The following is a 67,826-nucleotide window of genomic DNA, read 5'->3' as shown; positions in this document are numbered from 1 at the left end:
CTCCAGTCACTTGTTCCACACCCAGGAGACCACAATGGCAAGCCTATTATCTATCACTCAGCCCACATAGGGAATGCAGCACAAACACCATGTTCTAGGTCATGTCTCATTCCATTGGGTTAATGTTCCTGATAGCTCCGATCATTGCCTATGAAATCAAATTCACACTCCTTAGTCTGGGATCTATGGCCCTTCATGACCTTGGGCACCAACATGGTATAACTGCCACGATCTTGGGCTCCAGAGTCTGATGACCTAGTCTAGAATTGCTGGGCTATAGTAAAGATCTAAGGAGATAGTACATGTAGAGAACATAGCACAGAGCCTGGCATACAGTCAGTGTGCTGTAGTTGACATCCATTACCATAGGAACAACTTGGCTGCCCAAGCTACCTTTCACACTTCTTCACCTCCATGCCCTTCTTCATACTTTCCCCTCTGGGCGGGTTGGCCTCTTCCTCACTCGCATTCACAGCTCAGTAGATCAGAATCCCACCCATAGAGATGGGGCTGCTGGCACTAGGAAGGCTTCCCGCATGCCCCTGGTCGTTTTGTCCCAGTATGAGTCTGTTAGTGACACCAGTCTTATCTGCCTCTAGAATGGGAACTCTAGAACAGGGATTTTTTATGTTTTATTTATTGCTATATGTCCAGCACCTAGTAGTATCTTTTTTTATTTAAAGTATGACTCTGTCTACTAGACAGTGTACTCTTGAAAGACTTGTTACTGGTTTATTCCATAGCTTCCATATTGTCCTTGTGAATTCAGTTGTGATGACCTATGGTGGGCAAATTATGAGCTAAGGATTCTGCTCAAAAAGGAGGAATGGGAAAATCCTGGGAGGCAGAAATCGGAGTCAATTGGGGAAGTTTTACTTCCTTTTGCCCTTGAGATGACAGTGAGGAGTTAACTGGAAACCCAGAAAAGCAGGTGAAATTGAGGGTAGCTATACAGCTATTATAGGAAATGGTTGGAACTTGGGTTTTGGCCCGTACATAAATTAAGTTCAGTGGCTCACCCCATATCCACAGCAAAGAGTGACCCTAGGTTAGCATCCACAGTTAGGTTTCTTTGACAAGTGTTCTCTTGAAGTTGATGGTTAAATCTTACATACATGTCTGGATACATAAGGTTTAGTCGATTATGTGACATAGACTACAAAGGACCTATTCTGATACGTCCATTTCTTTGTCTCCTGGAGTGCTTTTCACAACGTCTGAAGACAAGAATATCAGCTTCTGAAGGCCCAGGCCAGGGCCAAAGATGGTGGTCCATAAATATTTGGTAAATAAATGAGTGAGTGAACCAAAGGATAGACCCGGGAAGGATATAAATATTAAAGGTCCTTTTGAGATCTCCCACATCTTTGTACTGATGCCATTCAACTATGCTTTTTAAAGAATAAATAGGGCGCCTGGGTGGCTCAGTGGGTTAAGCCGCTGCCTTCAGCTCAGGTCATGATCTCAGAGTCCTGGGATCAAGTCCCGCATCGGGCTCTCTGCTCAGCAGAGAGCCTGCTTCCCTCTCTCTCTGCCTGCCTCTCCATCTACTTGTGATTTCTCTCTGTCAAATAAATAAATAAAATGTTAAAAAAAAAAAAACCTATCTCCTTTAAAAAAAAATAAAAAAATAAAAAAATAAAGAATAAATATAAGGGGGGCACCTGAGTGGCACAGTCGGTTAAGCCTCTGCCTTCGGCTCAGGTCATGATCTCAGGGTCTTGGGATCGAGCCCCGCATCGGGCTCTCTGCTCAGCAGGGAGCCTGCTTCCCGCTCTCTCTCTGCCTGCCTCTCTGCCTACTTGTGATCTCTCTCTCTGTGTCAAGTGAATAAATAAAATCTTTAAAAAAAAAAAAAAAAAGAATAAATATAAGGGCACCTGCATGGCTCAGCTGGTTTAGTATCCGACCCTTGATTTCAGGTCATGATCTCAGGGTCCTGAGGTCGAACCCCATGCACATCAGGCTCCACACTCAGTGTGGAGTCTGCTTGTCCTCTCCCTCTGCTCCCCCCTACAGCTCTCTTGAGCTCTAAAATAAAATCTTTAAAAAAAGATTCTCTCTCCCTCTCCCTCTGCTGCTCCCTGCCCCTCCCCACTCCCACTCTAAAAAGAAAGAAAGAAAAAATATAAATGCATTTAAGTATTACTGAAGTCAGAGTAGTGTTCAAATTTTGAATTTTTCTTGATCAACTGTTAACTTGTGTGTGTTGGGGGGGGTTCTGCAAAATTTTCTAATATTCAGAAATGATCCTTCTACTTGAAAAGATTAGAGGCATTTGGCCTAAGATGCTTTTGAAAACACTTCCAGCAGAACTCTTCGACACCTTCTTGGCAGAGCTTCTGGCGAGAGTCACAAGCTCACTGCTGCCCTTTCTACTTTCAGATGGCCAGAAAAGTCTCACGCCATGCTCCCTTGGAGCCAATTCACTCGAGACAAACTGTCTTTATTGCATATAATCCCCTCGTTTGCCTAGCCCAGATTCTGTGTTTCCTGACTGTAACATTCTACTGTTCCTTAAAGCTCACATCAGCACAATCAGAATTTGAATATTGTCCAAAAGCAACTTTTGGTCCTTAATCAATTGCCACAAATTTTAGTATTAGATGAAGCACCAAATAAAATGTAACCATCTGTTTCAGATTGTGCCAAAATTTCACTGAAAATATGCCCTCTTCTAGAACAAGCTTCTCAGCAGAAATTAACAACAACAACAAAAATTAGTCACTTTTTCTTCACTCTGGGGCTGGTATATTTAACAAGGAGTGTGATGATTCAGTTTATTCTGCTTCCAAAGCAAGTTGTCAACTCTAAGTTCCTGACATTCTGGTTTGAGCCAGACACGGACTGTTCTCTACCAGAAATCATTGTTTGGTAAGTCCCAGTGTCCTCTCCTGCCTGACTCTACTGAAATAAACTCGTGTCCGGTATTATAGTTCAGTGGCCGCTCAGATATAAAATCTTTCCTTTGGGTTAGAAAAGAGGATCTGTACTTATCTCAGAATTCTCAGCTAACAGGCAATTTGGGGGACACTAAGGTGGCATTTATTGGAAGAGGGCACTGCAGGATTGCTGGGTGCCCATGCTTCCTAAGAAAGGTCTCCGATGAAGCACAAAGTCCGTGGCTGTAACTGGTGGATAAAGACTGACCAATGACTTTGCATTGATAATTATCTTTTAAATTCAGCAGTATCTCTCAACCGTGCCAGGAACAGGACTGTGCCAGGAACAGCCACTCGGAGACAATTAAGACATAGTTCCTGTTTCTGAGGAGCTCATTGTTTAGCAGGGGACACGAGTGCATGTAAAGGATGGACAGTACATAAGAAACCACAATACAGTGACAAACGCTGCAGCAGAACCAAGTTCAAAGGGACACGGAGTCGCTGAGTGGTGTGAACAATTTGCAGGGGTGCTCAGGGAAGGCACCACAGAGATGAGTTTTGCAGAACCTGGAAAAATCAAGTTTTCCGGGAGGACAAAGGTTAGGGAGTTGGGGATGGAAAAAAAAGTATTCAAGGCAGGGAAAATCACCCATGCAAGGATGAAGAGAAGCCCGGGGAGAGCAGCCAGAGCCCAAATGGGGCTTGGCAGATAAGAATGGACAAGTAGGCTACTGTTAGACCGGGGCCTTGGGTGCCAAGCTGAGTGAAGATGCCAGCAGTGGATCATGGGAGGCGATGGGAAGAGGGCTGCGTAGGAAGGAGAGTTTGGGGGCAGTCAAATGGCAGGAGACTATGTTATGAGTGGAGACTGTCGTGAAGGAGTGGCTGTCCTGGAGGCTGGTAAGAACAGGGTGGGCCAACGAGAGATAAGCAGGTGCTACCGGTGGCGAGAAACCCCAAAGCTCCTGCAGATTAACACCAGAGCAGTGGTCGGGGCCCAGAGAAGCCCTTAGCCTTCAGAACCCTTCTCCAGATTATTTCTGTTCAAAATTAACGCCTGGAACACTAGCCAGCAGAGTGGATTTCCTCTGGATGATCGGAAATGAACCCTTGGGTAGGCAGTTACCAGATATAAGCTCAGTGGAGCCCAGGGCTCTAGGGCGGCCTGGGTTTGAATCCTGGCTCTGCTGTCAGCACCCTGATAGACGGGCATGCCAACAGCACCTACCTTGCAGGGTTGGTGTCAGAGTGAAGAGCGGATCCATGGAAAGTGCTTAGAACAGTGTGGAACGCGGTGGGCTCTGAGCAAATGAGAGCTCTATGGAGCGTGGAGGTGGTCAGCTTGACCACGTGAAATGAAAGTTGCTCTGGTCAGAGGGGAGTGGGGGTGGGGTCATGCTCCTTTTCCCTGCCCATTCCGTGGACTGAGCCTTGACAGAACTTTTCTACCAGCTCAGAAAGAACTGGACTCTCCCCATTCCTGGGGTTAATTTCTACCTGTACTTGCCGAGCCCAAGATACTCAGGTAGGGTTAGCTGCTGCTGCCAGACCGGGCACACTCTCTGCATAGTGTCTGTTTCTCCAAAGACAGCAAAGTGAGAAAGCCTGGGGAGTACTGTGAGAGTGACCCCCCCCCCCCACCTAAGGGCACTGGAAGGATAATCTAGCCCAGGTGCATGCTCCCCAGCATCAGAAGCCGTGCCCAGTGTCCTGCTGGTGGAGAGGGACAACTCACTGAGACTTTCTGAATCTCACCCTCAGACACAGACAGCCTGCTGTCCCGGGAGTGGGGTTTAGAAAGGTTTCTTTCAGGGGGAAAAAACCCACGTGTCCAACAGAATAGGAAGTGGTCATTCTTTCCTGCTACCTGGAGTGGCCTGGAATAAAATTCTACCTCAACGGGACTGTTAGGAGGGACGAATGAGTTCACACAAGTTAAATACTTAGCACATATGAAGTGTGCAATGAATCTTCGCTTAGAACTCTTATTTTTAGGCTGTAATCCCAATTCTTCTAACACCCGTTAAAGTAGGTATGGTGTTCAGTGGCTTGAGTGGACGTTCAGTGCCCAATAAATACACAGAACTGCAACAACAACAACAACAATATATCTATCTCCAAGAAGATTCTCTGTATCTTCATAGTTTGAGAAGATAAACCATACTTCCCACATTATGAGACACTAAATAAAGTAAAAATGTATTCTTTTTAGTTTGGTTCAAGGTCACTGCTGTCATTTTAAAGCCTACAGTTCCCACACAGCCAGACCCTGCAGGAATCCGAGCAGCATTTGCTGATTTGGCATCTGCCCATCACGGAGTAGAGGGTCATGCAAATGAGGGTCTTTTCAGAGAACCCTAACAAGTGAGATTTTATCACAGCACTGCTGACCCCCAAATTAAAAAGACAGGAGCAGTTCTAGAAGCACTCCTTGGCTTCCATTAATAAAGGTTAGCTGTTACATTAGGCAGACCAGTATACTCTGGGGAGTAACTAGTATCTTATTAAGTTATAAATACATTTAATGGCTTTAGTACTGGTTTCTTATTTTGGAATGAGGAAGAAAAAAATAGAACTCATAGTCATTAGTCTCTAAGTATAATGCCACTATTTTTTATAATGTATATTTACCTACAATACGGTTTATGAACTACCTTGTTTTTCTAGTGTCCACATACTCTCTCAAAGGACACTGTGACTCCTCTGTAACTGGAGCAGGCCACAAGAAAGTGGTAGATTATAAAAGCACATTACTTGGTTTGGATTCAAACCAGTCAGACCAGTTCAGAGTTAAGACTGAGCCTTCCTTCCCTACTCTCAGTCCCCTTCTGGTTTCTCATTAAGGGGAGGGGAAAAAAGAAAAAAAAGCTGTCCTTGCCCATCTCCACTCACTGATCTCTGAACAGAGTGCTGACTGAGTTTTCTTACAAAGAACACAAGATCGAGATGGAAGGGCACAGTGAGACTTTCTGCACGGAGAAAGATCTTATTTAGAATCATTTACCCAATCATATATGACTGTTACATCAAGCCGAAGCTTACCTCATCTCCTGTGGCTGACCTGCTAGCGGGTCCATTGACTGTGGGCAAGTTCTAGAGCTGTGCACCCTCCAAGATGCCCAGGCATGGAGACTGTCTCAGGGAACACTCCGGTGGTTTGGTGGGAAGCGGTCCCTGAATTGACTCTGAGGAAAGCTAAATAAACTGCACAGGTGTTACATGCTCCATCTGGGTTATACCCCTCACATCCCACCCCCCTTCTGTTCCCAAATACAAACGAGCCACTTCCATCTTTTGCTTTCTCCTGATAAGGAACACAGTGCTTCTCATCTTCACACCCCAGAGGTCTCCGCCCCTGCGGGAGCCGCGAGGAAGCCTGCTCCCCAGGTGGGCTGGGGCTGCTGGTAAAGGGGGCGCCCCAGCGGGGGTCAGGGGGGTCACCATGCCGCAGGGCCTGAGCTGTCTGCCCTTGGTCAGCCCCGACAGGCCCCACCGCAGAAAGGGCTAGAAATGGTTCTTCTGGACTTCTTCCCACACAGAGAATGGCTGAGCTAGCTGAGGCAATCTGCAGTTGGCTTTAAAATCAGCAATGGGGAGGGGAAAAGAAACCTCACAACAAACAGTGGTAACAGAAGGTTTGTGTGGGAAGACGGTTAAGTTTGGTCTAAAACAAGCAGTGTCTCTGGTAATGAGCTGTTGTTAGGAAATACGTGGGCCCCCTCAGTGCCTGCAGCACTTTTAAAGAGCACGGTTGCTGTTTCTTTAGGGTTTTTTCGGCGGGGGGGACGAGTGCGGGAAGGCACAGTGAGGTGAGGGAGAGACCCCACCAGAGCATGGGGCATTACAGAGCAGTGAAAAGCAGCATCTCCAAGGGTCACAGCCGTGAACCCAGCTCCGCTGTGCAGCCATGTTCCGCCGTAACAGGTGCACCTCCTCTCGGGCACAACAGGCTCCTGCGCGGAGTGAGGGCACCTACAGAGTCGGCAGGGGTCCTGGTGTGAAACAGAGCACACTCCGCTGCGGTGCCCGTTTCACACACGCGCTGCTTATAAAGGGCGTGGGCAGGGTTAGGGAACGTCTGTGAGGACAGTGCAGCTCTCGAGGGCTGGCCAAGGAGAGGGTGTGGTCACCCAACTGTCCAGCGGTCTGACAGGAGCTGTGGCCTCAGGCAGAGCCTGACCACCTGTCAACCCCCACCTGGCAGGAAGGAGCCAGGGGAGGGAATTCGACAACCTCTCCTCTAATCCACCTAGGTTCCTTCCAGATGATCTCTGGGGTACCCTGACCAGAAGGCAGGGCAGGTCTGCCAATGCCAGCATCCAGAGCGAAGCACAGCGTGAGGGGATCTGAGGAGCCAACAGAATACCTAGCACGCCTAGACCCTGGATGGAGCTGGCGGGGGGTGAAAATGGGATAATCATCATAAATTCCTGACAGGCAAATGCTCACTCACTACTCACTTGGTCAGACTATTCATCTGGCATTTACTTAACAAAAGGCTACAACCTTCATTTTCAGGGGGCAAAAGCCAGGATGAGAACAAAGACATGCGGTCATATAACCAGAGTGAAAAACAAAACTTTTTACAAAGTTGACGGATAACATTTATTAAAACATGTCATACAAAAGGGCATGGTCTCTTCTATAAGAAGAAAATATTAAACAGTAACATTCAATTAAGTAAAACCATGCTGTACACTGAAGACAGCAATATATAAAGACAAAACTATTCAACTTTTGCAACACAGGCATAACATTTCACAAAATATCAATAAGATATGCACCTAATGATAATCTGTTTATCATCAAATGGTTTTGTGGCCTAAGAGTCACCTGACTTGCATAAATAAAGTAATATTCTGGAAGAAACATTGGGAACCTCATAAAAGGAAAGAAGGCAGCAGCAACTGACATTATGACACAGGCTTCAAGCAACACTTAAAAAAAAAAAAAAAAAAAAAAAAAAAAGGTCACATTTGCAAAATGTGTTCCAGCATCTTCCCATTGGGCACTATCAGTAGAGATCAGAAATAAGAAACATGTACCTTTAAATATATAAGTAGCAAAGGAAAAACCCAAACAAACAGACCCTGGTTTTACTCAACAAAGTTAGTGACCCATGAAAGCAATTAAATCACAACATTAGTGTGGCAGACGGGGGTTGGGGAAGGGGGCAAATACGCTGCATGGTTTCCAGCGTCCCTAAATGAGACCTTCACAGAGACAAACACCTGTGGAGCTCCCCCATCCTCACCCAGCAGGCTGCGGCAAATTCCCCTCCCCAGGACAAACCGGGCCACTTCTGCTCTGCCCGTGTCACTTCGGCAGCAGTATGGGGATGCGTCTGCCTCGTGCCTCCACAGGAAGAGGTCACTGAGACCAAGCAGCTCTCCCAAACAGCCAGAAGCCAGCGCCGGGTCAGTTTAGCTCAGCAAATGGCCACTAGAATGGAGGGGACCCTTTCGGGCAGACTCTTTGAGAGTTGTGGCCTGCAGAAGGGATTAGAGGAAGGGGAGATCTAGAAATCAGAATCAACAGGCTGGGGCCCAGGAGAGCCTGAGGGTAACCCTCAACACACGCGAGGAAAGGCTACACCAGTCCTTCCTTAGACAGTGATCCCTACGTGACCAAGTGGATTGCTGTAATGTGTAGATCTAAAATTAAAGGCATGGTATAAATACTCATATTAAATACCACTGGTGGTGCCTTGAAGCCCTTTCCCACTGGGATTGGAGAAGAACCACAGTTAAGACCCAAAGTTGGGGACAAATACTTGGTTGTAGGCCATTAACACGATCCCTGAAAGACTGTTTGGAAAATGTTACCCACAACTATCCAAACTCATTTGGAAGGATAAAGATTTTCTAAAGCTGTACTGAGGCTACGGAGAGAGACTATCCAACCCAGAGTGGGTAGGAGAAAAAAGGTAGTAATCCAGTACGATCTCCTAATCCTATAAAGTAAAGTTTATAAAAATTCACTTTCACTATCCAAACTAAGGCAATCTCTTTCCCCCACCTCTCTGAACATGGCCAGCACTTCAGATGCCAACCACTTTGCAGGGTCTGGCTGACCCAACTAGCAACCCGAATTTTAAAGGAAACCCCAACTACCATAAACAACTTAAAACAGCAGATGTGAGGAACTTACACTTTAAATTCTATACTTAGCTGATGTACATCTAAGGATTTCAATAAAAGACACCTTTCTTCACAACACATGAGATAAGTCCCAGCACAAGTGACAACTTCCCAAATTGTCACCCAAGGGCTGCCCACCACTCCTGGCTGAAGGAGCTTTCTTTAACATTACTCGTAACAAAGGTGCTGTGCTAATTTCAGCATAACTGAAGAACCATGATTTTTCTGGAATATTTTTATTTTACCTCTCAGACTCTTCTCCCAAAATGTCCCAATGCTCATTTGAATACAATCTTTAATGGGAAACAGCACACCAAACCTTCCAAATTATTAGAAAATGATTTGCTAACACCACGGGAGAGGGTGATCAGCTTTTGGCAGAACAAAATGGCTTCACTGCCTTGGTACTAAAATCAGTAGGAATAAAAAACCAATTTCTTCTCACACATAATGGCTAGGATCATCCCTAAAACCCACTGGCTTCTAACATGAAAAAAAAAAAAAAAAGAGAAGGAGCAATTGAACTCTGCTTGCACAGTCACCTCTAGACACATCTGTCAGGTGTGCAGAGAAAGGACTGTAACCGTGAAGTTTTGACACAAAGAGAATATTAATGTGGCAAACAACCAAGAGGTAATATCTAGTTTCTACGTTAAAAAAATCAATATATATATATTTATAATAAAGTTTTAAATACAAAGTGCTTTTTATATATCGAGAATGATACAGTGTTAATGAACAGATCCCTGTTTTGTAATGTTGATTACAAGAGTTAACGGGTAAATAAGTACTTTCTTTCCCCTTTCCAGACAACGTTCAACAAGCCAATGCCTTTGTGGTTGGAGCTTGAGGATGGGAGGCCATTGCCAGCAATGTGTATCACATTAGAGCAAAGTCAAACTTTTAAAACAAAATTTTACCTCAAATCCAGGAAAAGTTATTTTTATTTTACGGAAAGAAGTTTCCACTTAGAAGTAAAAGACCAGTAATTTGTGGAAAAGCTGACATAATAGTAGCACCCTGTCCTACCCTGGTGAGGCCTTCAGGTATCTGACACAGCCTGAAAGCATTCTGAATGGAGGCTTCCTTTTTAACCTAAAACATCTGACCGAGCTGCAGAAAAGGTCCAAGAACAGCAGCTTTTCTTGCTGGCTTCTGGTGCGTACAGCTACGTGGACTTGTAAATTTATGCAGCTTTACCTAGAATTTGGGAACATGAATCTGGAGGCTACCTTCTAAAATTAGGATTCCTTCTTTCCCCCTTTGAAAACCCCTTCCAGCACTCCTAAGAACGGCAGCATTAGCTCGGTGTGCCCCTCTAAGACTCCCTCTCCCACCAGTGTATTTTCAAGACTCCGCTTGCTTGGTCTTCACTCCCGCTCAAAAGTCTGCTCTTCCGAGACTCTGGCTGGTCGCTGGGAGTGTCCTGCAGCCTCCATAATCTTCCACACACAGGGAACTCTCAGCCATGACTTCTGGCTCATTCCCACTAACTGTGGTCACTAACTGACCTCCTCAGGAAGCATCATAATCTGAGAGAGAAATGGCTCAGCAGCCAATGGTACCACGGTCAGAGTCAAAGCAGGCTAGACGCCTACTAGCCGCAGAGCAGATCCCACTGTGTGGATGCTATAATTATACAGGATTTGGGACAGCAAACCAATTAGAAATACCTATCTCTGGCACCCTAGAGAATTGCAATTAGATACAATTGTCCAAACTAAATGTTAGTACTAAAATACAAAACTTTGCCTTATCAAGAGTCTGAAACACATTGTGAGAGTGGCATCTTAACAGAAATTGAAGCTTGTACCGTACGTTGTTTCATACTTAGAACGTCACCCTCTTAGCATCTCCATAGTTAAAATACCCTTTTAGAGAGAATAAAACCAGAGAAGAGGGCTCTGTTAATCACTTTTGCATCCTAGGAATCACATTATCTGTAGCCTTTACATTAAGTAGCATTTCATTCAGTGAGGCAGCTACCAAAACAAATCCACGTTACCTAAGTTATCTATGGTGAGAGCTAAATAAAATTCCAACATGACCTTGTAATAAGTGATCAAAATCGGCTGCCCCCTGAAACAGAACTGGTAGGCTGGGGTCCAGTTCCAAGCGCAGGTGTCTCTATCACCAAGTCCACCTGCCTCAATCACAACAACGGGCCTGAAGTTTTACCTCGCCAGCTGGGAGGTGGGTTAACTTCTCCCCGTTACCCACTCCAGGCCTGGACAGGAACATACAAATTTGAGGAATTAGATTTTTAAATTGGCCTACTTAGAGCTGGTCTTTCAGAAATATCTTCCATTTTTTTTTAAGCTTCTCTCATAATAGCAAGTAGCACGCATCATCTGTGCCCAGATTTGCATAATTACCATAGTTTATTTTTGTGCCTGCCACTCAAGGGCCAGATCCTATTTTTAGTTAGCCTCAGTCGTATTCTGCTCAGCCTTTGCAGCTTCGTAGGACTTGGTACAAGAAGTCACATGCCTGTGGAAACTGTCCCTCCACATAAATCTCTTTGCACAGATATTACACTCATACGGCTTGATGCCTGTATGAATTTTCATGTGGCCCACGAGATGATGCTTCATTTTGAATTTCTTACCACAGACACCACAGCCATAAGGCCGAAGACCGAGGTGCATGCTCATGTGTCGATCTCTCTGACTCTTGTGAGTGAAACTTTTCCCACACTGACAAGGATACAGCTTGTCGGTGGCTGAGAATCCTAAATGGGAAGCTTCTTCTTTAATCCCTGTTACCATTTCGATATTCTCACTGTAGCCTGACGCTAGGGCAGCCTCCTGTCTGTGCCCAATGAGATTCCCATCTGACCTCTCTCCGGAAAACTCTTCCATGGAGGAGCCATAGAAATCCACCTGCTCGTCATAATTGCTTTCATCAGCCTGTTCGTCAAACTCCGCTTCCACTTTTTTCTCCCCGATGTGAAAGTCCTCCTCTACTCCCGAAGGCTGGACGGAGTGCTCCGTCTGCATGGTATTGATGGACTCGGTGACCTGGTGCTCGTCGTAGGTTGCGTGCACATCCATGCCCTCGCATGCCTGTTCAAAGCGCTCGGGCTTCACGTGGATCCAGCGTTTGTGAGCCATTATGCTGGGCTTGCTGTACATGGGCCGGGTGTAGTGGAACTCAGCACTGTCGCTGGCCCCCTCCTCCCCATCCTGGCTCGCCATTTCCGTGCTCAGCCGGTCATGCTCTGTGGACGAGTTGCTGGGAAGGTACTCCTGCTCGGTGAGCTGAGATGACAGCTCGTCTTTGGTGCTCTCTTCTTCATTCTCTGCATCCCTCAGTTCCTGGGCTTTGGGGAAATCAGCATGGCCCCCAGAGCCCAGCTCAAAGCTCTCTACCAGGCCATTATAACTACTACTACTTGGAGACTGGTGGTCACTGCCATGATTCAGCTTCTGACAGAGGACTGTAGGGTTTCCCTCTAAAACCTCAGTGCATTTGTCTACCACATGCCACATCTGGAGGAAGCTTGCTGCTGTTAAGTAACTAACAATTTCTGGAGCAGGCATGACTAGACGTCCCGTATAACTAGATAAGAGAATGTTCTCGAATACTCTTGGGTTCATCACATCAGGTAAAACAATTCTCCTGCTGTTTTTCAGGAGTACCTGGTCACAAAAGTAGGGTGAACTGGCAGCAAGAACAGCTTTGTGTGCCCGGAAAATGTGGCCTTGGACAACAATGGAAACATCACATAATTGTCCTTGCTGGCGCTGCTGGTTCAGTTTCTGCAGAATTGTGCTGGAAAAATCAGGAAATTCTACTCGAAAAGAGTTTGTTCCAGGCTCCATTTCATCACAAATCTTGTTCAGTGCTACAAGAGAAAGAAAAATTAGTACTAATTCTAGCCCAAAGAGGAACTTACTGATCACTAAGAAAACTAAGACAAGTTCCATAGTTCCATCCAGTCCCCTTGCCAGTGGGCGCCAGTGGGAGGAGCATTCATCCCCCAGAGCAAGACTTGCAGGTGTGAGTATGCCGAAAACAGGAACCACCCACCATCGACACGGTAATAACTCTCAATTTTGCCTATGTCTGTGAATGAGAGAAGAGAATCCACAGAGATGTGATCTGTAAGCTATACAAATCTCCTAAATAAAACAGAGTAAATACTTCTACTCCAAACGAACATGGCACCTGTCCAAAGGACAGAGTTTTTAAGAGACCTCAGATTCTATCCACATTTGCCAAGTTGGGGTAAGGAAGTAAGGATGGAATTGTGACAAGAATGAACTCAGCAACTGTAAGGAACAGCAAGACCGTTAGGCTATACGCGAGCATGGGAGTGAGGGGAAAAGGGGGTCAAGTGGCCAGAAGAATCTTGCCTTTGGTCCTTCAGCACCACAGGGGCAAACTCACCAAAGCCCCAAACAGTGTTTCTCTGGTGGCCCTCAGAATTTGAGCCCTTTAGGAGCTTCTGATGTGAAGCAGAATGAATTGGGAAGGCAAGGTATTCCTTCTGTCTGGTGGTCTCCAAGTTGTTTATAGACCAAAGAGCATAGCAAATATTGTCCCTGTTACTGAATGAACTCAATCCGAAGATAAAACTAAAACAAAGAATAAAGGATCGCCTGTGCTGTTACTGTAAATATATTTTGTGGGGTAGTCATGCATTAGAGAAAATTTCAAATAGCAACAATCAATAAGATAAACTTCGTTTGAGATCCTGTTCACACACCATAATTCCATAGTAAATTAAAATAAACCAGTAAACCCGAGAGATTTATTGGCGCTGTCACCTGGTTCCAATACTATATCCAAACACTGTTAAATGTCAGATTTTCTAAGTATGAGATTAAAAACAAAGCAAACAAACAAAAAACCCCCCAAAGATTCAAAGTCATCTTCGAGAGATAGGGAGAAAGACCAAGAAAAGAAACCAATGTTTCTTGAGTAATTACTATATAGCAGGGGCTATACACCTTTTTTTCCCACTTAATCTTTATGACTCTGCAAATGTGGAGACTGATATTCTCAAGTTCAGCTATTTCAGGTAACTTTCCCAAGGTTAAAATAAGAGCTAGTTTTTATGAAATTGGAATTTGATTGACTGTGGGTCTCTATGACTTCAAAGCCTATGCTATTTTCCCTATAACATCATTCTGCCTCTTCTAGGAAGATGCCAAAATACCATGTTACTCATTATTAATTTTTAGAGGTAACATAGTATTTTTAGAAAGAAATATTAATTTATGGCTACACCTCTTAAAACATTTCATGATAATTTAAAGCAAAAATAGACCAGGAAATAAACTATCCAGGTATCTGTAATTTCAAAAGGAGAAGTTAATAGTATGTAAACATAAGACTTAGAAAGTATGGAAATTCTGAGAACCATATCTGGGTATACAGATTCTCTGCTAGATCACATCACTGTAGAATTTGGATTTTAGCTATTTAAAAAAAGGGGGGGATAATATACACATGTAAAGGCATTTACAGAAACTTGTTTAAAAAACAAAAAACAAAAACCAAAATTCTTCACCAATTGTTCCTATTCCTCCTCCCAAAGAAAATCACCATTAATAAATTCATATATTTCTAGAAATTTTTATATGCATTTATCAGAATAGACCATATATATCCTTTAAAAATTCTTACCCAAATGGGTTCATTACCTACATTTTATTCTGCATTTAGCTTTTGTCACTTAATAGATTTTGGGAGAACTTCTGACATGGTATAGACTGTGTCTCCCCAAATTCATGTTGACACCTATTCCCTCAATGCGATTACATTTGGAGGAGGGTTTTTAGGTGGTGATGAGGTCACCAGGGCAGAGTCCTCATGAATGGAATTACTGCTCTTATAACAGAGACACAGGGGCACCTGTTTGGCTCATTTGGTAGGAGCATGTGACTCAATCTCAGGGTAGAATTGAGTTTAAGCCCCACACTGACTGCAGAGTTTAATAAAAACGTTAAAAAATTACAGGAGACACGGAGACTATTCAGCCCTTTTGCCCATGTGAAGACAGATGGAAAAGACGAGTTAACTATGAACCAGGGAGTGGGTCCTCTCAACACACAGAATCTGCAAGCGCTTTGACCCTGGACTTCTTAGCCTCCAGAATTATGAGAAATAAATTTCTGTTGTTTATAAGCCAACCAGTCTATGGTATTTTGTTACAGTAGCTCAAATGAACTAATGTACTATATTAGCACAGAAAGAACTCATTCAGTTCTGTTTAATGACGATATAGCTCCTGCTATATGGACATATCCTAATTTAAGCAGCTCTCTTCTTATAGAATTTCAATTGTCTGGGCTTTTGAAATTAAGAGCAATGCTATTATAATATATACAATATAATTATACATCTGTGCATAACTATCTTAGCATATCCTTGGAAACATCTATAAGGTAATCTCTACCAATGGAATTGTTGGGTCAAAGGGCTGCGGATTTGACATTCTGATATATATTACGAAGCCACTTTTCGGAAAGGTTGTACCAAGACACACTCCTACCAACAAGGAACAATAAGGTCTACTCCTCCACACTCTTAACAACACTAGATATTATCAAACCAGGGGGAAAAACGTTTCCAAATCTCCTAAGTGAATAACCCATAATTCATTGTTGTTTTGATCAACATTTCTTTAATTATGAATGAGAATGATATTCTTGGTTCATGTTTACTGGTCATTTGTTTTTCCTATAAATTATCAGTCATATTGTTTGCTCAAATAAATTGGTCAATTAATCTTACTGATTTGTAGTTTTTTGTAAATTAAATTTATAACTTTGAAATGTATACAGATTACCCAATCTTTGCTTTTATGGCTCCAGGGTTTTGTATTAGACACAGAAAGGCATTCCCAACTCCAAGATTATTTTTAAAAAGTTAAAAGCATTTGTTTTTTCCCCCTGGTGCCATTTTTTAAAAAAGCACTTAAATGTTTAATACACGAAGAGTTTGTTTTGGCATAAGGAGTAAGGTTAGGATTCCAGCGCCTTTCCCTCAAAATGTCTAGCCTATTTTCCCAACACTACTACTGAACACTAATCTTTTCCTCAAGATTTCAAGTATCTTTTGTGGAATCTTAAGTGACTGAGAACAAGACTTTTAAAAATAATTCTACAAAAATAAAGGTCATAAGTGATATTAAAGGAAGTGGTGAAAAAGGGAGCTCTAGGGATCAGTCCCTCCACCAAAACAACCAGTAAGCTACTATTTCAGAACTCTGGAATCTGATCAGACGCTTGTAGCAACCAAGACAATGCTGGCTGAAGGGAGAGGCGTTGAACTTCACCCAGAGAGCTGTATGCACAAACCAACTATAAACCCCATTCCTCACCCCTGTGCCAGTCTGTGGGACAGTGGCCCACATTCCTGAAGTGGCTGGCTCATACCAGGGAGGACGAGGATTACATCTTTCAAAAGCTGAGGGTTTGCATTCTGGCCAGTATGGTGGATCCACATAGCTTTGTGTTGGCCCGCTCAAGCAGCAATGTCTTCCTCAGCAGCATCGATCATAAACTTTTTTCCGACCGTAAGATTTTTTTTCAAAAAAAGATATTTATTTATTTATTTGACAGACAGAGATAACAAATAGGCAGAGAGGCAGACAGAGAGAGAGGAAGGGAAGCAGGCTCCCCGCTGAGCAGAGGGTCCAATGCAGGGCTCAATCCCCGGACCCTGGGATCATGACTTGAGCCAAAGGCAGAGGCTTTAACGCAATGAGCCACCCAGGTGCCCCTTGACCGTAAGATTTTTGAAAAGACAAACACACTCCCCTGCCATCCCCCCCCAGGGCCTGAGTCCAAGTATTTAAGGAAGTCTGTCAGGTCACAGGCTGACCATGTAATAAAACAACAGAAACTTCAGTGACTACATGCAATAAGGGATGTAGACTTTGCAAAATCATTTGGAAAAACTGTCATGTAAACAAATTACTTCAGCCCTCAAAAAGTAACAAAAGAAATCCCATAGGATAGGAAGAATCTGATTTCAAGAGTTAACCATATTAGAATACATAAAACGTTCCAGCTCTCAACCAAAAACTACAAAGTAAAAGGAAAACAGGTGCATTCACAAGAAAAAGAATAGTAGAAACTATCCCTGAGGAATTTCAGACATTGGAATTACTAGCTTAAGTTGTTAAATCGTCTCCCTTGTATGTGCTCAAATTGCTTTAAAAAAAAAAAAAAAAAAAAAAAAAAAAAAAAAAGACAACCCCCCCCCCAACCCCACTATGGACAAAAAACCTAAAGGAAATCAGGAGAAAAATGTCAGTAAGGAGACAGAAATGATAAAAACGAACCAAACAACTTCTGGAGCCAAGAATAATAGCTGTGTTGTGGGCTGCATTATATCCCTTCAAAATTCATGTTGAAGCCCTGACTCCTCAAGCACCCTAGAACGTGATTGCTATGAGATGTTGAGTTGTTGTTAGGGTGGACCCTAATCCACTCTGACTAGTATTATTTTAAGGAATGAAATTTGGACACACAGAGAAACATGTGAGGCGCGCACAATGTGAAGATACAGTGAAAAGATGGCCATCTGCAAGCCGAGAATAAAGGCCTCAGGAGAAACCAAATCTACCAACACCATGATCTTGGTCTTTTAGCCTCTGGAATTGTGAAATAACAAATTCCCGTTATTTAAGCCATCTAGTTTGTGATGTTTTTGAAAGACATAGGAAACAAATACAGGTTGAAATTAAAAATTTACAAGAGGAGTTCGATGGCAAATTTAAATAGGCAAAAGGAAAAAAAAATCAGCAAACTCAAGGACAAAGCAATTCCAGCTATCCAGCCAGAGGGATAGGAAGAAATGAGCACAATCTGAGGTACCTGTGGGACACCATTAAATGTACCAACATGTACACCATGGGGGTCTCCAATAAAAGAAAAGACAGAAACAGTATTAAAAGAAATATTGGTAGAAAACTTCCCCTTATAAAAGACAAACCCATACATCCAAAAAGCTCAAAAAACTCCCAAGTAGAGTAAAATTAAAGAGATCCACATTAAACACACTAGAAGTTAAATAGCAGGAAGTCAAAGACAAGGGACTTGAGAACAGCAAGAAAGAAGTGCCTGATCACATAAAAAAGGATCTTTAGTTAGATTTATAGCTAATTTTTCATCAAAGACCATCAGGGCCAGAAGGCAGTGGTATGACATTAAAAGTGGTAAAAGAAAAAACTGTCAACTTGTAATTTTCTATCTGGCAAAACTATCCTTTCTTGAATAAAGGAGAAATTAAGACAGTCCCAGATAAACAAAAGCTAAGGACATTCATTACCAGTAGACCTCCTCTACCAGAAATGATAAAAAGAGATCCATCAGGCCACTATAAAAGAATACTAGGTAGTAATTCCAAGTTACATGAAGGAATAAAGACCACTGATAAAGATTAGCAACGTAAACATAAAAGCTGTTATTATTCTTTTGACTTATCACTCCTTTTTTTCCTGTATGCTTTAAAAGATAAATGCATAAAATAGTTATAAATCTATGTTGATAGATAACATATGAAAATGTAATCCATGACAATAACAGAAAGGGGAGGGATAGATATCTAAGTAACAGAGTGTGTACTACTGAAACTAAGTTTGGGGGTGCCTGGATGGCTCAGTTGGTTAAGCATCCAACTTGATTTCGGCTCAGGTCATGATCTTAGGGTGCCGGGCGTGCTTAAGATTCTCTCTCCCCAGGGCGCCTGGGTGGCTCAGTGGGTTACGCCGCTGCCTTCGGCTCAGGTCATGATCTCAGGGTCTTGGGATCGAGTCCCGCATCGGGCTCTCTGCTCAGCAGGGAGCCTGCTTCCTTCTCTCTCTCTCTCTCTGCCTGCCTCTCCGTCTACTTGTGATTTCTGTCAAATAAATAAATATAATCTTAAAAAAAAAAAAAAAAAAGATTCTCTCTCCCCCTCTCCACATCTTCCCGCCCCCGCAACTCAAGTGGACTTGTGTGCTCTCTCTTAAAAAAAAAAAAAGAAAAAAAAAAGTAAAAGGAACTAAGATTGAATTAGTCAAACTAAGTTGCTGCTAAGTTTAAGAGGTTAACTGTAAACCTCAATGTAATTACTAAGACTATACATGGAAAGGAAAGAAAAGAATCAAAATGGCATACCAAAGGAGAGTAAATAAATGTTTTTATTTTATTTTTTAACACACACACACACACAAACACACATTTAAGATTTACTAGACAGAGAAAGTCATAGTGAGGGAGGGAACACAAGCAGGGGGAGTTGGAGAGGGAGAAGCAGGCTTCCCACGGTGCAGGGAGCCCGATGTGGGGCTTGCTGAGCCAAAGGGAGATGCTTAATGACTGAGCCACCCAGGCGCCCCTTAACGGTTTTTAAAAGGTAGTAAGGGAGGAATTGTGGAACAAAAAACATACAAGATATATAGAAAACAGCTAAACGGTAGAAGTAAATCCTTCCTTATCAGTATTTAAATGTAAATGGATTACACTCCCCCATTAAAAGTTGGAGACGGGCAGAATGGATTAAAAAACATGACTTATTTATATCTTATCTATAAGAGACATGTAAAATGAGAGAAAAGATATTCCATGCAAAGAGTAACCAAAAGAGTTGGAGCGACTATATTATTATCAGACAAAATAGAATTTAAGTCAAAAAGGTTACAAGAACAAAGGACATTATATACGGATAAAAGGTTCAATCTATCAAGATGATATAACAACCATAAACATATATGTACCCAACAAGAGAAACATATATGGGACAAAATATATGAAGCAAAAAATGGACAAAACTGAATAGAGAAACAGACCAATCTACAACAACAGGTGGTGACTCCAACTTCTTTCAGTAATAGAAAAAACCAGATTTAGGATCTAAAAGGAAATAGAGGACTTAACATTATTACAAATCAATGACACCTAAAAGAATACAGAATATAATAAGTAATAAAGCTCTGATACATGCTACAATATAAACATGGAAAACATGCCAAATCATGCTAAACATTAACTTAAAGAAGCTAGACACAAAAGGACACAATTGTGTAATTCCGCTTATGAGAAATATCTAGAATGGGCAGATTCAGAGACAAAAAAGTAGATTAGAGGTTATTATTGGCTCAGGGGAATTAGAAATGGGAGTTATTACCCTGGGATCACAACCTGAGCCAAAGGCAGAGGCTTTAACTCACTGAGCCACCCAGGCGCCCCCGATATATGTATTTTTTAACCACACATTAAAAAAACCCCAAAACTTGGGAAGAAAAAAAAAATCACATAACTTTAGTTGAAAAACTAAACATAGTTGAAACTATGTTCAACTATGTTCAACTAACATAGTTGAAAAACTATGTCAAGGTGGTAATGGTCCTTAAAATTTAAAAGTATCTGACTTTTGGGGTGCCTGGCTGGCTCAGCTGGTGGAGCATGTGAATGTGACTCCTGATCTTGGAGTTGTGAGTTCGAGCCTCAGGCTGGGCGTAGAGGTTAAAAATAAAATACTTTAGAAAAATATAAATAAAATATAAGCATCTGACCTCTACCCCTTAACTTTGGGTGAGTGTGGTATTTCTACACGTTCCCTGATCTTACTAACCTGCAAAGCCTGAACTTCTCCTTTGGGTTTTCCTGCTATATAAGCCTATTTATAAGCTCACAAGCAGCTGTTACCTATATTAATAGTATGGCTGTTGTTTCAATTAAAAAAAAAAAAAAAAACTTTGACAGAAGTAATTAACTCACAATAAACACTTAAATAAGTACACCACCATGAACTACCATATGCAAAATACTGTGGAAGAATTTCTAGAATGATCAAGGAATCTCACTGTACAGAGTTTATAATCTGGTAGGGGAGATTAAGAAAAATGCATACAACTGTGTTATTCAAGGAAAAGCCTGATAAAAGCACCACAAGAGAATTATAAACTCAAGAGAAATTCAGAGGAGGGGACCCGGTATACCCTACAGTCATATGTCCTTTCACAATAAATTTCAGTATCACAGAGTAAGATGGAAGACTTGAAAGCAATATATAATTCTTCCCATCTACCATATCCTAACCAAAATAATCTAGGAAAAATGAAAAAATTGGCCTTAGTCCTGGAAACTAGCGACCAGAGTTATCTGGTTAAACTTTAATTAAGGACAGAGTTGAGATGGGGCCAGACTGAAAAGACGCATTACTCCTGCAACTCCACCTACTACGTCAGACAATCCTGGTATAGTAGCAGCAATGAAGAACGCTAATGCCTGTTCATTCGAAGGTCCATCCAGGGCTAAAACTGCAGAGCGGACTATGCGACAGGTCCTGCTGATTAGCAACATTCGTAGCTGACTATATTGGAATACCGAAGGTTGCACAGTGCCTCAGTAGAAATTTTTTAAAAAACTTGACATGAGAGGGTGGGGCTCAGGAGTAGCCCCAGGAAGGAGGTAGAGACATTTATCGGCTGGGCCAAGACACGTTGAGTGTCTTGTCTTCAGCTTGGGTTGTGATCTTGGGGTCCTGGGATCCAGCCCCGTGTCTGGCTCTTGCCTCGGTGAGGAGGTCTGCTTCTCCTCCTCACTTCTTCTCTGTGCGTGTGCTCTCTCAAACAAATAAAATCTTAAACAATTTCCCTAACACAGAATAAAGTGCACAGAGCTCAAGCTCTCCTAAGAGTACCTAAGACCTAGCCTCTGGCCCAGCCATTCAAGTTAACCCCTGGTGTCAGGATGATTCAGCCTGTCTTCCAACTAAAGAGCTAAGAGATGATTCTAACAGCATTGGTGTATATGGTAAAACAAACAAATAAACAAACAAAACAAAAACAACCCACCCACAAAGGTGGAAATTTTTCAGACCCAAGCAGAATGTTTCCCATTAAAGAATTAAAAACCTGACTGGTCAGGATGCCTGGGTGGCTCAGTGGGTTAAGCCTCTGCCTTCAGCTCAGGTCATGATCTCAGGGTCCTGGGATCCAGGCCAGCATCAGGCTCCCTGCTTGGCAGGGAGCCTGCTTCCCTTTCTCTCTCTGCCTGCCTCTTTGCCTACTTGTGATCTCTCTCTGTCAAATAAATAAATAAAATATTTTTAAAAAACCCAACCAACCAAACAAAAAAAATACCTGATTCGTTTCATTCTGTAAGTACATGAGGTCTGTAAATACATTCTACAATAACAAAAAAGAAAACAGTAATGAGTTAACAAAGAGCACAGTTTTGTTGCTGTTTTTTAAAGCAAGCTCTGTTTTTTAAAGCAAACCCAATGTGGGCTTGAATTTAAGACTCCAAGATCAAGAGTCACTAGCCATACTGACTGACCCAGACAGGCACCCCTAAAGAGCACAGCTTAGGCAGCATTTTTATTTTTATTCATTTAGTTTTTATTTTTAGTAGGCTCCATGCCCAGTGCGGAACCCAATGTGGAGCCTGAATTTACAACCCTGAGATCAAGACCTGAGCTGAGACCAAGAATCAGACGCTTAACCAACTGAGCCACTGAGGTGCCCCTCTAGATAGCATTTTAATTCTTATTTTTTAAAAATATTTTATTTATTTATTTGACATATAAAGAGCAAGAGAGCACATGGGCGTGCATGCACACACATGCGCAGGGGGATAGGCAGAGGGAGAATCAGACTTCCTGCTGATCCTGGAATCATGACCTGAGTGGAAGGCAGACACTTAACCGACTGAACCACCCAGACGCCCTTAGACAGCATTTTCAAAATGATGACTCCAGGGGCGCCTGGGTGGCTCGGTGGGTTAAAGCCTCTGCCTTCGGCTCAGGTCATGATCCCAGAGTCCTGGGATCGAACCCCACATCAGGCTCTCTGCTTGGTGGGAAGCCTGCTTCCCCCCACCCCCTGCCTACCCCTCTGCCTACTTGTGATCTCTGTCTGTGAAATAAATAAATAAAATCTTAAAAAAAAAAAAAAGTTTCCACAAACTTATGAAGACATGGTATATATGAAAAAAAAAAAAGGGCTGATGACTTGAAGATGCAGAGAAACTAGTAACAGAGCAGAAATGTAAACAGCCGATTAGGTGCAGAACCACAACAACAGAAAATGGAATCAGTGATGTGGAAGGCACCCTAGGGGAACTTTTACCAGAATGCAGGAGGAGAATAAAATTATGAAAACAGCAAGAAAGAAGAGAATACAACAGGAGAAAAGGAATAGAGATCCAATGTATGGCTAGTTAGTGTCCTTCAGACAAAGAATTGAATAGAGTAGAAGGAGCAATCAAATAAAATACTTAACAAAAGAAAATTTCTGAGTGAAAAATCTTGAGTATTCAGAAGTCTTGCTTCAGTAGAGGGGGCAAATTAGCCCCAAACATAATGTAGCTCTGGTCCTGTTAAACAGATCTTGAAAATAAGCCTCAAAGGGATCAAACTATTCAGAATATCTACATAGTACAGAAATATCCAGAGCCCAAGAAAGTAAAACTCATGCCTACCGTCTAATGAAAAATCACTAGACATGCAAAGCAGCAGGAAAATATAAACCATAATAAAGAAAGAAAAAAATGTGATCAATAGAAATAGACCCAGAAATGACAAATTTATATAACTGGTAGAAAATTCTGTATTCCATATGTTTAAAATATAGCTTTCCTGTATTTAAACAGGGAAGCTATTAAAAAAAAAATCAACCAAAAAACCCACACACCCCAAATCGAATTTCTATGGATTAGACACAAATAAGCAGGGGTGCTTGGGTATCTCAGTCGTTACGTGTCTGCCTTTGGCTCAGGTGATGATCCCAGGGTTCTGGGACTGAACCCCACATCAGGCTCCCTGCTTGTGTTCCCTCTCTCGCTGTCTCTGTCAAATAAATAAATAAATAAATTCTTTAAAAAACAAAACACAGATAAGCCAACACTGAAGAATAACAATACTGCAGAAAAAAGATCAGTGAACCTGGAAACACAGCAAGAGAAACAACCTAAAATAAAATGGGGGGGGGGGGGGGAGGACCAAAAAAAAAAAAAAAAAAAAAAAAAAAAGGAGAGGGGAAGGGGAAACAAAGTATCAGTAAACCCTGAGAAACTTTAAGGCACCTAATTGGAGTCCCTGAAGGAGAAGAGGTGAAGGTAAATTTACTTGAAGAAATAATAGTCAAAATCTTTCCAAAATTTCATAAATACAACAAATCCACACATCTAAGAACCTCAACAAATTCTAAGCACAAGCATAAAGAAAATTTCCCCAAGCTATACCATAATCAAATCACTTCAAACCAGTAAAAAGAAACTCTTAAAAGCAGCCAGAGGGGAAAAAGACCCATTCTGTACAGAGAACCAAGGATAAGAAAGGCTGCAAACTTCCTATCAGAAACAATGTCAGTCAGGAGACTGTAGACAATGCAAGACGGGCATCTTCAAAGTACTAAAAGTAAAAACCTGTCAACCTATATTCTATACCCAATCAAAATAGCTTTCAAAATAAAGGCAAAATACTTGTTCAGATACAGAAAAGATAATGGAATTCACCATCAAAAAGGTCAAAAGTCAAAAGAATGGGTTTATGAAAACAGCAAAAAGCCAGGCAACATTATTAATATCAAAGTAAGAGTCAATGTAAAAAGTATCAAATGGGACAAGAGCTTATTGTTCTTATTGTTTGTTTGCAAGTTTATTGTTAGTTGATGAATTCCATAATTCATAATGAGGATTATCTTGCAAACTGTGTGTAAATGTAATATAGTCTCCAGGAAACAAGAGTGACAGAAACATAACTGTAGTAAGAAATATAATTTTCCCTCTTTTAATTCTTTAATCAGGTAGGCAAAGGATAACTGGAATGTAGAAACTTAGACAGGTATCACTGGTAATGCTAATTTAAATGAAACATACAACCTCTACAGTCTACAAATAACACATCTTTTTAAAATTTTTTAGGACATTTACCAAAACATAAAAAAGAGAGAAAAAAGTGGGCACACACACCAGAGCACATCTGATTACATGTGATTATACATTGTAATAAATAAAGAAATATTAAAGAAAAAAATGTTAAACCCCCCAGTAAATTAAACAAAATTCTTAATTCTAAAACAATGAAGAAACTAAAACTGCAGTGTCAAATTCACAAAATTTGGAATAAAGAATGGACTATAAAAACATTATAGAAACTTTAAGACAGAAGACAATTCCACACTAAGAAATTTCAAAATCTCATGGATAAAAAGTTTTACAGAGAAGTATAAATTATCAGAACTGACCTGAGAAGAAAAAAAAGTCTGAACAGTTTACTGTGCAGAAATTCTGAAATAGTTCAAATGATTTCCAAAAGCACACCAGGCTTAGAATAATTTATGGGAAAAATTTTTAAAGCAAATTAATTCCTATACTGTATAAGCTGTTTCAGAGGGGAACGAGGAGCAAGGGAATAACGGTGGGAGAAAACTTATTACTTTTATTTAAACTCTGGTATCTAAATTAGGTATGAAAAAACTATAAGCCCGCCTCACTTACTAACAAAGAAAAATTATAAATCATATGGCATTCTGGTTTGTTTTCTTTAATCTCTTGTGGGTCAAGCGCACTGTGAGTATGGCACACTGAATTCTTGCCCCCATCCCACTGAGGGCAAGACCCTCACCCATGCTAAAACTACCACCAGAAAGCCAGCTGGCAAGCTCTCTCTGAGCTCTTCATTCAAGATCACTCCTATGCTTCATGTGGGAAGGACTGCTCGGATTACCCTGCTAAAGGCGCCGTCTGAACTTTATTTTATTTATTATTTTTTTTTAAAGATTTTATTTATTTGACAGACAGAGATCACAAGTAGGCAGAGAGGCAGGCAGAAAGAGAGGGGGGAAGCAGGCTCACCGCTGAGCAGAGAGCCTGATGCGGGGCTCGATCCCAGGACCCTGAGATCCTGACCTGAGCCGAAGGCAGAGGCTTAACCCTCTGAGCCACCCAGGCGCCCCCCGCCGTCTGAACTTTAAATGTGGGCACTTGGGGCAGCACTGAAAACTTCTCAGTGATATGCAGATTGAAAGACAATCTGCTGATGCACTTAAAAGCAGGAGTAAGTCAAAGAAGTACAGGCTTAATTATAAGATTTCAGCAAGGGCGCCTGGGTGGCTTAGCATCTTAAGCATCTGCCTTTGGCTCCATTTATGATCCTGGAGTTCAGGGATGGAGCCCCGTATAGGGCTCCCTGCTCCACGGGGAGTCTGCTTCTCCCTCTGCCCCTTACCCAGCTCCTTGCTCACTCTCTCTTTCTCTCTCAAATAAATGATTAAAATCTTAAGAGAAAAGATTTCAGTAAATGTAATCAAGGTTTGAGGCCATGAAAGTAACAGTGACTATGGAGAACAGAGAGGTAGAACTGGTAGGAGTGACTGAATTGCTCAGCAGAAAGATGCAAGGGGTAGTGCAAGACACAAACAATCCCATCCAGGGAGTGGAAAGGTAACCTCCAACATGGGAGAAAATATATGCAGATCACATAACTGTTAAGTGCTCTGTATTCAGAATATATGAAGAAGTCTGAAAATTTAATAGCAGACAACTGAAAAATGGGCAAAGGATTTGAACAAACAGACATTTCTCTAAAGAAGATATACAAATGAGCACACAAAAAATGCTCAGTATCATTATTCACTAGGGAAAGGCAAATTCAAACCACAAGGAGAGATAACCATTCAGATGGCTATGATAAATCAAACAGACAAAAACAATTATTGACATAGATGTGGAAGGATCAAAACCATTATATATTGCTCATATGAATATAAAGTGGTACAGCCACTTTGGAAAACAGTTTGGCAACCCCTCAGTGAGTTAAACACAGAGCTACCATGTAACTCAACAATTCTACTCATAGGTCTATACCCAAGAGGACTGAAAACATATGGTATGATATCCACACAAATATCCACAATAGCAATATCCATCATGGCCAAAAAGTGGAAATAACCCAAAGGTCCTCATCTGCTGACTGAATAAATAGAAGGTGATATATCCATACAATGAAACAGTATTCCCTTTTATTATGTATTATGTAAGTTTTCTTTTTTTAAAGATTTTATTTATTTATTTGACAGAGATCACAAGTAGGCAGAGAGGCAGGCAGAGAGGCCTCCCTGCTGAGCAGAGAGCCCGATGCAGGGCTCAATCCCAGGACCCTGGAATCATGACCTGAGCCAAAGGCATAGGCTTTAACCCACTGAGCCCCCCAGGCGCCTCTATATAAGTATTCTTATATTATGCCATTCTTTTGGCAATAAAAAAGAACGAAGCGCTGACAGATGTGGCAACATGGCTGAACCTTGAAAACATGATGCTAAGTGAAAGAAGGTAGATACAAAAGGCCACATCTTATATGATTCCATTTATAAGAAATGTCCAGAACAGAAAGATTTATAGACAAAAAGTGAATCAGTGGCTGCCAGAAACTATAGGGAAAGGAAACGGTAGTGACTGACTGCCAACTGGGGTTTTCGGACGGGGATGAAAATCCTCAAATTAGATTGTGGTAATGGCTATCTGAATATACTAACCCACTAAATATACTAAAAAACTTTTAATTGCACATGAATTATATCTTAATTGAGCAGTTTGAAAAATAAAGTAATGCAAGGTAAACTAGTTACTGACTACAAAGTTTCCAAACTGGGTAACAGGGAAAAATCTAATTATAGAGATAACAACAGTATCTACTATTCATTAAATGTGTGCATTGTACCAAAATCTGTACAAAAGCACTGTATATATTTTATCTTAGTCCTCAAAATAACCCACTGGATAGTTTTTTTTTTTTTTAAGATTTTTGTTTATTTATTTGACAGAGAGAGATCACAAGTAGGCAGAGAGGCAGGCAGAGAGAGAGGGGGAAGCAGGCTCCCTGCAGAGCAGAGAGCCCGATTCAGGGCTTGATCCCAGAACCCTGGGGTCATGACCCGAGCCAAAGGCAGAGGCTTAACCCACTGAGCCACCCAGGCACCCCTGGATAGGTATTTTTTATTCCTATTGTATAGAATATATAATACGAACCAGACAAAGAGGTACACCATCTGCTTAAGGTCATATAACTAGTGGGTGGTGAAGTTGGGTTCAAAACACTTGCTCAGGCTCAATATAGCCTGATGATAGTATGAAAGGTAAAGGTGAATACTATTTTCACAAATAAATGGAAATAATCTATAATATACAATACATTCCTAAACTCCAGAGCAAATTATTTACAATCTTCAGACTTAATGATGTACTAGCAATTTTATTTATCTTGCACATAGTTCAGTTTTAAAACAATGACAACAATAACCCAATAGTAACCCAACCTATTCCCACTCACTCCCTCCATAGTTCACGGAGGCTCTCTGGCTTTTTTTAAAAGCAGGGAAAAACTGGGAAATATTGAAGAATCACCGAGCTCTAGATGATCTTCAAGGTATCTTCCAACTTTGATGAGTTTAACAGTAGCCTGTATTAATTATACAGCTAAAGAATAGTATGTCAAGTTTTAGACATTAATAGGGAAGTAGGCCCATCAGTCCTGAAGCCCTCCAGAGATTTCATAATCAGATCAGAGGGTAATTTGCATGCTTACTATAGGGAGCACATTTAAATACAGTAAATACCACTTCAGTAAATCTAAAGACTGGCGCAAATGTATAAAAATACCAATACCCCATGCCTACCAAAATTCTTTGTATTTAGCCAAATGCTTTACAGTTCACAAAACAGACTAGGGAAACCTGGGCTCTTGTAATATCCCTGAATCCTCATACTAATTTTAAAAATGAATAAACTGAAGCTCAGGAAGGTTAAAAGACCTGTCCCACATCATATATCTCAGAAGGGTAGGTCAGGATTCAAAACAGTTTAATTTAAATCTATTATTTTTCTAAGTTAAAACAAGTCACTCAGAAGAGAAGTTCCTGTGAAGTTAAATAATGTAAAGCAGTGACTGGTCTTAAAATACACAAGAGCTCCTCCCCAGAATAGAAGTATAAGCAACTCTGGTCTAGAGCAATTAAATACAACTACATCATTATTTTTGCTGAAAAGAAGTATTTTAGTAAAAAATTTAAAAAACCTTTCTTTTTAGTAAGTTCATAGCTTACCTAATGCAAAGCTGTATTCCTAGGAAAAAGCCCTTTATGCCATGGCCATCAGAAAGCAGTAAGGATGAATGAGGAAGAGAAACCCATTTCTCTGTTTTGCTTCAAATTAAAATCGCACTGACTTCTGAAAGAAAAAAATCATGTTGAAAATGTAAAAGAGATGCTGGTGACATTTACCGTGTCTGTGTACCTTCCTAATAAATACTACAGGTGTGTGAGTAGCAGAAAGAAAACTAATCAACACTGGTATTTTTGGTTATATTAACTTCAATTCTGTACCTTCTTTGCTTCTGTGTTGTATTTTTTAGCTTATTTATTCTTCTAAAAGATTTTTATTTATTTATTTGACACAGAGAAAGAGCACAAGCACGGGGAGCAGCAGGCCGAGGGAGAGGGAGAAGCAGGCTCCCTGCTGAGCAAGGAGCCCAGTGTAGGACTTGATCCCAGGACAGGACCATGGTTAGGCCTGAGGCAGATGCCTAACCTACTGAGCCACCTAGGCACCCCCGTGTTATATATATATTTTTTTAAATTAAAAGATTTTATTTATTTGACAGAGATCACAAGTAGACAGAGGCAGGCAGAGAGGTGGGGGGGGGGTGACAGAAGCAGGCTCCCCGCTGAGCAGAGAGCCCGATGCGATGCGGGGCTCAATCCCAAGACCCTGAGATCATGACCTGAGCTGAAGGCAGAAGCCTAACCCACTGAGCCACCCAGGCGCCCCCGTTTTGTATTTTTAATTTAATTTTGAATGTTAGATTCACATAAAAGTCACCAAAAAATCGCCAAAGGTTCTTTACACCCCGCAACCCCTCACCCAGTTTTAATAACATCTTACACCACACCATGGCACATTGGTTAAAAACAGAAAACCAACACTGATCAATGTCTATGTAACTTTACAGAATTCAACTATCCTTTGGAAAAGTCGTTTCAGTCTCCAGACCATGTCAATCAGCATCCCTGCAAGTTCTACTTGGAAGACTTCGGGTGAAGAACTTAGTAAAACCTGTTTTAGCATTAAAAAAAAAAAAAATTAGCTACCTACTTGATGAGGTTTGATTCTTCCTTTAATTTTAAGCCACTGCTGAATGTTTTATTTAAAACTCAGGGCAAACATTCCATTGTGGTAAACTCTGAGATTCAAAAGCAAAGGTATTGTTCTAACCACTAACTCCCCACTTATCAGTCATCCTGCCATTACAGTACAATATATAGCTAAGGAAATGGTTTTAAATGCCCTCTCATATTCATTAGCATTTGGGGTAAGAAGCTCAACTCAAGGAAGGCAGAAACAGTATTCAGTTTCAGGAAAATGATTAGCTACAGAAGACCAACAAAATAAAGGAAAATTTTTGTTCTCAACATGTTACAAATAAGACAAAAATCCTTCTATTGCAACTGTACATATAAATAAGGTAAAAAGGAAAAGTTCATGACAATGATACAGAGTATATTTAACTGATTTTAAGGGGCATATTTCAAAATTTCTGCAATCAGGATGTGATGGCCAAGTGGAGATTTTAATGTTTGTCACTGCCTGAGACAAAGATAGAGCATTCCTGAGAGCCTCATTAGTATTTCTGAAGACACAAAGGAGGACACTGTAGGAAAGGAAGGACCGAACTCTGAACTGAAAAGTATTTAAGGGTAGGAATGTTAAAAGTTTGTAACAAACACTTTAACCAAATAATTTCACTTCTTTTTCTTTTTTATTTAGGCTGTAGAATGATGTCATTTAAAAATATCTAAGTAAGTCTAAAAATGTTTTCTCAATAAGAATTTTATAAGCCTAGGGTGCCTGAGTGGCTCAGTCAGTTAAGCAGCTGCCTTCAGCTCAAGGTCATCATCTCAGGATGGTGGGATAGAGCTTAGAATTGGAGTCCCTGCTCAGCGGGGAACCTGCTTCTCCCTCTTCCTCTGGCCCTTCCCCTGCTTGTGCTCTCTCTCTCTCTCAAATAAATAAAATCTTTAAAAAATAATTTTTTTAGAAACCTAAATGATTAAAAAGCACATGTCATAGCTTAATTGGCAGTGTTTTCTCCTTCTTTGGTGGCAGAGAAAACAATCTATGGTATCTAGGATTCAATACAGAAGTAATTCAGCTTGATAAACTACAACACCCGCAACCCGAGAGCTTAAGAGAACAGTACACAAAGGCCTCCCCCAACAGAAAACACACAGGAAATGACACATAATTTTGCATTATCATAATAACAGGGTTATTTTTCCAACCCTAAGAGCTTTCTTCTTGTAAAAAGTAAAATCTTCCTCAAATTTCCCATGGGTATACAGCAGATTTCTGCATTATATCTAAGGAAGAGCTAGGGCAGGAATCTGCCCCAAGAAGAAAACTTGAGGGATGATTTTAACCAACTTTTTTTTTTTTAACCAAACTCCTTTCTAAGAACATTAGCTGTGATGAGAGCAGGTATCAACAAACAGTAGGTTCGACTAAATGTTCTAACATCCAAAAATAAAATTTTAAAATCACATTTTCAAAGAGCTGATTAATTCCAAGCTTCTCCAATGAGCAGTTTTTTTCCTGTACTGTGGTAAAATATACTTAACATAAAATTTACCATTTTATTTAAAGTGTACAATTAGTGGCATTAAGCATATTCACAATGTTGTGCAACCATCACCACTATCCATTTCCAGAACTTTTTCATCATTCCGAACTAAACCTCCGGATCGGTTAAACAGTAACGCTCCATCCCCTACTCTGCCAGCCCCTGGTAATCTATATTCTACTTTCTGTCTCTGAATTTTCCTATTTTAGATACCTCACATAAATGGACCCATAAGATAACTGTTCTTTTGTGTCTGGCTTACTTCTTCAGTGAGTACTTTAGTAAAGCAAAGAATGAAATCCCAAGTTATGAGGTTTCTTAATAATTTAACTGCACAGTGACACAATCTCTTAACTAAGCAAACAGCCTTCCCAGAAATCCTCCTGTTCCATGAGCCCCAAGGGGCAGAGAATCTTAGACTGACCCTTCCTTTGCCTGTAGACAAGCCTAGTTAAGCAGTTGGAACCCAAGGAGCTGGCTCCTGAGAGCCCTGGAGGCTATCCTGGGGTAAGTGGATGGAGCAAAGCGAGGAAAGGAGCTGTGCAGGCTTAAAAACCATGGGTAGGAAGAGGCGTGATTTATCAAGCTACTTTGGCCTTGAGATGGTCTCCAGTTTGCCTGCCAGAAGGAGCTCCTGCACCCGGACACTTAGGTTGGGCGACACCTGTCAGAGTTGAGGCCAGACTGCAGTCTACTGGCTGAGAATGTCACCAGTTCAGGAAGCTTCACGGGGTCATGAGTCACTGCATGGCTCAGAGGTCCGGGCAAGCCTGCCCTGCCCCGCCCCGCCCAGACAAACCCGGTTAGGAGACCACAAACAAGACACAAAACTGGCAGAAACACAGATGGCCAAAGCGCAGGGCTGACAGGCAAGCCGTGAATGAGAGTAAAGACGGAGAGGGAAACAAAGGGTCAAGAAACACAAGCAAAGCAGAGAGAGAAACAAAAACAAGGTCCAGATGGAGATGCGCTCAAGAGAGAGAAACCGGAGAGAAATGCAAAGTTGACAGGAACAGAGTTGAGAGGCAGAAAGGGTAGGTGACAACAGGTGACAGAGACCGCAACAGACGTGAGACACGACTTAGAAGTAAACAGAGGCAGATACCAGCAAAGTCCGGGTGCAGCGCTTCTCCGGGCCTTGGCTCGAACCCGAGGCCGCCACGCCGCACCCACACGGCGCCCCCGAAAGGCCGGCAGACGTACCGGGGCGGGATCTCTAAGCGCTCTGGCCCGCCGAGGTCCGCCGCCACGGGGTGACCTTGGGCGAGACGCTGCCTCGGCGGCCCTGGGGTCGCGGTCCGCGTACTGGGCTGGCCGGAAACCACAGGAGTCGGACCGGGCTGCCGGGACTCCAACCGCCAGAGCGCGGCTGAAGCATCCCGGTCTGCGGAACGGGCCTGCCGGGCCAGCGGCGCGCGCGCGCCGGGACCTGCAGAGAAGCCCTTAAACCTCTCCGGCTTCCCTCCCTGCCCTCTCGCTACCTGTTGTCCCGACTCCGCAGTACCAGCTAACGGCTCCGCGCTCACATAACCCGGCCGCCGGACACTTTCCGCCACCGGCGTCAGGCCCGTTCAAGCCGTCGCCGCCGCGACCGCCTCAGCCTGCGCCTCCCGCCCCCGGAAACGCTTCCCGGTTCCGCCCCCCAAAACGCCAGTGCTTCCGGGGGTGCGTCAGAGAGAAAGCGGTGTGCGCATGCGAGACTGGCTTTCGGGGCGGGGCGTCCAGAGAGCGCGCCGTTGCAGCCAGCTACTGCGCAGTGTAACCTGGCGCAGGTCAATTAGCTTTAAGGGCTGTTAGTGAGGCCGCTGCTGGGAATTAGGGAGCTGATACGAAGTCCTAACCCCATTTCAAACTTTATCTCTTTCTTGCTGCGTAGCAGAGATCGTGTCAAATCCTTTTTTTGCCCCCATAGTGCCTTTGGCACCTAGTGGATACTCAAGTCATGTACAACGAAAGGAACAGTTTCCTCTATGTGGCAGGCGCTGTGCTGGGTTCCCATTTTGTTCAGGTACTAGTGGAGATTCTTTGATCTCAGGGGAGGTAGATCTTCACTGTTGCTAGAAGGAATGACTCATAATTAGTCCAGGCTATTCATGCTAATCTCATTGGCCAGTGGTTAGACAAGGCAGTCAGGTGACCAACGTGTAGGTGTGGGTTTAGCAAAGTCCACTAGGACTTTAGTTGAGTATCCTCAAGTGCTTTGTCATTTTTATTTGATTCCTGTTTCTAAGCAGACCCGAAGGTTGGAAGTTCAGTCCCAGTCATGTGCTTATGATGTGACAAGCAAATGCTAAAGCTGGCAAAATGGAAAGACTGAAAGAGCCTAGGTCTCATATGACATTAAGCTACCGTGCTTAGCTTGCCTCTGGATGTTTTGTTGCATGAGCCTAATACATTTCTACTTGGACTTTATTTCTAGCAATATTGTAGACTCTTCAAATATAACAGCAACAAAATATGTTAAAATGCTAGGAGAAATATTGAAAGCACCCTTTTCAATACATAGATAAGCTTGTGAGAAAGTCAGGAAAATCATCTGAGACCAGGAAGAAAGCAGAAACACAAGCCTAGGGAGTTAGATAGTGTTGATGTTCAGAAGTTATGCAGAGATACAGTCTGCATTGTTCTGATAGGTTAGCATGTGTGTTATACTGATAAATATTTTTTTAAAAAGGATTTTATTTATTTGAGGGAGAATGAGTGAGAGAGAGCATGAGAGAGGAGAAGGTCAGAGGGAGAAGCAGACTCCCCAAGGAGCTGGGAGCCCGATGCAGGACTCGATCCTGGAAGTCCAGGATCATGACCTGAGCCGAAGGCAGTTGCTCAACCAACTGAGCCACCCAGGTCCCCTATACTGATAAATATTTTGAAAGTCATCTCTAGAGATAGGTAAACAATGATGATACTGCTAGCTGTAGGGGCACTTACCGAGGTCCAGGCAAGATGAGAGCCAAACTGGAAGATCAGGTTGGGACCCCAAAAGGGGATATATCTTTAGGGGAAGGATAAACTAGAAGAAAAAAAAATCTTCCCCAGCAGAGCTAGGCAGCAAGGAAAGTTGTCTCTCTCTGTCTTGGCTCTAGGTAGAGAGGCAGTGCATTTTACCTCTAATGGAGGCATGGTTAAAGTCTGACCATCAGATGGCCACAACGTTTGCATGGTCCAAAAGCCCACAAGCAGAACATTTCAATTTAAAATGGGTCTGAGTTGATAGTACCTCTGGTACTTGGCTGAAACACACACATGTCCTATCTGGCAGAACTCACTGTCAACCCAGGTCTCAAAGAATTCCCACAGATAGGCTTCCAAATCAATATGATCTCACAATCAAGAACCACAAAACCCATAAGGAAATAAGCAGAGAAATCAAGTAGCAGATTTTCTTCTTTAGAAAGATTTTATTTATTTTAGAGTGAGAGAGCAAGCACAAATAGGGTAGGAGCAGAAGGAGAGGGGTGGGAAATAACCCAGCAGATTCTGCTCTGAGCACCCAGCACCCTGCGATCATGACCTGAGCCGAGACTAACTGACTTAACTGACTTAACTGACTGAGCTACCCAGGCGCCCCAAGATCTGCCTTAAACGAGTAGCTCATGGGAAGGTTTAAGCACCAAATTGGATCTAGCTGAAGAGAAATTAGTGCATTAAAAGATAGATTTGAGGAAAATAATCCAAACACCATCCCAGAGAGACAAAGAAATGGAAAAGAGTGAAGAGGTTCATCATAGGCTTGTCAATTATATTAGGAGATTATAAAGTGAATGTGAGCAAGGCAATTGTCAAATAATGATTGAGAATTTTCCAGAATCGATGAAGGATAAGAATCCTTGAGAAACGCACTGAATTACCAGGTATGATAAGGAAATAGAAAACCTAGATCTATTCTGGTGAAACTGAAGAACACCAAAGCATAAGGGAGAAATTTTTTAAAACATTTGTTTATTTTGAGAGAGAAAGAGAGAGAGGGAGAGAGAACACATGATCGTGGGGGGAGAGGCAGAGAGAGGTAATTTCCAGCAGATCACAGTCTGAGCGAGGAGCCCAACAAGGGGTTTAATCTCACGACCCTGAGACCTGAACGGAAACCAAGAGTTGGACACTCAACTGACTGAGCCATCTAGGCTCCCCAAAAGATGATTTTAAAAGCAGAGAGGAAAGTCAGACAATCTATAACAGAATAATGTGATACCAGCTCCTGATTGCTCAATGGCACTAATGGAAGCCGTGATTATAATAGTAGTATGAAATGATATCATTAATGAAACAATCGCCTTAATTTAATGAGAGAAAATAATTGTCTACTTAGTCTTAGTCCCTGTATGCAAACCCTCTGCCATGATCCTTCTTAGTTAGAATGAAATCCATTCTTAGTTAGAATGAAAACACAGTACTATTCAGATGAAAAAAACAAAGAGTTTCAGGGTGCCTCAGTGTCCAGTTGGTTAAGATCTGACTTCTAACTCAGAGGTCATGATCCCAGGATCCTGAGATCAATTCCTGCATCAGGTTCCCTGCTTAGCAGGGAGTCTGCTTCTCCCTCTGTCCCGCCCCCTGCTTGTGCTCATTCTCTCTCTCAAAAATAAATAAATAAAAATTTTTTAAAAAGTTAAAAAAAAAAACACCTAAGAGTTTCTACGAACAGAACTTAACTGAGGGAACTTCTAGAAGATACATTTCAAGAAGAAATAAAAATCCCAGGAGGAAGATCTGAGTCACAATAAAGGTTGGTGAGCAAATAAAATAGCAAACATGAGTAAATATGAACAAATAACAGGACAAGAAACAAGAACAATTTATAATTTGTGGGATTCAGAAAGGCAAAACAGAAATAATGGAGTGATTGTATGTGAAGTATAAGAGGATACTGGAAGGTAATGGGTGTATAGTAAGCTTGTCCTTGAACATGTATGAGTTATCTGTTGCATAACAAACAGCCACAAAACCTCAGAGGGATACAGCTATATTTGTTTATTACTCACACGTCTGGTGTCAGCTGGGCGTGGATTAGGAAGCTCTGCTGAGCTTGGTTGGACTTGCTTATGTGTCCGGGCTCAGCTAATCTAGAATGGTCTTGGCTAGGGGCCTTTACTCTGCTCCATGTGTCTCACTCACCAGCCAGGCTGTCAGGGTGAGTTCTCATGGCCAATGGCAGGGACACAAAAGAGAGCAATGGAAATGTACAAGCACATTTTCAAGACTCTTCTTACACCTAATTAGCCAAAGCAAATCACATGACTCAGTCCAGCGTTATAGCAGGAGGAAGCTATGAAGGATCATGGCAGAGGGTTTGCATACAGGGAAAGCAAAGAGTTGGAGCCACTGGTTCAATTAATCCAAGGTCTTTGTACTGTCCATAAAAATATTGATTAACATTAGACTTTAATTAGATATGAACATTAGAATTGGGGGGTTACCGGGGCGCCTGGGTGGCTCAGTAGGTTAAGCTGCTGCCTTTGGCTCAGGTCATGATCCCAGGGTCCTCTCTCTCTCTGTCTCTCTCTGCCTGCCTCTCTGCCTACTTGTGATTTCTCTCTGTCAAATAAATAAATAAAATATTAAAAAAAAATAGAATTGGGGGGTTACCATGGAAAGAATAAAAATAGAGCTACTGACCAAACCAGAGGAAGAAAAATAACATTTTAAGAAAGACTTTATTTATTTATTTGAGAGAGAGAGTGCACATGAGTTGGGAGGAAGGGCAGAAGGAGACGCCAACTCTCCACTGAGCAGGGGGCCTGACTTGGGGCTTAGTTCCAGGACCCTGGAATCATGACCTGAGCCAAAGGAAGATGCTTAACCAACTGAGTCACCATGGCACCCTGAAAGCCAATATTTTAAAAAAAGAAGGCAAGCAAGAAAGGAAGAAAAGAGGGGAAGGCAGAAATAAAAACATAAAACATGGAAAAAATACAAAGTACAAAATAAAGTGGAAAAAGAAATTAAAATGTATCAACAGGGGCTCCTGGGTGGCTCAGGGGGGAGCCTGTTTCCCTTCCTCTCTCTGCCCACATCTCGGCCTACTTGTGATCTCTGCCTGTCAAATAAATAAATAAAATCTTTTTAAAAAAATTATCCAGTTTCAGGGCACCTGGGTGGCTCAGTGGGTTAAGTCTCTGCTTTCTGCTCAGGTCATGATCTCAGGGTCCTGGGATCGAGCCCCATATCTGGCTCTTTGTTCCACAGGGGGCCTGTTTACCTCCCCCTTCTCTGCCTGCCTCTCTGCCTACTTGTGATCTCTCTCTTCCTCTGTCAAATAAATAAAATCTTTAAAAAAATTATCCAGTTTCATTGTAGGTGAGGCATCTGTAAATGAATGAGGAAAAGGTCTGCAAATGTGTGGAAGGATTCTGCTCATAGATTGGTCCATAAATGTTTTTAGTTCTGTGTTTCATGAAAACTTGAGATGGGAAATCATGGGGGAAAAAATCATCAAGGTATATACTGTTTGAAACAAAAAGATGGAAAATTTGAATTAAAAGAGTGGTAGAAGAGATTTCATGCTGTTCACTATTTTAACTTTGGACAAAATAGACTTTAAGGCAGAGTCAATGCCAAAAATAGTGTGATGGATTGTAGTATTGTTTTTGAGGCCTGCATTTCCCACTCCATGGACTTTAGGCTGAGTCACTGAAACATGAATGGAAGTGAAATGTGTGCACTCCTGAGTTGAGCTTTATGAACCATGGTTCCCTCCCTCTGCCACAAGATGATATCCCAGATGCGGAGGTGGCTGTGGCCTGGGTCATTGAATGAAGATACAGAATGAAGAATGGGTAGTGCTACACATGACCCGCAAAGGACAGAGACCCTGAGTGAGGAATTAACCCTTATGGTCGTAAGGCACTGACAATTTGCATTCAGGTGTGGGCATGTAACTTTCTTTGACTCATGTCAAATGAAAAGTCTCATTTCCAGGTGGATAACTTTAAGAGCAAGTGTGCGATTCATGCCGTCATGATATCTTTCAGCCTAACTTTGCAAAAGATGACTAATAAAATGAAGCTACTTGATAATGAAAAGACTTCAGCTTACCAGAAGTACATAATCATTCTAAATCGTATCCACACAGTGTTATAGCTCCAAATGAGAGTCAAGAGTAAAAACTGGCGGTAGTACAAAAAGGAACTGACAAATTCACCATCATAGTGGAGACTGTGGAATTCATTAGTGCTGTCTACCAAATATTTGCCATTTTTCTCCTGGGTGTATGGTAAGCCCGCCCTTGAACATAGATAGGACCATGCAACTTTCTTTGACTAGCAAGAAAAGGGAATCACTTCTTTTTTTTCCATCCAAGTGCCTTGGATCACTTCCAGGTGGGAGCTTTAAGAGCTAGGGCATGATTTTTCTCTTTCCTCTTTCTCTCTGCCACAGAGACCAGCAAAGCTCCAGAAGGTGGCTGCCCCATCAAAATTAGTCCTAGAGTCCTTCAGTGCAACACGAAGCAGAGCCCCAGGCTGACCAGAGATAAAAACAGAGAATAATGAAGAGATAACGCCTTGAAAGCTGTAAGCTTCTGAGACTTCAAAGTTGGGTGTTTATTATTTTAGCAGAACCTACGTTCCCATGACTAGTGCAGATATATCTTCCCATTTTTATTGTTTTATTTCTTAAAGATTTCACATATTTCTTTATTTGTCAGAGAGAAAGAGAGGGGGGGAGAATACCACAGGGGGAGAGCAGGAAGCAGAGCAGGCAGAGGGAGAAGCAGGCTCCCTGTGGAGCAAGGAGTCCGATTTGGGGCTTGATCCCAGGTTCGTGGGATCATGACCTGAGCTGAAGGCAGCCGCTTAACCGACTGAGCCACCCAGATGTTCCTACCTTTGCATTTTTAAATGAAGGTACACTTTATGGTTAAATTTACTCTTTTTGGAATATGGCTTAATAATTAAAAAAAAAATTTTTTTTTTTAAATTTTAAGTAGGCTCTATGCCCAGCATAGGGCTCAAACTCACCACCCTGAGATCAAGAGGTGCCCGCTCCACAGACTGAGCCAGGCAGGTGCCCCTCACTTTATGAGTTTTGACAAATGCATACAGTCAATAGAACTACCACCAGGATCAAGATGTGGAACAGTTCCAGCCGCTGGAGAAATTCCTTGGTGCCCCTTCATAGCCGGCCCCTCACCCCTAGCAAACACCATTCTGTTTTCTTTCCCTACAGTTTTGCCTGTTCCAGAATGGACTCGTATATGATAGCATATGCAGCCTTTTGGGTCTGGCCTCCTCCACTTAGGGTAATGCATTTGAGATTAACCTTCAGGAGCGCTGCTGGGCCTTTAGCAGTGTACTCCTTTTTGTTGCTAAGTGGTATTCCCCATAAGGGTGCACAGTTTGCTGAGCATCTCTCTTCCGTGTAGTAGTACCTTTTCACATTTATCTAGTAGCAAGAAAGTCATATTTTCAACATTTTGCCCCTGGAAGTCCTCCTCCAACTCTAAAAGTTCGTTAGACAAATTTGCTGCTACTTGCATCGTCATGCACAACCTTTTTCTTTTTTTTAAAGATTTTGTTTATTTATTTGACAGAGATCACAAGTAGGCAGAGAGAGGCAGGCAGAGAGAGAGGGGGAAGCAGGCTCCCCGCAGAGCAGAGAGCCCGATGAGGGACTCGATCCCAGGACTCTCAGATCATGACCTGAGCCGAAGGCAGAGGCTTAACCCACTGAGCCACCCAGGCGCCCCACGCACAACCGTTTTATGGGCTGTTTCTGTCTACTTAACACAGAGAAGCTGGTGCCTTCTCTTGCCCCGCTACATTGGTTTCCCCACCACTTCCCAGCCCTTGTAAATCTTTCCCTGCTGCTTATTCCTGGTCCCAAACCCAATGCCTCTTGAGGTTTATATGATGGCAACCTCCTTGCCCCCAATCTCTAGCACCAATGACTGTATTGGTCTGCTATCATTGCAAAATCAATTCTCCCCAAAACTCAGGGGCTTAAAACGACTATTTATTCTCACTCTTGTGTCGGCAGGTAAGCGGTGGGGTGGCTGATTTAAGCTGGGCTCTAGTGGACAAGTCTGCTTCAAGCTGTGGGTCCCTTGACAGGTTGGGCTCAGGTCTGCCCATGTTTTCATTCTGTGCCCCGCCAAAGGGACAGGAGTGACCCAGGGCAAACTCTTCTCAGGAAATCAAGTTGCACTGTGAAAGCACATTTCTCATTTTTGCTTTTATCCTCTCCTTTCACATCCCACAGGCCATAGCGAGGCATGTGGCTGAGTCCACAATCAAGGAGAAGAAAAGTCCACTCCTCTCCCGCTCTGCAGGGGAACCGCAGAGTCACCTAGTGAGGAGGGGAGGGAGGGGTGAAGAATCAGGGCCAAGCACTCAAGGTATCGCCATTACTCTGTGTCCTAGGATGAGAAGAATTCGGGGAGGGGGGGGGCATTCAGGAGAGGGTGAAGAACAAGAATGAAAGTCCGGAGAACCCAGCGGGATGGGGAGAGCCCTGGGGAGTCTGCGTTGTGGCCAGAAGTCTCAGATGCAGGAAGCATGAAAGTTCACTTAAGATAAAGGATATTTGAGGGGCGGCTGGGTGGCTCAGTCATTAAGCGTCTGCCTTCACCTCAGGTCATGATCTCAGGGTCCTGGGATCGAGCCCCACATCAGGGTCCCTGCTTGGCCGGAAGCCTGCTTCTTCCTCTCCCACTCCTTCTGCTTGTGTTCCCTCTCTCACTGTGTGTGTGTGTCTCTCTCTCTGTCAAACAAATAAACAAAATCTAAAAAAAAAACCCATAAAGGATATTTAATATGTGCATTTAAGGAGTTCTGGGCTTGGATGCTCAATGATGTTCGCTCCTGTCCTCTGGCATCCTGATCTTTCAGTAAAGGCTGTGTGTGTGTGTGTGTGTGTGTGTGTGTGTGTGTGTGTGTACATCAAAGGAAGGGTCAAGTTCTTCTGGAAACAATGAGGTCCTGGGACAGAAATAGAATAAAATTCAGCGTAAGCGGGCATTTTAGTACAGGGGTTACTAGTAAGAGGTCTGCTCTGGCTACTTGGAGCCATCTTGGGGGCACACCAAGCTCCCCATAGGAGAAGAGGTGTTCCTTTCCCTCCGGTCATATTTGTATTGAAAGGGTCAGGAAGCTAGCTTAACTCTGGTTTATAAGGAAGATCAATTTCTAATCCAAGGGAGTTTAAAACCACACCCCTGCCCTTCTGCCTGGAATTTTAACTCTTCCCTGCCCAGTATCCTCACTGGCCCCAGAGCGTTCTACTCTAATCCTTCCCTTGATGGAGAAAAGTCTTCCTTTCCAGCTCTCTCCTGCCTCCCGTAGGTCCCCACCCTCCCTGTGGACCACGAACTTAGCTTCTCTGCCGTCCTGGCCTCCTTGGCAGGCACACCTCTCCAGCTGTGGGTGACCTGCCCTTGCCCATGCTTGTTTCTCCATCCAGCTGATTTTTCAATACCTTCATTCATCAGTGTAGTAGGCAGAATAACAGCTCCCTAAAGATGTCTTTGTCCGAATCCTCAGAACCTGTGAATATGTTACCTTACATGGAAAAAAAGGACTTTGCCGGTGTGATTTAAGGTTGAAGACCCAGAGGTGGAAAGATTACCCTGAATTACCTTGGGTGGACCTGATTGAATCCCACGAGTCCTTAAAAGTGAAAAGCCTCTCTTGCCTGGGTGTGAGATGAGATGGAAGAAGAAAAAGGAGAGATTTGCAGCATTAGGAGGGGGCTCAACCTGCTTTTGCTAGTTTTGAAGATGGGGGAAGGCAGCCACTAGCCAAGGAATGTGGGTGGCTTCCAGAAGCTGGAAATGGTCCTTGGCTGACAGCCAGCAAGGAAACTGTCTGTCCTCTAACCTGTAAGTAATTGAATCCTACCAACAATCCAAGGAAATGAGCAAGGAAATGGATTCTTGCCTTGAACTTCTCTAGGAAGGGCAAGATCCATGTCAGACATTTGACCTATATCCTCTCTCTACAAAATGCCCTACAGGGGTCCCTGGGTGGCTCAGAGGGTTAAAGCCTCTGCCTTCGGCTCAGGTCATGATCCCAGGGTCCTGGGATCGAGCCCCATGTTGGGCTTTCTCCTTGGCAGGGAGCCTGCTTCTTCCTCTCTCTCTCTGCCTGCCTCTCTGCCCACTTGTGATATCTCTCTGTCGAAAAAGTAAATAAAATATTAAAAAAAAAAAAGAAAAAAAAAAAATGGCCCTACAAAACTGTGAAATAATAAATTTGTGCTGTTTAAGTGGTTAAATGTATATAATTTGTGGTGGCAGCGATAGGAAACCAATATAATTAGTAAATGTTTTTTGAAGGCCGCAATATTCCGGGCCCCGAGCCAGCCTACAGGATTTAGGGTGAATGAAGTCGTGATAATACCTGGTCTCAGAGAGTTTGCTGTGCAGCAGGAAAAGAGAGGTGAAAAGGCAGTTTCAGTCCAGCAAAGGAACTAAGATCTGTGGGAGCAGAGAGGAGGCCCTCACTAGTGCTTGGGGGCGGGGGAGACAGTAGGGAATGGCAGGGATTGTGATAAACTGAAAGCGCGTGACCTCTCAAAGGCCTGCCTTTTGTTGCCATGACAACAACAGTCCAGTATTGTTAGTTCCTCCCATTTTTCAAAAGTAGCAAAACAGGGGCGTCTGGGTGGCTCAGTGGGTTAAAGCCTCTACCTTCAGCTCAGGTCATGATCTGAGGGTCCTGAGATGGAGCCCCACATTGGGCTCTTCGCTCAGAAGGGAGCCTGCTTCCCCATCTCTCTCTGTCTGCCTCTCTGCCTGCTTGTGATCTCTGTCTGTCAAATAAATAAAAGTTAAAAAAAAAAAGTAGCAAAGCAACCAGATTTTTAGGGGAGTTCTCCTGATTTGTAAATGGTGGCTTTTTTTTTTTTTTTTTTTTTTTTTTAAAGAAATCATGATGACATGAACCAGGTTAAGGATCAGTTGGCTGAACTTGGTCCTCAGAACACCAGTTTTCAATCTCTGTTCTCAGCACACGGTGTTCTGCCAAGCCCCAAGTTTTCCATGGCGAAACCACGGTGTGCAGACTCCGGGAGACCCTCAGGGCCCTGGGGGTGGGGAGGAGGCCGGGCTAGGCCACCTCTTCCCAAAAAATGCTCGGCGGTGGAGCCTACAAGCTCATGTCCCCACGCCTCTGCTCGGGAGCCTGCAGCCTTGCGGAGCCTGCCGGGTCCATCACATCTAATATGGGTGTCAGCAGGAAGTAAATTAAATCTGCTAGGCTATAATTTGTGAACGAAACATTTTGTGGCAGTAAGTAAACAGAGCATTATGTTTTAATCAGCTTTTTAAGATGTTGTTTTAAAAATCATTTTATTGTGCAGAAGCTGGTACCCTAAGAGCTATAATTCCTTAACTAACAGTATGCTAATGCCCTCCCCTCTAGTCTAGACAGTGTTACCAGTGCAGGCATTTGTCTCGACGCTCTTAAATCTGTATATTTTTACAGTAGGAGTGCCACACTGCCTTCCAGCTGCTCACATAGGGAACCCCAACGGTGGGTTCTCTAGAGGGATTGCCTTTCACCCTGGCTTTGAAAGACAAACAGAATGCTTGGTCTTTCTTTCATTGTACCTACTGATCTGTCTGTCTATCTATCTGTCTAACAACAAGCACTTGTATACCGCTAAGCATTTTGCAAATAATTAGCCCGATGAATTCTTTTACTAATCCCTCGAAGGAGGTGCTATTGCTACCTCTTTTTTATTTTTTAATTAGTTAAAAAAAGATTTTATTTATTTGGCAGAGAGAGAGAGAGCGAGTGAGCGAGAGAGAGCACAAACAGGAGGAGCAGCAGAGGGAGAGGGAGAAGCAGGCTTCCCGCTGAGCAGGGAGCCCAACGTGGGGCTCGATCTCACGACCTCTGGGATCATGACCTGAGCCAATGGCAGACACTTACCTGATGGCCCCACCCAGGCTCCCTTCCTTATCTCTTTTTAAAATATGAACAAATTGAGGCTCAGAGGGGTAAAGTCACTTGTTGGAGACCACACAGCTGCTAAGCGATGGAGAGGGGATCCTGGCTCTTGAAACTGGGTTCTGAACCATTCTGCCGAGCTACCTCTGAAGCCTACAGCTCATTCCTCTTTCTGCTACCCTGTCTCATCTCTTAGGTATTTATTTGTTCCTTTGTTTTATAAACATTAAGTGTCTGCTGTATGCTAGGCCCTATTTTAGATGCGGGGACCCCACATTGAGTTGTCCTGATGTGGTCCCTGCCAACGGGGGCCACTGTCCGGAAAGGAACACCGCTGAGCAGCCAAGCACCACCACCTTCCCTTGAGAAAAAGGAAGGGCAGCCAGCCCTGAGACAGGCTGCGAACACCTTTGCTAGAACAGAGGAAGGTGCCCATTGCTCCAGCCATTTTAGTGCTGTCCGTGGGAGCACGGTCACGTAAGGATGCCTATCCACGACGGAATCGCAGTCAGAGGACAGGTCTGCCCAACTCTGAGGAAGGGCCCCGGAGACACCACGTGCTGATAGGTGAAATCTGAAGGCTGAGGACGGGTGAGTGGCTGCAAATGCAAAGAGCACTGGGGGCTCCGTGCCGGCTGGTTTAGCTAAGCTGGAACTGCATTTCTCAGAATGTCCTTCCCTGGGGGCTCTGGGACAAGGCTGACTCCATGAGAACTTTCTGGGAACTTAGGAGGGAGGAGATGAAGCCGCAGCCCGGTTACCCTGGCACTTCTGTGGCTCCCACAAGGATGTCGGCCACAGACTCAGAAAACCTGCTCGACCACACCTGCAGTCTAAGGTCAAATCCCAGAGTGAAATCCTTTCTAGAAAAAAAAATCACCCCTAGGGGAGCCTGGGTGGCTCAGTTGGTCAAGCATCTGCCTTGGGCTCAGGTTGTGTGCTTCTCCCTCTCCCTCTCTCCCTCGCCCACTCTCCCCCACTCAAGCTCTCTCTCTCAAATAAATAAATAAAATCTTTAAAAAACACCACTCCTAGGGACGCCTGGGTGGCTCAGTTGGTTAAGCAGCTGCCTTCGGCTCAGGTCATGATCCCAGCGTCCTGGGATCGAGTCCCACATCGGGCTCCTTGCTTGGCGGGGAGCCTGCTTCTCCCTCTGCCTCTGCCTGCCATTCTGTCTGCCTGTGCTTGTTCTCTCCCTCTCTCTCTCTGATAAATAAATAAAATCTTTAAAAACAAAACAACAACAACAAAAAAAACACCACTCCTAGAGTCTCTGCCTCTTTGAGCAAAGGGATCAATGGAAGGACTAGCAAGAGGTTAGAGAGGGAAGGATAAACAAGTGATGGTGAAAAGTCATGGGGGCCATTGGAGTTTTGTTTTTTTTTTAAAGATTTTATTTATTTATTTGACAGACAGAGATCACAAGTAGGCAGAGAGGCAGAGAGAGAGAGAGAGGGCAGCAGGCTCCCTGCAGAGCAGAGAGCCCGATGCGGGGCTCGATCCCAGGACCCTGAGATCACGACCTGAGCCGAAGGCAGCGGCTTAACCCACTGAACCACCCAGGCGCCCCGGAGTTTTTTTTTTTTTAATTGAGATATAATTTGTATACTATAAGCTTCATCCTTTTTTTTTTTTTTAGCTTCATCCTTTTAAAATGTACAATTCAGTTGTTTTCAGCACATTCATACAGTTGTGCAACTACTACCACTATTTCATTCCAGAACATTTTCATCAGCCCAAAAAGAAACCCCATATCATTAGCAATCACTCGCCATCCTTTCCTTCCTTGAGCCTCTGGAAACCACGAACCTACTTTCTGTCTCTTTGAATGTGCCTGTTCTAGACATTTCCTATAAATGGACTCAGACCTGACCTTTCGTGTCAGGTTTCTTTCCCTTAACACCAGGCTTTCTAGCTTCATCCAAATTGTCACATATATTGGTAATTTTACTTGCATGTCATCCATGCCCAGGGGCCATGCTAATCTCTGTATTTTTCCAATACTAGTATATGTGCGTTGAAGCAAGCATTATTAGTATTTTTTAAAAATCGCTGCATATTATCTCATTGTATGGACATACCACATTTGGTTGATCCATTCATCTGTTAGTGGACACTTGGCTACCTCTTGGCTACTATGAAAAACGCTGCTGTGAACACTGGCATGGACAAGTTCTGTGCGGACACCATATGTTTCCAGATCTCTCGACTATGCACCCAGAAGTGAAATTGCTCGGTCATACAGTAACTCTATGTTTAATTTTTTGATGAATTGCCAAATGTTTCTGCAACAGCTGCACCATTTCACTTCTCCAGCAGCGAAACAAAAGAGTTCCAATCTCTCACATCCTTGCCAACACTTGTTTTTGTCTTTTTTATTGTAGCCAGCCTAGTGGGTGTAATCTGTGGTTTTGATTTACATTTCCTTAGTGACTAATGATTTTGAATATCTTGTCATGGGCGTATTGTGCCTTTGTAAAAGTCTCTGGAGAAATGTCTATTCGGATCCTTTGGCCATTTTTATTTAATTTTTTATTATTTTTTTAAAAATATTTTTTTCTTTTCTTATTTTTTATTTTGACAGACAGAGATCACAGGTAGGCAGAGAGGCAGGCAGAGAGAGAGAGGAGGAAGCAGGCTCCCTGCTGAGCAGAGAGCCCGATGTGGGGCTCGATCCCAGGACCCTGAGACCATGACCTGAGCTGAAGGCAGAGGCTTTAACCCACTGAGCCATGCAGGCACCCCTCCTTTGGCCATTTAAAAATAGATTTATTTGCATTTTGTTGTTGATTTGTAATAATTCTAATATTCTGGATACTATATCCTTATCATTTACTTGATTTATAAATATTTTCACTTTCCTGACGGTGTTCTCTGGAGCACAGAAGCTTTAATTTTGATGAAGTTTAATTTATGTTCTTCTTTTGGTTGCTTGGCTGAGGAACCATTGTCTAATCCAAGCCCATGAAGATTTATACCTACATTTTCTCCAAAAGTTTTTGTTCTTTTGAGGTCTTAGATCAATTTTCAGTTAGTTTCTGTATCTGGTGTGAGGTTGGGGTACAAATTAATGCTTTTGCACGGGGAATATCCAGTTGTCCCATCACCATTTGTTGAAGAGACTAAACCTTCCCCTGTTGAATTGTTCTCACACCATTGTTGGAAATCAGTAAACCATAAATATATAAGTTTATGTCTGGACTCTCAATTCTAATCCGCTGAACTATTTGTTTATCTGTATGCCAGTGGCTTAAAGGCTTAAGACAGAGGAGGGGTGTAGAGAGATGAGGAGGAACCACTCATTTCCCGGTATATCTCTTGTTCCTGACTCCAGATCCTCTAGGCTCCAGTGACATTTCACTTTTTAAAAATATTATCTTTATTTATTTAGATAGTACAAGTGGGAGGAGGGGCAGGGGGAGAGGGAGAGCGAGAATCTCAAGCAGACTCTGCACTGAGCTTGGAGCCTGATGTGGGGCTTGATAGAAAGACACTGAGATCATGACCTGAGCCGAAATCAAGAGTTGAATGCTTAACCGACTGAGCCACCCAGGCACCCTGAGCCATCAAAGTGTCTGAGAAGGGACTGACGTGATCCAATTCATGTCCTAAGATCATACTGGCTATTTGTGAAGAGTAGATTGTAGAAGGTAAGAGGAGAGGCACCAAAATCCTAGTGGGAAAATCCTGGAAGGAAGCTTTTGCAGTGGCCCAGGGAAAGCTGAGAGGTGCTTGAAGCAGCAATGAATATGGGGTGAAGGAGAGGGTTTTTGAAATGTTTAGAGGTAGAAAGGAGGGGTCTTGATGAATGACTCTGGGGGTGAGGGCAGGAGAGTGATCTCGCTTTGATGTCCTCTCTCAGCCTGCACATCTGTAGAGTGGGCACGCAGCAGTGAGATAACCAGTGTAAATCGTGTAGCTAGTGCTCAGCTCAGTGAACACACAAAGGACAGTCTGCCCAAATTACCACATACATCCCATTATCATGCTTGGATTAGGTCCCCAGAGCTCAAGACCCAAGTCTGGGTCTTGTCTATCCCTTGACTGTGGAGAGTGATGGCATGGACAATTCACAAGTCTAAATTTTGTTTTAGAAGTGTTCGCTGAGGCACCAGATCTGATTTTCTTTGATCCCTCTTGTGTAGAGCAGGAGGAACTTGGTTTCCCCCGGCCTCTGGGAGAGCTGCAGTTCAGCCTACGGTCAGCAGATGGCGCCAGAAGCTAAGGGAAGGCTCCCCTCCTTCTGGCCTTCCCTCCAGTGCCCCCCGGATCTCCTCTCCCTCCCCCGCTTCTCCAGAGCCCTTTGCAGCTCCCAGGCTGCCTTTGCAGCAGGGGTGAGGGGCCCGAGGCCGAGCCCTCTGCAGGCTCCCAGGCACACAGACCCATTTTGGAGAAGTAGAAAGACCTTGCTGAGAGCCCTGAATGGTTCCTATACCCTGGAGACCTACCCACCTTCACTCCTACCCTCTCAGGAAATCACTTTATAAATAGGACAGCATGGGTCCCCAGTGAGAGGAAGGTTTTCCTCAGAAGAGTCACTTCATCTGTGAACAAGGGAGCCATGAAACCTCTTAGAGCAGCCCCATGACCTCCCCGTCCATCCTGTGTAAAATATGAAATAAGAGTTTTAATTACCAAGCTTGGAAGCCAGCCGACATGTTTAATATTTAATGTCTCCAGTGCTGGTGCCCCAGGCGTACAGGCACTGACAGAATTGGGGTTTCCCTTGGGTTGGCTCCGAATGTGTTTGGAGAACAGCCAGGCTGCCTCCTTCCCCCACACCTGGGAGCCTCCTATAGCTCAGCCTGGGCCCAGGCCTGCCCTGGGCCTCCCACTCCCGGAGGGACGAGTGCCAAGGCAGCTGGGGGTGGGGGGAGGAGGGCCGTCCCCACCCTGAGGAGGACTCCAGAAGGCATCTAGTGCTGGCCCCAGCCCCAGGTCCTGGTAGAGAACCAGAGTCAGTGAATTCAGGCAGCTGAGAAGATGGTAACGAGGAGAGACAGACAGACCCGAGTTTGAATTCTGCTTTCCTGCAAGTGGCTCAGCCTCTCTGAGACTTACTTTCTCTGTACGATTCTTAAAGTGGAGAGTGTATTTCCTATGCTATGAATTGTTATTAATAACAGATGGTCACTTGAGAGACTTCTCATGTGACTGCAACCTGCTGGAACCCTAACACGTACCATGCCTTTGTCACTCACCATGGCCCCGTGAAGTGGCTGAGTTGGGACTTGAGCCCAAGACATTCTGACTCCCGAGGCCATGACTCTCAAAACTTATATGCAAAAGCACTTCAGAAATTTGAAGAAACATGGGCTTGAAGGGGACACTGCCAGCCAGTCATTTGTGGGTTGATATGACAGTCTCAGTACAGGTGGAGTTTGTGGGACTATCTTGTCCCTGGTTCCTCACCTCGGTATGTCTTTGGGTTCACGCACCATCCCTTATTCAGCTGGTGTCTAGTGCATGGAAGATAGCCAGCGACGGGCTGTGGGCACATCCAGTAGTTGGAGCCACTTGCCTTAAAGGTAGCAAAGTCGGTGGCAGAGAGGACTCCTCCCTTCCTTCTGTAGCACACCTGGGAGGAACAGGCAGGGTGGGAGTGCCATCAGATTGGCACATGAGGATGCAGGAACCCTTGCCCTAGCAGGTGTGTGAACTGGTGGGGTCACTGGGGAGAGCATATACCCCACCTCCCCCCAGCAATTCCACTTCTAGGGACGCCTGCGTGGCTCAGCCGTTGGACGTCTGCCTTCGGCTCAGGTCATGGTCCCGGGGTCCTGAGATCGAGCCCCACATGGGGCTCCCTGCTCAGCGGGAAGCCTGCTTCTCCCTCTCACACTTCCCTTGCTTGTGTTCCCTCTCTCGCTGTGTCTCTGTCAAATAAATAAATAAAAATATTTAAAAAAAATTCCACTTCTGAGCTTTTACTCCTAAGCATCCCTCATACAGGTAGACAAAGAGACTTGCTCAGGGATGTTCCTCGAAGCATCTGCTGGTAATAGTCAAGGGATAGAAGCAACTGAAATGTCTACTCATAAAGAGATAGATAAATCACAGGTGGCATATGCAAATGATGACCATCAGGCTGCAGTTCCATGGAATGAATTAGAATGACGTGTATTAACGCTGGCAGATCGTAAAAATGTAATGCCAAAAAAGATGTCTGGCAAATACTACTTGTATATGTTGCATATATATTTTCATGCTACACACACCCACACTTTGACAACATGAGAATGTCTGTGGGGAGATGGGGAAGGGAGGGGCGGCAGTTGGAGAAGGGAGATGAAAGAGACAAAAACAAAGCAAATAAATACACAAGAAGACCCATGTGTGGCCAATATTGACGGAGCTGAACTGACTACATGAGCAGTAGAATTCTGTGCCTCTGAGATCCAAAGCACGATCCCAGGACCATGCATTTGGAGGGCAGCGTGGTCTCATACTTTGGCGACAAGAAGGCCTATTGATACCCATTTTGCAAACAAACAAACAAACAAACAAACAAACAACAAAGAATGACAGATAAGGGGGCCAAGGAATTCTATAAGTTCTTTTTACAAGACCCTGAAATTGTTGGGTCGTTTGGTGATTTTCAAAACCCAGCCAATAAGCATGTCATCCAACCTGAAAACTGGTCACTGGGCTCTGGCTGGGTGCCAGGTGCCTTCTAGGTGTGATATGTGACTACCTCACTTTATCCTCAAAGCCACTCCTTGAGCTATTGCCCTGCCCTACTTACAATAGGGCTCAGAGTAGTGCCGAGTACCATCAGTTTGCAACGTAAACCCTATGCCCCCACCCCGCCCCGCTATCCTGTCTCCCCTCCTAAAGGATTGTAATCCAGGATCCCTGTGGGGTTCAGAAAATACACTTCTCCAGGATGGCCTGAAGGTGGCGCTGTTGCAGTTGGTCCAGGCAGGTGAGCGGTTTGCGGGGTGGGAGGACATTCAAAGGATGAGGGAGGGCCCTTCGGGGCTTTAGTGAGGCCCTGATCACCAGCAACCTGGGCAATACAGAGCAGGGAAGAAGGCAGGGGCATGGGTCACCTGCTAGGAGAGCACTGTCCCAGCCTGGAAACCCACCTTCCACTCTTCACCCCACCCAGCGCGGGGAGCGAGACCACACCCCCTCCAGGTTCTGTAAGGACCTGGGCTCTGTGGAGAGTGTTCAGGGTTAGGCTTCCAGGACTTTGCAGATAAACCTCGATCAGCCTGCGGAAGGAAGGGTCCTCTTGTCCTCCACCTTCTTTTTATGATTGACGCTCTGACATCACACGTGCCTCAAATTTAAAGAAGCCCAAACTGAATCATGACCTTTAGGTCAAACCAGTTTCTCTTCCTAAATGTCCAACCCAGCATCCATCCAAGTGGACAACCTAAGACTCACCCTTGGCTTCTTTGTGGCTGCCACTCTCCATGTCTCACTGGTCACCAAATCTTGTGGCTTCCATCCATCTGCTCCCCACTTGCTCCCAACCCTCCTTCCCTCCCTTCCTTCCTACCCTATCAAACTAGCACAGACTAAAAGAACAAGACTGAAGACTGTGCATTTGGAGGGCAGCGTGGTCTCATACTTTGGCGACAAGAAGGCCCATTGATACCCTTTTTGCAAGACAGTGTGGCAGAATCCATCAGTAGTCACAGATGTTCTTATCTTTTAATCTCCCTTTCCTTATTCTAAGAATCTGTCCTGAGAAAATAGTCCTATATGCAGAAAAAAACTTTCTGCACAAAGATATTCATGACAGTATTGTTTATACCAGCGAAAACCAAAAGCAACCAACAACAATGAGGAAAAACTAGACAACACCTAAGCGTTAATGCTAGAGTGATGTTGAACTGCACTCTTGTGTGCCTCTCCAGCTGGGGTACCCTTCAGTGTTGCTGCTCTCCGGGTGTCTGCCCTGTGCCATCTTCTCTTCTCATGCTACACACTCGGGGTGGCCTGGTCACCATCTACACTGACCATTCCCACACCTTTCCTTCTTGCCCAGACAGCTCTCTTGAACTTCTCATCTGTATGTCCCATAGCCAATTAGACCTTGCACTTGAATAACCCAAAGCCACTTTGACCACAAGAGCCCATAACTAAATTTCACGTTGCCTAAGCCCCCTGCAACCAGGCGTCTGAACTCCGTGGACAGCACCACCATTTTCCTGGATTTGCGGGCTGGACATATGGATGTCCACCCTTCTTCCCCCTTTCTACAACTAACTCATCATCAGGTTCTGTTGATTCTGCTTTCTATGTTCTTCTCAAGAACATGCATTTTTGTCTCCATCCCACTGCCATTAGCGGAGATCAAGCCACTGTCATTTCTTGCCGTCGCTAACAGCCTCTTATCTGCTCTCCCGCTTCCATCTTGCTTCCTCTCATCCCGCTCCCGTTCTGGAGCTCGAGTGGACTTTCAAAACCACAAATCTGATTATGTCCTGAGCACACGGCTGCTGGGCCTCACTTCTGAAGCCACTAACATGGGATTTTGCAGTTACTAGTGGGGTTTTCAAGAGCAGCAGGGGGGTTGTTTCAAGAGGTGGAAGTGGAAGTGGAATTTGTCGCGCAGCCGCAACAAATCAACCAGGAAACGTGAAGGTAAGAGGATGGTGAAAAGAAATTAAGAGACAAAGAGATGTGGGCAGGAGGGACACTGAGGAGGATGTCCAACGGTACCGATTTTATTCCACATCTTACAAGCATTTATAAGGCAGACCACAACAGAAGGCGTAATACATCAGTACCTAGTCAGATGACCGCAAGTTTCTATAACAAGTTTACATTAACTACAAGCAAACCTGGTGATGCCAGGTAGTCTTAGCTAAAGCCATTAGCAAGATAATCAACCAGGGAGTGGGTTATGGGAGGTACAGGAACAACAAGGACCAACTAAGAACTCATGACCCTGACCACATGGTTCCCTTCTGCAGGGAGAGGGTGTGGGAAGTCACGTAGGCGAGAGCGAGAGCGCGGGACACAGAGCACAGACCCTTTCTCAGTGTTACGCAACTTTCCCGTCTTTAACCTTGTCAAGGTGTCCAGACCTTAAAGGAGACGCAAGTCAGGGCCTGGTTTGGTCCTCGACTCCAACCGTGCCGTGACCTCCAACAGATATTCCTAGTTCTGCTTCAAAACAGCAGAGTCCAGTGGGGGGTGAACTAACTCTACTGGGAGGCACTAGCCCATGGTGATGTCTGTAAAAGGCCTCTCATTCATTCGCAGACATTTCATGAGCACCTACTATGTGTTAGGTCATGCATGCCCAATGGCTCAGTGGGGGTGCATCACCCCCTCTCAGGGGTGAAAATTCTATTCTTAGAGGATGCAAGCTATTACAATGTTTTGTGGCCCTCTAAAACTCCAGCCTACTCAACAATATCTTCTGCTTTAGTATTTAATTCCTCTCATCAGGGAGAATTTAAATTAAATTAAATTTTTCTTCTTAGAGGAGAAACAGTGGGGAAAAAAAGGTTGAGAAACACCATGGAGGGCTTTGGGGATGCAGTAGCTACGGAGTCAGACATGGTCCCTCACTGTGCAGAGCTTTACACACTAGCAGGGAAGACACACATTAAATTATAATACAATGACTAAGTGAAGAAAGCCAGACTTAAAAGGCTGCATACACTATAGATTCCATTTACTTGGCATTTTGTAAAAAGCGAAACTGTAGTTGCAGAAATGAGATCCATGGTTCTAGGAACTTGGGTGTGGGGGGCTCACCCTAAGAAGCAAGAGAGAACTTTCTGAGGCGCTAGAAATATTCTACATCCTGACAGAGGTTCTGGTTCCACAACTGGAGGTTTATGGAAATTCATAGATCGGTACACCAGAAAGGGGTAAATTTTACAAATATACCAGTTATAGCTCCATAAAGTGACCTAAAAATTATTATATAGTAAAATGTACGTAGTCCTGTGGTGAGCTGGCACAGAATTAGCAATGACAGAAGCGAGCAGCAGGCCCCTGACCTGGTTGGATCATGAGGGACTTCCTGGAGGAGGCAGTGTTGAGCTGAGTTCTGAAGGGTCAGTGACCATGTATGGGGAGAAGGCAGGGTAGCAACAGCAGGTCCATGGCACACCTCTAGGGGGTGTCATTACCACAGGATCATTGTGCCCCTGGGTCTTGTAATGCAGTAGCCTGGCAGAGCAGCCTGGGGAGAGGGAACAGCGTGCATGGACACTGGGGTAGGATGGCACGTGATGTCCTCCGGGGGTGGACGGAAGCCAGTGGGCCAGGAGGCCAGAGGATAAGGAAAGGAGTAGCTGGTGGTGGGCTGCTGGTGTGGGCAGTGGTCAGATCATGCAGAGCCTTATCGGTCCTGCGAGAGATTCTGGAAAGGGAGTAACTTGACGAGTGTCACCTTTGCTAAAGGTCACTGCTGCAGGGTGGTGAATGTTGGCAGGTAGCAAAGTGCCTGCAAAGAGGTGACAGATGACAATTCTTTCAACCTGGTTGGTGGTGATGGAGGTGGACAGAAGTGGACAGATTCTTGATATATTTAGACTTGGACTTGGTGGTCAGTTGGATGTGTTGGATGGGAGAGAGCAGAGGGGCGGGGGATCCCTAGCTTCTGACTTGTCCAACTGGGAACATACTGGCATCTTTCTGAACTAGAGAACCCTCGGAGAGCGACCAGGTTAGTGCGGGGAGATCCCGTGTCCAGTTTTTTCAGGTTGGAGTTGGGAGTGTCTGTGAAGATCATGAGTGATGTCAGAGCAGAGGAATGTTTCAGAACTTCCAGGCACTTACATGCTACTTGTCTGAAAGCTGTTTTTTCTCCAGCCAGGGGTGAATTCCTGAACCCCAGCCATGTCTAGGGATGAGCACTGGTCTGGGGAGAGCTGAATCAGCAACTTGAGATTTGAAACGGAAGAGATGGAGGGAGAGGAGACGGATGTGGGACTGTGCTGGTGGAGGGGCTCCCGGGGAGGGCCACATGTCACTGCTGACGTTCCTTGCACAGCCCTGCTTCGTGCCCAGTCTGAGGTCTGCTTGTCTACCTTTGACCTGGATTCCATCAGATAATCTACCTTTGCAACTCCTAAAACCTTGACAAAACCACCGCAGATACCTGGGCATTTTACTGCTGTCTCCCCCTCCCTCTCCCTTCTTCCTTTCTCTCTCTTTCTTTTTCTTTCTTTCTTTCTTTCTTTCTTTCTTTCTTTCTTTCTTTCTTTCTTTCTTTCTTTCCCTTCCTTCCTCCCTTCCTTCCCTCTTTTTCTCTCTCTTTCTTTCCTTCCCTTCTTCCTTCCTCCTCCTCTCTCTCTCTCTCTTTCTAAGATTTTATTTATTTATTTATTTGAGAGAGAGGGAGTGAGAGAGTGAGCAGGGGGAGGAGCAGAGGGATAGAGACAAGCAGACTCCGTGCTGAGCGGGGAGCCCAATGAGGGGCTCCATCCCATGAACCTAAGATCATGACGTGAGCCAAAATCAAGAGTCCAATGTTTAACTGACTGAGCCACCCAGGCACCGCTTTTTTTCTTTCTCTCTCTTTCTCTTTTTTAGCTCTGTTGGCCTTTGCCAAATTTTTTTATCAATATTTAATTTTATTTAATTTTTGAAAGATTTTATTCATCCATTTGTGACACACACAGAGCGTGAGAGTGCACAAGCTGGAAGGAGAATCAGAGGGAGAGGGAGAAGCAGACTCCCCACTGAGCAGGGAGCCCACCTGGAGGCTCCATCTCAGGACCCTGAGATCATGACCCAAGCTGAAGGCAGATGCTCAACCGACTGAGTCATCCAGGCACCCCTCTATCAGATTTTATTTATTTATTTGTTTGTTTGTTCTAAAGATTTTATTTATTTGACAAAGAGAGAGACAGCAAGAGAGAGAACACAGGCAGGGCGAGTAGAAGAGGGAGAAGCAGACTTCCCGCGGATCAGGGAGCCTGATGTGAGGCTCCATCCCAGGACCCTGGGATCACAAGGTCAAAGGCAGACACTTAATGACTGAGCTAGAGGTGCCCCTCTATCATTATTTTAAATTAGTTTATTTTTATAGTATTTAAACTAACTTTGTAAGGCAAACACCCCCCTATTATACCCTTTTACTTCCCAAATTTCCTGATCATTCTGTGCAGTTACTCTGTTAGACGAACTACAGAATCAATTTAAGATGAAAATGCCCCGTGGAGATTTTATTGAAATCACATCAAATTTATAGATTACTTGAGGGAAGATTGACAATATTGCAATACAACCCAAGACCAGGATCCTTTTCTCCATTGATTCAAGTTTTTTTTTTTTTTTTAATGCCCTTTATTCTACTTCAGCATATATCTTTGCACATGTTTTGCTAAGTATATTCTTTTTTTCCCTGGTGTTTTCTAACTTGTTATTGCTGGTGTAGGGGACAGACATCGATCCTAGTATATTTATCACCTGCTGTTATCCTCTTTATTCAATGGTCTAATTAGTTCCTGTGGTTTTCCTGCTTATTCTATTACCTTCTCAGGGTGGATGAACACATCTTCTACAAATAATAATTTTGCCTCTGCTTGCCAAGATGTATACCCTTCCTTTCTTTTTGTTATCTTGTTCTCTTTGCTGGAAACTACCAAACAAAGGTAAGAATCAGCTATGACAGCAGGTACCCTTGACATCTTGCTACCCTGAGTCAGAAGACTCTAATATGGTGTTTCCAAAACTGACATCAGCAAGATGCTGATAGTTTTATTTATTTTTAAAAAATATTTTATTTATTTATTCGACAGAGATCACAAGCAGGCAGAGAGGCAGGCAGAGAGAGGGAGAAGTAGGCTCCCCGTTGAGCAGAGAACTGGATGCGGGGCTTGATCCCAGGACCCTCAGATCATGACTGGGTTGAAGGCAGAGGCTTAACCCACTGAGCCACCCAGGTGCCCCAATGCTAATAGTTTTATTGAGAAAAGAAGTGTTCCAGGCCCAAATGATTTCAGTATATGCTGAGTTAAACAGAGATAAATTCGTTTCTTTAATTCTGCAATAATCAGAATATGTGATGCTAAAATGCCTGGTGGATGTCCAAGACCAAGTAATATATCTTCCAGTGCCTTGACCATCGACCTTTTCTTCCTCCTGCCTTCTGTTTAACATCTGGAACAGTGTTCTAAAGGCTTAGCGTTGGAACAGCTGCTCTAAGATTTCACCAGTAAGTGAAATCATGATGTGATTGCTGTAATTTCTGGGAAAGGAATTCTGGGGGGACTGAACACATAGTTTTTATCACGGTAAGACAATTGTCTTCAATTTCTGGTTTACTCAGTTTTCTTTCAAAAATAGAAGTGGAAGTTGAATTTGATCAAATGATTTTCAGTTATCTATGAAGGTGGTCATTTATTTTCTGCTTCTAAATTTGTATAGTGAAAGTTCACCACAATGCATTAAGTGTGTTTCAAGGTATCCCATGGGTGTGGGGGGGGTGTGCCTGGGTGGCTTAGTTGTTAAGTGTCTGCCTTTGGCTCAGGTCATGATCCTGGGGGATCCTGGAATTAAGCCCCACATTGGGCTCCCTGCTCAGCAGGAAGCCTGCTTTTCCCTCTCCCGCTCCCTCTGCTTGTGTTCCCTCTCTCTCTGTCAAATAAATAAATAAAGTCTTAAAAAAAAAAAGAAAAAGATATCCAGTGGGAGTAACAACAGCAGGATCGCATGACGGCAGGATGAGCAGGATGGAATGGAGCAGCCAGCAGGCTGGGGCTGAAGCATCAGACCTGTTCCTGCTCTAGCTTAGCTTGCTGCCCCCTGGTATTTGTTCCTGCTGTGACTTAAATATCCATGGGGATAGTTCTGAGTTCCGGGGCTGGCGAAGGCTTCGAGGTTAAGAGCAACAATTCTAGGAATCCCCTAATTATTTGATACTAACTTCGTAAAACCAAATACTGGAAGAATATTGGGAACACAGGGAAGGACCCTCTGCTTCCCTCTTCCTTGTGGTTCCTGCCTTGCTCCCCTTTTCTCCACTCCTCCCACTCAGAAATGAAGACATTTAGTTGACCCCTGGTTGAGAAGCCCGTCTGATTGGAGCGCTAAAGCCCATTGCTGGCTGCATCATCAAGGGGTTTTAAAAGTATTAAAGATTTATCTGGGGGCACCTGGGTGGCTCAGTGGGTTAAGCCGCTGCCTTCGGCTCAGGTCATGATCTCAGAGTCCCGGGATCGAGCCCTCCATCGGGCTCTCTGCTCAGCAGGGAGCCTGCTTCCTCCTCTCTCTCTGCCTGCCTCTCTGCCTGCTTGTGATCTCCATCTGTCAAATAAATAAATAAAATCTTAAAAAAATATTTATCTATCTATCTATCTATTTATTTATTTAAGAGAGGGAGAGCACGAGCACGAGCAGAGGAAGCAGCAGAGGGACAAGCAGACTCCCGCTAAGCAAACCCCAACGTGGGGTTTGATCCCAGGGCCCTGATATCATAACCTGTTGCTTAACTTGACTGAGTCCCTCAGTTGCCTTAAATATTATTTTTAAAATTATTACTAGTAAGGGCACCTGGGTAGCTCAGTGGGTTAAGCCTCTGCCTTTGGCTCAGGTCATGATCTCAGGGACCTGGGATTGAGCCCCACAGGGGGCTCTCTGCTCAGTGGGGAGCCTGCTTCCTCCTCTCTCTCTGCCTGCCTCTCTGCCTACTTGTGATCTCTGTCAAATAAATAAATAAAATCTTTTAAAAAAATTAATACTAGTATTTAGCCATTGTTGAATGCTTACTATGTACCCAATACTTGGCTAAGTTCATCAAATGAATTACTTTAATTTAATCCTCCCATCCCTCTGAACAAGATATTATTATTTGTGTTTTACAAACTGGAGAACAACCACAGAGAGGGCACATCCCTCGCTTGGGTTCCCAACCCGTTCCTGGTAGGTGGTGAATCCAGATCCAAAACCCAACAATTTGCCTCTGAAACCCATACTCCTGAGTTAAACTAAACTTGCTTTCCAAGAATAAACCTGGTAATGTTGGGTTATTCTTTTTACTTGGTTCTCTTTGCTAATATATTATTTAAAAGTTTTGCATCTAGTTAGGCTTTTTCAACAATCTTTTCCCTTTTTGTGCTTTAATTGCTTTTTGTATCAGTCTTTGTACAAGACTCATAAAGTGAACCGGAAATTTTCCATATATTTTAGTGCAGTTGAGCTTTGGAAGTTTCGGAAAGAATTTCGGCAGTTGCTATTTCTAAATGTTTGCTAAATCATCTGTAAAACCGTGTGGTCCTAGAGCCTTTGACAATTGCCTTAAACTTACTTGCCATGTCATTAGTCTTCTCTGGCTCTTCCTGATTGAGTTAATTTAAGTCATTTTTATTTTTCTGAAATAATTTATTTTTACCTAGAAAAGTTCAGATTTATTAGCATAAAGTGGTACATAGTGTAAGATAAAATCAAATTTTTTCTCTGTATTTCTTTTTTTTTTTAAGATTTTATTTGTTTATTTGACAGACAGAGATCACAGTAGACAGAGAGGCAGGCAGAGAGAGAGAGAGGGGGAAGCAGGCTCCCTGCTGAGCAGAGAGCCCAATGCGGGACTCCATCCCAGGACCCTGAGATCATGAACTGAGCCGAAGGCAGCGGCTTAACCCACTGAGCCACCCAGGCACCCTGTATTTCTCTTTTAAAATCCCATCCTAGTTATGATGTGTTTTATTTCTTTTATTTTCTTCATCAGACTTGTCAGAAATTTAATAGTAATAGCGGTAGTTGAGAAATATAATAGCAAACATGGATGGAATGTTTACTGTATGCTGAGCACTATTCCAAGCTTATACTGTTTCAATCTTCATAACGTCCTTATGTTAGGGACTATTATTATCTCATTTTACAGATGCAGAAACTGAATCACAAAACTAGTAAGTGCCTTGCCTAAGGACACACAAGTAACACATGGTAGGGATATAAGTGAGGCAGCTGCTGATTTTATATTTACAAATTCTTTCCTTCCATTTATTTTATTTTCCTTCTTCCAACTCTTTGAGTTGATATTGGTTCATTTATTTGTAATCTTTCTTATTTGTTTCAAAAACAAGCATTTAAGGGGACACTTGGGTGGGTCAGTCACTTAAATGTCTGCCTTTGGCTCAGGGCATGATCTCAGAGTCCTGGGATGGAGCCCCACATTGGAATCCTTGCTCAGCAGGGAGTCTGTTTCCTCCCTCTGCCTGCTGCTCCCCCTGCTTGTGCTCTCTCTCTCTTTCTTGATCTATCAGACAAATAAATAAATAGAATCTTTTAAAAAAGCATTTAAGGTCATAGAGTGAACATAGCTTTGGCAATAACCCGTAGGCTCTGATATTAATGATCTTTTCAAAGAACCGGCCTTTGATTTTGTTGATTATTATTTTTCTGTTCTCCATTTCATTGATTTATGCTTCTTATTATTTCTTTTCCTCTGCTTGTTTTGGGTTTAATTTGGTCCTTTTCTGGTTTCTCAAGATGGGAGCTTATATACCTCATCTGACACCTTTCTCTCTCTCTCTCTCTCTTTTTTTTTCTAATATAAACATTGTGATACTATGAACTTCCCTCTCGGCAGGCAATGTTTTAGCTGAATCTCACAAAAATTTTTTATTGTGTCAAAAAGCACACAACATGAAATTGACCCTATTAACAAGCTTTAAGTGTACAGTATTGGTAACTATTGTACATTTGCACTGTCAAATGGCAGATTTCTAGAACTTTTTCATGTTCCATAACTGGAACTTTATACCCATTTCCCCAATTACCCATTTCCCGTCCCCCACTCGCCCCCGGCAGTCACCCCTCACCAACAAAATTTTATATACTGTATTTTCATTTTCATTAAATTCAAACTATTTTATAAATTTTCCTGAGACTTCCTCTTTGAGCTACAGGTTATTTAGGAGTGTGTTATTTAATTTCAAACTATTGGGGGATTTTAAAGGATATTTGTTATTTTTAGTTTATGTTATGGTTAAAGAAAATTTTTAGTTTGTTTTTTTTTAAAAGACTTTATTTATTTATTTATCAGAAAGATAGAGTACAGGCAGGCAGAGGCAGAGGGAGAAGCAGGCTCCCTGTGGAGCAAGGAGCTTGATGTGGGACTCGATCCCAGGACGCTGGGATCATGATCTGAGCTGAAGGCAGACGTTTAACCAACTGAGCCACCCAGGCATCCCAACCCAAGATAGGTTTATCTTGGTGGATGTTCCATGTGCACTTGGAGCAATGTATATCCTGCTCTTTTTGCATGGAGCATTCTATCAATGTCAGTTCGGCTACATCGATTAATAGTGATACTCAAATTTTCTATATCCTTGCTAATTTTTGTTTGACTTTTCTGTTTGCTGATAGAGGAGTGTTTAACTCCCCAATTATAATAGTGGATTTCTGTATTTCTCCTTTTAGTTCTTTCAGCTTTTGCATTATATATCTTGAAACTTTGTTACTATGTGCATACACATTTAGGATTTTTATATCCTTCTGGTGAATTAGTCTTTTATTATGATGCAATAGCCCTCTTAATCCTAGTAATATTCCTTGTTCTGAAGTCTACTTGGTCTGCTATTAATAAACTTACTCCCACTGTCTTTTTTTTTTTTTTCACGTAGAGGGAGCATGAGTGGAGTGGGGGTGGTGGAGAGACAGAGAGAGAGGGAAAGAGAATCTTAAGTGGGTTCCATAGAGCCAGACCCTGGGGCTTGATCTCACAACCCAAGATCATGATCTGAGCTGAAATCAGGTCGGGCACTTAACCAATGAGCTACCCAGGTGCCCCACTCCAGCTGTCTTTTTATCAGTGTTTACGTGGTATAATTTTTTCTATCCTCTTATGTGTAACCTGTATGTATGTAATTAAAGTGGGTGTCTTGTAGACAACATGTAGCTGTACCTTGCATGTGTGTATTCAATCCAATCTGACAACTTTGTGTTTTAACTGATATGTTTAGATCAGTCTCCTGGTTACTGAGCTGGAGTTTTTCATAGAGTTTCAGCCAGCTGTGCTGTTGCACAGGTCTATAGGACCTGGACTACTCTCCGAGCAATGCAGAGGCAGATCGAGAGAGAAGCATAAGGCAATCACTCCCTCGACTCTTGAACTCATAAGGGCCCCTTTCCCTGGATCATTGGGTTTTCTCTTAGGGTTTTTGATGTCTATTTCCACCACCTCTGCCAGCACAGTGGAATTTTGCGACTGGTTCACCCTTGGGATAGGTCAAGAGAGAGAAAAGAGGAAAAGATACTCCCTACTCTCTGACTCGCAGAAGGCCTCTTTTACAATTCTCGGTCCAGGTGAGTGGGTTTCTCTGGGACTTTTTGCTGCCTCCTTCTGCTGAGCTGTTTTGCACTGGGGACACCCCAGGGTGAAAGGAGAACGAGAAAAGAGGAACAAAACCCTGAAAACTTATCCCATAAGAGTCGTCTTGCAAGCTTTGGGCCCCTTGCCAACTTCAGTGTCCTCAGACAATTGACTCTTGTCTTTTGTCCAGACCTTTCCTTTGTAATGAGACAGAGAGATCAGCCAAAGTGGCTCACTTTACCTTGGCCAATACCACAAGAAGCCCAGTGTAGATTTTGCAAATTGAGTTGGTGTGTAACGTAGTCGCCTATGTTTAATTGATGCTTCCCAATTGCTCTTTATTTTTTTTTATTTTTTGGAAGGTTTTTTTTTTTAAAGATTTTTTTTTTTTTTTTTTGACAGAGATCCAAGTAGGCAGAGAGGCAGGCAGAGAGAGAGGAGGAAGCAGGCTCCCCACTGAGCAGAGAACCCGATGTGGGGCTCAATCCCAGGACCCTGATATCATGACCTGAGCCGAAGGCAGAGGCATTAACTCACTGAGCCACCCAGGCGCCCCCCCAATTGCTCTTTAAAATGGCCTTATTAGTTTACATTGACGAGCACCATACAAAAGCCTTCCCTCTTACCAACAACTGATATTCAGTTTTTAAAAGCTTTTCCCAATCTGTTGGGTGAAAAAAAATTGTGTCTTGTTGAATTGATTTCAAGTTCTGTATTGGCTAGCAAGTTTTGAGCATCTTTTTATATATTCTTGGTCATTTATAAATCCTCATTTGTAAGTTGCTCCTTCTTATCCTTTGCCCAGTTTTCTGTTTGGTCATTTGTCTTTTTATTATTGATTTGTAGAAATTGTAGTTTCTACTGTTTGGAATTTATTGAGGTTTACTTTGAGACTCATTACTTAATCAATTTGTTTTTATGTTCTGTGAGCATTTGGGGAAAAAGGTATTCCCTGTTCAAGTTCCATCTAGATATATTAAAACAATCTTGTTAATTTTGTTATTTAGGTTGTCAATATGATTTTTAAAATATTTGATCTGTTAAGTTCAGAGACAGATGTTTTAAAATCTCCTAATCTTGTTGTGGTTTTGTAAAACCCTCTTCATACTTTAGTTTTTGTTTTATATATTATTTTCAGCATCTTTGTCCATATGTCTGATTCATATTTATAATTAACTAATTACTCAGTGATTAAGGGCAGGAACTATGGTGTTAAGTTGTCTGCATTTGAATCTCACTTCTTCTTCTTATGAAACATGCATGTATATAGATGGCTTACTTAATATTTATAGCCTTAGGGGCGCCTGGGTGGCTCAGTGGGTTAAAGCTTCTGCCTTCAGCTCAGATCATGGTCCCAGGGTCCTGGGATCAAGCACCACATCGGGCTCTCTGCTTAGCAGGGAGCCTGTTTCCCTTCCTCTCTCTCTGCCTGCCTCTCTGCCTACTTGTAATCTCTGTCAAATAAATAAATAAACAAATACATCTATCTATCTTAAAAAAAATTTCTAGCCTTACTTTCCTTATCCCCAGGTGAAATGGGGGCAAAGAATAGCACTGACCTCCCAGAGCTGTGAGATTAAATAGAATTACCCATGTGAGTGTTCAATAAGTGGCCATTATTACATTTTCTTGATGATTGTATGTTTTGTCAGTTAAAAAATATCCCCAGTTTGCGAAGATATTTGCAAATTACATATCAGTTATTTGGCTAGTACCCAAAATCTATAAAGAACTTATCAATCTCAACACCCAAAGAACAAATAATCCAATAAAGAAATGGGCAAAAGTCTTGAACAGACATTTCTCCAAAGAAGACAAACAAATGGCCAACAGATACATGGGAAAATGTTCAACATGACTTGGCATCAGGGAAATACAAATCAAAACCACAGTGAGACACCACCTCACACCAGTCAGAATGGCTAAAATTAACAAGTCAGGAAATGACAGATGCTGGCGAGGACATGGAGAAAGGGGAATCTTCCTCCACTGTTGGTGGGAATGCAAGCTCTGGAAAACAGCCACTCTGGAAAACAGCACGGAGGTTCCTCAAAAAGCTGAAAATAGAGCTACCCTCTGACCCAGCAATTGCCCTACTGGGTATTTATCCCAAAGATACAAATGTAGTGATCCGAAGGGGCACCTGCACCCCAGTGTTTATAGCAGCAATGTCCACAGTAGCCAAACTATGGAAAGAGCCCAGATGCCCATCAACAGATGAATGGATAAAGAAGATGTGGTGTATATATATATATATATATATATATACAAGGAAATATTACTCAGCCCTCAAAAATTTAAAATCTTGCTATTTGCAACTATGTGGATGGAACTAGATGGTATTATGCTAAGCGAAATAAGTCAATCAGAGAAAGAGATTATCAAATGATCTCACTCAGCTTTTTGAGGAACCTCCGTGCTGTTTTCCAGAGTGGCTGTTTTCCAGAGCTTGCATTCCCACCAACAGTGGAGGAAGATTCCCCTTTCTCCATGTCCTCGCCAGCATCTGTCATTTCCTGACTTGTTAATTTTAGCCATTCTGACTGGTGTGAGGTGGTGTCTCACTGTGGTTTTGATTTGTATTTCCCTGATGCCAAGTCATGTTGAACATTTTCCCATGTATCTGTTGGCCATTTGTTTGTCTTCTTTGGAGAAATGTCTGTTCAAGACTTTTGCCCATTTCTTTATTGGATTATTTGTTCTTTGGGTGTTGAGATTGATAAGTTCTTTATAGATTTTGGGTACTAGCCAAATAACTGATATGTAATTTGCAAATATCTTCGCATAAACAAATAAACAAAATAAACAAAACAGAGGATCATAGAGGAAGAGAGGGAAAAAAAATAACAAAATTAAACCAGAGAGGGAGATAAAACGTAGGAAACACTTAATCTTAGGAAACAAACTGAAGGTTGCTGGAGGGGAGAGGGGGAAAAGGGTAGGGTAACTGGGTGATGGAAATTAAGGAGGGCATGTGAGCTAATGAGCCCTGGGTATGATATAAGACTGATGAAACATAGACCTGTACTTCTGAAATCAGTAATACATTATATGTTATATATATATATATATATATATATATACCCCTCAGTTTCATTTAATGCTTTTCCCCTTAAATTATGCCTTTAAAAATATGATCATTACTACTCTCTCTTTATTCTACTTGAATTTTTTCAAAATATATTTATCTAATTAATTAATTTGTTTTTTATTTTTTTAATATATTTTTTAAAGGAAGTGTTTTTTTTTTTAAGATTTTATTTATTTATTTGACAGAGATCACAAGTAGGCAGAGAGGCAGGCAGAGAGAGTGGGGGAAGCAGGCTTCCTGCTAAGCAGAGAGCTCAATGCGGGGCTCGATCCCACGTACTGGAGATCATGACCTGAGCTGAAGGCAGGGACTTCACCCACTGAGCCACCCAGGCGCCCCTAATTTGTTTTTTATTAAGTAAACTCTATACCCAACATGGGGCTTGAACTCATGACCCTGGTCAAGAGTCACATGCTCTCCTGACTGAGCCAGACAGCTGGCCCTATATTTTTCCATTTTAAATCTTTAATAATTATTTAACTTTCAATGGTTCTCTAAGTTTTTATTTATTTATTTAAGGGAGAAAGAGAGCAAGCACGAGCAGGGGGAGTGGCAGAGGGAGAGGGAGAAGTGGGCTTCCCCGCAGAGCAGGGAGCCAATGCAGGACTTGATCCCAGGACCTTGAGAGCATGACCTGAGCCGAAGGCAGACGCTTAGCAGACTGAGCCACCCAGATGCCCCTCTCCTAGTATTTTTTAATATTAAAAATTTAATAAACATATTTGAAATTATATTTACTTTTTAAAGATTTTATTTATTTATTTGACAGAGATCACAAGTAGGCAAAAAGGCAGGCAGAAAGAGAGAGAGGGAAGCAGGCTCCCTGCTGAGTAGAGAACCTGATGTGGGGCTCGATCCCAGGATCCTGAGATCATGACTTGGGCCAAAGGCAGAGGCTTAACCCACTGAGCCACCCAGGCAACCCTGAAATTATATTTCTGATAACAACAACATCCCAAAATTTTAACTATCTATAATCTCCAAATAAGATTTGTCCTTTGGAATGTTTTATGTCCCTTACCATCCACACTAAAAAAGCATTAAGTCATTAAGGAATATTTTGCATTATTATTAATTTTTTACTGTCTGTATCCTATATTTCAAGAATCCGTTTTAAAAGATTGCACAATTTCACAACCACTTTGTCAGCCTCTAGTTAGAATTAACCGCAAGCCAAACAGCTCCGAAAGAAAACCAATAAAACGCACCTAAACCATTAAAAAAAAAAATCTTACCGGGTATGATTTCTTACGGACCACTTTTAAAGAAAGTCTTTGTCTTTATGAGCTCCTTCCGTGAAAAACTTTTTCAGAAAGGACATATTGATATATTGGTAATACAGGCCTGGAATGTTCTTTTTCCTTCTCAATATTCTGTGGGGGATGGCGTCCGGCATCACTGTTCTCTCTCCTCAGACTCCTCAATGTTTTCTCCCTCACACTCAGTGTTGTAAATGAGATGTCCACTGACAAGCTGTTATTCTTTCCTCTGTCGGTATTTTTTTTTTTCTCTTTCTGGAAAATTTTAAACTATTTTCGCTGTAGTTCTGGGTCTCATACGGCTAGGCCAACAGCTGCGGTCCAGGACGTCAAAATGGAGGTTTGGGACGCGCCCTAAGCAGTAGACGTCAGGTTCTGATGGGAATTAGAAGACCAGTTCCCTTGCGGAAGCCGCAGAGAGTCCATGGCAAGGAACTGGTCAGCCTAGTAAGAGATGGTTCATGAGAACCATCTGGAGAGCTTGATATGTAGTCCTTGAAGAGAGCGCCACAGCAGACTTGTGTCCGAGGCCCAGCTGAGAAGTGTGAAGGGCAAAGGTGGGCTGATTGGCTGCTGGAACCAAAAGAGAAATGTCTAGATGCTTCTCGTGAACCGAAGGCCGAGATGTCTTCCCCCTCACAACAGGGCTGCGGGGCGGGCTGGACATTCCACCGTCGAGCACAGGGGAAGGTGTTGCCGGTACCTC

At 43.2% G+C, this 67,826-nt stretch overlaps 1 protein-coding gene and 1 pseudogene across 8 annotated transcripts; both read right to left on the bottom strand.

The window, feature by feature from the left end:
* Window positions 1-7,465: 7,465 nt before the first annotated feature.
* Window positions 7,466-43,101, bottom strand: ZBTB43 (zinc finger and BTB domain containing 43). 8 transcript variants are annotated; one of them, XM_045082418.1, is made up of 4 exons: window positions 33,150-33,285; window positions 29,073-29,196; window positions 22,113-22,157; window positions 7,466-12,872 (listed from the first exon to the last, which is right to left on the bottom strand). In XM_045082418.1, exon 4 carries the CDS (start codon window positions 12,847-12,849, stop codon window positions 11,446-11,448), a length of 1,404 nt encoding a protein of 467 aa, XP_044938353.1. In that variant the 5' UTR covers window positions 12,850-12,872; window positions 22,113-22,157; window positions 29,073-29,196; window positions 33,150-33,285; the 3' UTR covers window positions 7,466-11,445. The 8 variants fall into 8 exon arrangements, with proteins under 8 accessions (XP_044938353.1, XP_004757352.1, XP_004757353.1 ...); XM_004757295.3 differs by lacking the exons at window positions 22,113-22,157; window positions 33,150-33,285 and adding an exon at window positions 42,979-43,101; XM_004757296.3 differs by lacking the exons at window positions 22,113-22,157; window positions 33,150-33,285 and adding an exon at window positions 34,574-34,870.
* A 3,362-nt stretch (window positions 43,102-46,463) lies between these two features.
* Window positions 46,464-46,560, bottom strand: LOC123392832 (annotated as a pseudogene).
* Between the last annotated feature and the right edge of the window lie 21,266 nt (window positions 46,561-67,826).

The sequence above is a fragment of the Mustela putorius genome, unplaced genomic scaffold, assembly GCF_011764305.1.
Source record: "Mustela putorius furo isolate JIRA1106 unplaced genomic scaffold, ASM1176430v1.1 tig00000596_pilon_pilon_pilon, whole genome shotgun sequence".
Lineage (NCBI taxonomy): Eukaryota > Metazoa > Chordata > Mammalia > Carnivora > Mustelidae > Mustela > Mustela putorius.
Note: the sequence above shows the minus strand (reverse complement) of the source record. Positions and strands in the feature narration are given on the sequence as shown.

Coding starts and splice junctions, on each gene's coding strand:
- ZBTB43 (XM_004757295.3), bottom strand. CDS start 12,849: ATGGAGCCTGGAACAAACTCTTTTCGAGTAGAATTTCCTGATTTTTCC.